The sequence below is a fragment of the Mizuhopecten yessoensis genome, unplaced genomic scaffold (genome assembly GCF_002113885.1).
Source record: "Mizuhopecten yessoensis strain PY_sf001 unplaced genomic scaffold, ASM211388v2 scaffold10275, whole genome shotgun sequence".
NCBI classification, from domain to species: domain Eukaryota; kingdom Metazoa; phylum Mollusca; class Bivalvia; order Pectinida; family Pectinidae; genus Mizuhopecten; species Mizuhopecten yessoensis.
Genome location: NW_018408465.1, coordinates 924,671 through 996,759, shown reverse-complemented (window position 1 = coordinate 996,759; position 72,089 = coordinate 924,671). Strand labels below are relative to the sequence as shown.

Below are 72,089 nucleotides of genomic sequence, written 5' to 3'. Positions count from 1 at the left end.
AATTACGACTTAGTATGTCGAAATTGGCATGTGATGCAATGACCCAAAGGGAAACCCCTGGTTTAAAAGAGATATGGGGATTGCTCTTCATCTGATCCCTTGCCCAAGTCTGGTGTGATTATACCTATACTCTGGCATAGCTATTATTTCTGATGAATTACTGAGGCACTAACCCGTATGAGGTTTTATACACACTCTTGTCGCAAACATATTATACATTAGCCATGTGCCGCCAAGACCCAAAGAAAAAAACCTGGTTTAAAAGGGACGGTTCGATTGCTCTTCACCTGGTTACTTCCCTAAGTCAATCTTGATTGTAGCTAAATGTATAATCAGGCATAACTAATTAGTTTATCGATACGCTAAAGCACATCCCTACCCCCCCCCCCCCCCCCCCCCCCCCACTTCACCCCCTGACAACAACAAAAAGGCAATATACGGGGTGAATGTCGTGATTAATGTGTGATGGTGTAAAACGAAATGTAAATGTCGTACCAGTGAGATATGTTTTCGGTTTGCAAACAAAATTCATTATCTACTCAGAATATAAGAGTACTTTTATGTAAACAAGCACGTTATGAAATGTTCGTGATCTCGAGATTTGAGCTAAATAATTGTCTTGTTGTTTATACATGTACTCGTGATAATTTGCACAATGTATGAAGACAAAACAGAAAACATGACGAAAGTATAGCTGTGGCGGTTGGATTTTGAAACAGTACAAGTCAGCTTCACCACTGTTATCGGAATAACTGATATACGTAGTCGCTTGTGAGGCACCATAATTGCTGATGGAACACTCTTCATTGATGACGGAACAGACGTTATGACTGATGAGGCATATGTTATTGATGATGGAGCACATTTCGTTCATGCTATAATGAACATTATTGTTAATGGAACACTATATATCATAGGAAAAAGAGTGATACTTTAAAAAATCACCAGTCCTATGAGAGTTGGTGTACCATACGGTTCTGCACTCATCCCTTTACTGTTTTCATTAATTTTCATAATGATATTTCAAAAGCATCACTACTTTGATCATCATCGTTATACAGGGGTAACGCTCACTTTCTTCCGCCCCTGGAATATGTCATAGCAAAATTGAAGGCACACGGCTAGCTATTTGATTGGTGTCGGGTAAAAAACCCTGACCAATCACAAGGCTGATATTTGTCCTTTGAAGATTACAGAGGAGCGACGACCGACTTCAAAGCCAGTAAGTTTCACCGTTACGCAACCGCGAGATGCTTTTGATGTACATCAAAAGATCAAACTATTCTTCTCGTGTCGTCCGTAATGTGCTGCACACTGAGCCTTCGATTTTGCTATGACATACTCCAGGGGTGCAGAAAGCGAAAGTGAACGTAATCCCTGGAAATCGAGGATGTACTTTGATATTCGTTACCAAACTATTTAACGATGATACTGTCCTATCCCATTCTTCAAATAAACTTTTGAATGAGACAGACTGTGTGATAAAATGCGACACTTGAACAGCTTAACGTATGGTTAGTCCACAGCGTCATTAATGGATTAAACAAATGCCCATATTTTAACAAAGTACGTTATATCTAGTTTAATGAGGCCGCTCCTTGATTATGCATGTACAGTTTAGGACATCCGTTATTTGCAAAGATCTGGCAATACAGTAAACAATCAATACAAGGTATTGACATATGTAAGTTTTTTCAAAACACGCAGATATCATTCTTAGAAGATTATTTTACTTTGCCTATGACAATTAGTTTTTGTCTGTTTGTTTTCTATGTTTAACTTCCTATTTACAGCTATGTGCTGTTAAGGACGTTCCAGATTTTTGTTGGTGGAGGAAAACCGGAGTTCCCGGGGAAATCAATCGACCTGCGACTAGCACCGGGCTACCGACAATCAGATTTGTTTCATAGGGTGACTCTCAAAACCGTTGTACATATGCACGAAAAACATATATGTATGAGACAGTAACGTCTAGTTAATGCTGATGTCAAAGCTGATCATTTGGCAAGCTGTAAGTCGATGGCTATCTATCTATGATAAAATCTATATTTAGATGGTGAACGTAACAATTAATTAGTAAATTCTGCGGATTAATCTTCAAATGTAGTCGCGGTGTCTTCGATCGCGGTGTGATAAGACAGCAGATGGGGCCTATATAAAATAATAGAACACGTGTTAAGATATCGATAGTTGTTTACACAGTGACAGTCTTCAGTTCACCCTATAAACTTACTCATGTTTATGTTTTTATTCAATACTTGCAATACATGCTGATAGCAATCGCCAATCTTAACAATTAAATTAAGTTTACTTTCATTCATCAGCCAGGCGCAGCGAAAAAACCGAATGCACACTGCTCATGGGACACAGGCCTACTTTAGCTGATGAGCACACTCCTCCCAAAGAGCTTTACATTGTTCAAATTTCTTTAGTTGAAATTATGAATCGTTAAAAATCACAAAACAACATTTAAAAGAAAGTTATGAAGTAATATCATAGATGTCATTTCTTATTTGTGCATGTATTTTCTATACTCAAGGCATAAATACCTTTGGCTGTTCATTTGAGTATTAGTATTCTGACGAGGACGTTATTTAGTTGCGGAAACCTTTGTTGGTTTCACTTGTACTAAGACATGCATTATCATTAATTTAATTTAGTAATAGATGAAAGAATAAATAAATTAACATAATCATGTAAACATTTATGATAATTTATTCATTTTTTTCTCGGCCCCCATGTCTGCCATGTCATATATTTTCCTTTCATATAAGTGTGGAAAAGTATTTCACACAGAAGAAACTTTATGCTCTTGTCACTAAAATGATTGAACAACTAGAAACATTGAGTAATTAAATGAATTAAGCAATCAAGTTGGAAGGAAATAATTTGTTTAAAAACATATCAAATATCAATTATATGAAAAATATTATTAGATTCCAACGTCCGACTATTATTGACCTATGAAACGGGAGCTTTTAACATTAAAAAAAAATCATGATTATAAAATTGATAGTAGCTGTAGGCATTAACAGAAAAATGTAAGGAAGACATGTATTTATTACTATTTATAATAAATCTAAAAAATATCAAAAACAAAACGACACCAGATTTAAAGCTTATACATGTCCTCTTCCTTAGAGGCATGTAGACTTATGGACATAATATACAGTATCTTCAGTATATAAGTAATGAATATATATGAAACTGTCACTGATAAAAGTCATAAAATAGCGATTATATCTAACATGAGAATTCATATTGGGAACTTTGCCTTAAGAGAATATGAGAAAAATTCGTAGACCCTAAGCAACTCTCCGAAACATGAAGTTATATGGTCGAATGGTATAAGGAATATGAAGGTTGCAAAATGTAAAATGATAAAAAGTAAAATAAAAGATAATAACCCGAAACATTACACGGAGACAACATATTAATAAGGTCTGTTTTGAAACCTAATTGTAGACGAAGAAAACCCTGGATTCATATAAGTCCCCTCATACTATGATGTAGTGGTATACAACAGGTCATCTCATACTATAGTGTAGTGGTATACAACAGTTCATCACCTGCTCTTTATTTTTCGGTACTAAGGGCAAAGGAATGAAAACAACCTATGTCTACGGAGTTCCGAATTATCAAGGTAGAAAACAACCTGTCTAACGTGTTCCGAATCATATACGTAGAATACAACCTCTCTTTATTTTTCGGTACTAAGGGCAAAGGAATGAAAACAACCTATGTCCAGGGAGTTCCGAATTATGAATGTAGAAAACAACCTGCCTAACGTGTTCCGAATCATCCACGTAGAATACAACCTATGTACAACAGGTCATCTCATGCTATGATGTAGTGGTATCCAACAGGTCATCTCATACTATGATCTAGTGGTATACAACAGGACATCTCATACTATGATGTAGTGGGATACAACAGGTCATCTCATGCTATGATGTAGTTGTATACAACAGGTCATCTCATACTATGATGTAGTGGTATACAACAGGTCATCACCTGCTCTTTATTTTTCGGTACTAAAGGTCAAAGGAATGAAAACAACCTATGTCTAGGGAGTTCCGAATTATCAATGTAGAAAACAACCTGTCTAACGTGTTCCGAATCATCTACGTAGAATACAACCTATGTCTAATAAGTTCCGAATCATCTTCGTAGAATACAACACATGTCTAGGGAGTTCCGAATTATCAATGTAGAAAACAACCTGTCTAACGTGTTCCGAATCATCTACGTAGAATACAACCTATGTCTAATGGGTTCCGAATCATCTTCGTAGAATACAACACATGTCTAATGTGTTCCGAATGATATACGTAGAATACAACCTATGTCTAATGGGTTCCGAATCATCTACGTAGAATACGACCTATGTCTAATGGGTTCCGAATCATCTACGTATAATACAACCTATGTCTAATGGGTTCCGAATCATCTACATAGAATACAACCTATGTCTAATGGTTTCCAAATCATCTACGTAGAATACAACCTATGTCTAATGGGTTCCGAATCATATACGTAGAATACAACACATGTCTAATGTGTTCCGAATCATCTACGTAAAATATAACACATGTCTAATGGGTTCCGAATCATCTACGTAGAATACAACACATGTCTAACGTGTTCCGAATCATATACGTGGAATACAACCTATGTCTAACGTGTTCCGACTCATATACGTAGAATACAACCTTTGTCTAACGTGTTTCGAATCATCTACGTAGAATACAACCTTTTCTAATGTGTTCCGAGTCATATACGTAGAGTACAACCTATGTCTAACGTGTTCCGAATCATCTACGTAGAATACAACCTATGTCTAATGTGTTCCGAATCATCTACGTAGAATACAACACATGTCTAATGTGTCCCGAATCATCTACATAGAATACAACCTATGTCTAACGTGTTCCGAATCATCTACGTAGAATACAACCTATGTCTAATGTGTTCCGAATCATATACGTAGAATACAACCTATGTCTAATGTGTTCCGAATCATATACGTAGAATACAACCTATGTCTAACGTGTTCCGAATCATCTACGTAGAATACAACCTATGTCTAACGTGTTCCGAATCATCTACGTAGAATACAACCTATGTCTAATGTGTTCCGAATCATATACGTAGAATACAACCTATGTCTAATGTGTTCCGAATCATATACGTAGAATACAACCTATGTCTAACGTGTTCCGAATCATCTACGTAGAAGACAACCTATGTCTAATGTGTTCCGATTCATCTACATAGAATACAACCTATGTATAATGTGTTCCGATTCATCTACATAGAATACAACCTATGTCTAATGGGTTCCGAATCATCTACGTATAATACAACACATGTCTAATGTGTTCCGAATCATATACGTGGAATACAACCTATGTCTAACGTGTTCCGAATCATATACGTAGAATACAACCTATGTCTAACGTGTTCCGAATCATCCACGTAGAATACAACCTATGTCTAACGTGTTCCGAATCATATACGTAGAATACAACCTATGTCTAACGTGATCCGAATCATCTACGTAGAATAAGAATACAACCTATGTCTAATGTGTTCCGAATCATCTACGTAGAATACAACCTATGTCTAACGTGTTCCGAATCATCTACGTAGAATACAACCTATGTCTAATGGTTTCCGAATCATCTACGTAGAATACGATATATGTCTAATGGGTTCCGAATCATCTACGTAGAATACAACACATGTCTAATGGGTTCCGAATCATATACGTAGAAAACAACATATGTCTAATGTGTTCCGAATCATCTACGTAGAATACAACCTATGTCTAATGGTGTCCGAATCATATACGTAAAATACAACCTATGTCTAATGTGTTCCGAATCACATACGTAGAATACAACCTATGTCTTATTGGTTCCGAATCATCTACGTAAAATACAACCTATGTCAATTGTGTTCCGAATCATATACGTAGAATACAGTTAAAAGGGAAGATATATCCGTAACCTCGTTTAAATAAGTACCTATGTACTTGTAGATACAAAATATACTTGTCATACATACCTTTAAGATACAGAAATATTTTTTAAAAATATAAAAAAAACAATCGACAACATGTGTTTAAGCCAACTTCCTGTTTGATTCACAAGTTATGTTCACATGGCCATAACTAAGTACAAAGGAGTAATCTTAAAGCGTTTTTGTTTGTTATCAGCTATCTTTATCGTGCAGTCTCAAGTTAATGCACTCTTTCACACGTCACATGTTGCAAAAGGTTATTAAGATAAGTCTGGTTTACATAATTATATTCTTTATTCGGCAATAGTCAGACATGCCTTTGTGCACACACAAAATTGATCGTAATAATATGTACAAACATGACAAATGAAATTCAGCTTTTTATTAAAGTATCATCAGACTCAAAGATCATGAAAAACGTTATAGAGCAGTTTATCATAAAAAGGTTACTTCAGAACCGAGGCCTATTTACGTTTCTCCAATATACAATTTGTAACCCTTTCAACCCTATGTAACTTTAGTAGGCTCTACCATGCATTGATCTGGGTGAGTCCATTATGGTCTACAGTGGTGAAAGGGTAAAGCTTAGCTGTAAATCTAACCTTTAGTGTTCTTCTCAAACACTGGTTTATGAAATCTTTTAACAGTGGGTTTTGTTTTAGTTCCCCATGTCTCTCTACTATATAGGAAAGCAGATTTGGAATTGAACTTTGTTTTCAAGTGTGGTTAAGGATCCCTGCGCCACTGCACTGAGGTGCTACATATCCGCTTACACTCGGATATGACTGTAGTACAGCCGGGTCATGCCACTTACATTTCGTAGGTAGCTCAGTCGGTTAGCTCGGTAAGAAAACAGCCTGAAATCGTGGTTAGAATCCAGGTCGAGCCCCTCTGAACTCTAACTCTCAGGACACTGTTATTATATTTAGCCTGTCTCATCTGTATCTTTTATACAATCCCGAAGGGTATAATTTTCTTTTATTAATGATTTCAGAAATAGTTTATCAAAGTTTTCGTTATGCAAGGGAAACAAATAAACGCGTTGTTACTGTTTTTTGCAGTGGTTCGAGGGTTCTTAAACGGGAGGCTCATAATTCTTAAGGATGTTGAACACTACTCGTGTCTATTCAACTTCACCTTGATATTCTCATCCTTTCCGATTACGACGAAGACTCCTTCTGTCAAGTAAACAGAGGATATTTGATGGTGTCGTCAGTAATAACAAACATATTTCACGAGTGTGGGCGGGCATCAGGTGCGTAATAGTTAGCGCCATATCCTAATGAAGTCACACTTGACAACAAGGCTGCACGCCATTTTGAATGGGATACTCAAGGCAATTCCGACGTTTTCTGCTGTTTTCTGATATTATTGCTTATGTAAATGTTATCTATTGTATATTTATGTAATTACTTAAGTGTGTGTACCAAACATTTACCATAACAACCACTTATTCTACCGTCACTTCATTTGAATCTGAACAAAACATCGTTGCCTTTGAATGCAGCGAATAGAAGATACCGTTATGATTGGTCAATATCAAAAATACTGTGAAAATATCACTTTTTATATTTGTCACAGTGTAAAAGATATGTTTTATCAAGTTGATAGAATCCGATATTTCACTGGCAAAAATGTAATAAATATGTCTTATTTTATTAGAAATATTGTTATTACATTACCTACATCCTCGATAGTCCAGGGATTACGCCAACTTACGTTCCCCCACCCCTGGTTTCATCCTCGATATCCAGGGGTTACACTCACTTTCGCTCTCTGCACCCCTGGAATATGTCATAGCAAAATCGAAGGCTCAGTGAGCAGAACCTTACGGACGACACGAGAAGACTAATTTGATCTTTTGATGTACATCAAAAGCATCTCGCAGTCGGGTAACGGTAAAAATTGACAGGCTTTGAAGTCAGGTGTCGCTCCTTTGTAATTTTTAAAGGACAAGTATCAGCCTTGTGATTGGTCAGGTATTTTTACCCGACACCAATCAAATAGCTAGCCGTGTGCCTTCAAGTTTGCTATGACATATGCCAGGGGTGTAGAGATCGAAAGTGAGCAAAACCCCTGGATATCGAGTATGCCCTGGATAATGTCATAGCAAAATCGAAGGCACGCGTCTAGCTGCGATACATAAGCTCCTGCTTTATACTGTGAAACCAAGATATATTTGTGGTGCCAACATTGCGTGGTTTCCCCGACAAAACACCATTTCGTGGGTACATGAAATCGTAAATTAGGTGTACCCACTCAAACGAAGATTTGCTTTATGCTAAACTTGTTACTTCTTCTTAGACCTATAATAAATTGGTGAAAATTTGAAGATTACCCACAAAATTAACAAAATTAAAAAAAATAACCCATGAAATTAGTGATTTCACAGTAATTGAGAGATCTTGTATTCTACTTTTCTAAGCAGATAACTATAGCTAGCTGTAGCTAATAATATGTTTCTTTCGGTTTTAACTCTTTGCAAATGGCAAGCGACATCAAGTCAGAAAACTGGCAAACAAATCTAAAATTCGTTTAAGATACAACACACGCCTTATTCGCCCTCTCTAATCATTACAGCGAATATAAGTAAACACTTTGTAATCAATTGTGAAGGGCAAAATTAACACTGGGCGAAAAATTGATTTTATGGGCGAAAGGCAAAAGTTTGACCGGGCGAAAATGTCTCGGTATTGTGACAAACTCTGATTATTCCACCATCGATCCCCTCCCCGGCCGTGTCTAATAATATTACCAATATTATTATATTATGATAACATTACTATTGTAACGTCCGCATATTTCTATATTAAAACTGCTATAATTCGAACTGAACAGAAAAGTCATTATATATTGACTTGAAATAAACTTGTTTAAACCCAGAAAATGAGATGTCATAAGACTCATTTCTTGATTAACTATCATCTTTTTTGTCAGTCAATCATATAAAAAAAAGCCGGCGGGTAAAGCTGTGTAGGTTATAGAAATCATTTCTTTTTGGTTTGGTTTGTTTGTTTGTGTTTTATGTTCAGGACGTGCCAGGTGGTGGTGGTGGAGGAAGGCGGAGTTCCCGGAGAAAAACCACTACCCCCAGTACCTTGCGACTGCCCCACGTAGGCCTCTAACCCTCGACCTTGTGGCGGAGGGCTAGTGGTAGCAGAACGTCAGACGCCTAAACTACTTGGCCATCGCGGCCCCTCAAAATATTTTTTATAAAGGTTATCAAGACCCATAACTTCATAACATCGAATGGGATTTGCTATAAATAGATTTTATTTTTTTTTACCTTTTATCGACCTACTCATACAGGTCATGATTTATGGCATTCAATATTTAAATCTATTGAACGAGCACTTAGTATAAAAGATAAAAAATGTTTATTACCGGAATTTTGAAAGGAAAACCAATTAATATTTGGTGTGTCACTCGAACCAATACAACTTCTAAATCATCTCACAATATACTGACACTTCTATTTTAATTGATATTAAATTTTCATGGTTGATGAAAACACAAACATTGTTTTTTTGTAGGTTATATGATTTTTACCACTTAAAATGAAAAATATTCAAAGGGCCGGTTTCCAAAACGGCCCCTTCTCTGATTCAAATTTCCTGTTGGTGGTGCATTGCCCATGCCGTTGTGGGCACAAATCTATAAAGTATAAAGATTTAGGTCACTTGATTTGTTTTTTATGGCTACTCAAAGTTGTACCTTTCAGAAGCTGTCTAAGTGTTGATAAAATGTGCATGTTATGTAAAATATTAATGAAAATCTAATCAAATGATGGTCACCGTAAAGAATACATTCATGGCATGATTGTGACAAAAAATCATGTTTCCATCGCGCCATTTGGCTGTTTTATGGAAGAAACAATCTCAAAAATGCCATTTTCGATGATAACATTTTAGACACAAAAACTGTGTTTTTTAGAGAATACACCCTTTTATGGGCGTTGGATGCAAACCAATTTTTATCCTATTAAACAGTACGTAATATGCTATTGATGAGAGGAAAAATCATCAAAATGTAAGTGGTGGAACATTTTCAAATGTTGGGTTGAATTAGCCTATGGTTGAATTGCCGATTTTCGACTTTCTTTAGATAATTAACAAAAAAACGAGAGTATTTGCTCGGTATGTTGAGAATATGTACACAGATATGAAAAAAAGTGAGAGAAACACTTTTTCATAAAAAAAATCCAAGATGGCTACTTCACAAGTCCCCGTGGTTGAAGACATTGGCTGACAAATAGACAGAACAACAAACAAAACGTGTTCCTTATGATTTTGGTTGGTTTTCGCATTTACGGGAGTGTTCATAGCTACGGGCGATTGTATAATACCTATATTTATAAGTTTGGTTAGTCACATGGTAACGGGGATCTTTCATATCGAGCCCCAAACATACTTTCGACATATGCACTCCGTTGCCGCATGGAAAACTATTTCAAGTTTTGTCGGAATTTCTTTACCTGTGGTTGTAATGGTCGAGGGTTTTCCAGCGTCCTGTAATACCCAAGGTAGTACAAGATACTGGAGATGTGCGCACACATTCCCATCGTTCTCTCTCCAACTGGGCACTGGCAGTAGTAGTCCTTTATTGGGGCCTCAACATCGGGTGAAACGGTGAACCGTATCCAAACGTTATATTTCGTTTGGCTTTTGTGTCGAGAATGTATTTGACATCGGAGAAGGTCTGGGGAGTGCTGGTAAAGCCACACCTCATAGTCTCCGTCATCACTTAAATGTTCGGCGATGTAACCAGGAGCCAGAGATATCTGATACGTTCCACACGTAATGGTTCTCAAGTAATCAAGATCGAGACGGGGAAACAGTACGGAAGATGCATCCATCTTGACAAACTCGGACCTTGCCCGTCTAGATAGATCCGGATCTGTCTTGACTCTCTGAGCTAAACCATTCGGTGTTGTCAAACGGTCCTTCATACGTTCAGCCATTAGCCTATCTTTGGCATCTCTCTCTGGAGATCTCTGGTAGATCGGTCCTCTAATACCATTCAGACAGGCTGTGACGGTTCGAAGCAAAGCCTCGATGACATTGATAAAGCTGTTAGACACCAATTGCGTTCGGAAGAACGTCCAGTGTTTCAGACGACCATGATAGGATTCCACAATCCACCTCGATTTGGTGATAGTTCTGTCAAGATTTGCTTGGACGTCAGAATGTTGACTTTGACCGGGTTTCAGGTATGACGGCATGCTAGCATTGAGGCCAGAGGCTTCGAGAACTGGTAGGACATCTCTAAAACCTCGGTCAACGACAACGTTGTCGTCTGGTTGTAGCCAAGTAACTAGCTTGTCCATGACTTTTTTTGTAATTGTAGCATCATTTTCGCTGCCAGTGAATGGTCCTACTGTGTCCAGAATGTAGCCATCTGGTAAGGCGATGCTCATGAATTTGAGATAGTTTCTCTTCTTCTGGCCACAGTAGGACATTCTCTGGAGCTTGTGGTCGGAGCTTTTCTGGATATAAATATAGGTGCCATCTAATATGGCAGTGGCTTTATCTCCAAAAAATGCTTCTGAAAAGACAGTATTGTGCCCGAGCAACTGTTCTCTTGTCAAGTGATCCGGACCTAGAAATTGTGGGACTATCGATGTGTCTAATGCCTGTACTATGGAGTGGAAAGTTTTGGACACACTTGACTTGGAAATTCCAAAAAGAGAAGAACACTGACTCCAGGAAATGTCGGTTTTCAGTTTTACCCAGAACAGTAATAGAGCATCGTGTGTAGTCTTGGTATATATACCAGATGAAAGATATGGGGAACAGTGCGAGTGGATTTCGAGGAACTGATCTTTGGACCAACCTGTCCAGGCCATGCATGCCGAGTCATCAAGAGAAGAAAAGCTTATTGTAAACGCAGACTGGTTCTGTGAAAGGACGTGCGACACCTCTAGGAGGTCATTAATGATTTCGGACGATTTTGATGGTAACTGAGATTCCAAGGAACCTCTACCATCAAGGACAACCTCTGTAGACGGATCTAAGTCGTTACCAATAAGGTGAATGGAGCAGACGCGGGATGAGGTGGGACACCACAGTTTGTGTGAATAGATCAGGTGATGTCTTGCACGTTTTGGTAAGACTGATGATTTTGTTCCATTTCTTGCAAAGGTAACAAGACAGAGACAGCATTTTTTGTGTGAAGATGATCCATTCAAAAGATCATGAAGGGTCAGCAACGGCAGGATATGGGACGGGGAGTCGTCTTCTTCCTCTATTTCCTGGTTCTGCTCGGGTTCAGGTTCAGGCTGATTTTTGTTCCGAAGATACTTCATGTAGCACTTCTGGCAAATAAGTGCTTGTTCCTTTGCTGACATCAATCCTTGTTGCACCAGCGTATCTAGGAGCCATTTATATTGTGGACTATTTACATTGCGTGCACTTCTGTTCTTATTGCCACTACGTTTCTTGAAGTATACTTGACACCCTTCTCCAACACATTTACCCTCCATCTTGAAACAATAACGATTGGTTTATGAAGCGTCGATAAAGTAACAAAATAGCAAGCCACCGATGATTGCTGTAAACAGCTAATACTTAGTAGTTTGGTACAATTATGCGAAAATGTGTGATAAATAACGAACAACTAATTACACAAAATAACAAGACAATATAATAAATCACATTCAATACCTCCAAGAAGCGCAGAATTGATTGATTACTTAGAACAAAATAAAGTATTTCATATGGATAATCTATCTATTCGATGTGGCGTGGTCGGCAGGCACAAAGAAAGTGAGACAAGTCAGGGTCCCAACCCTGACAGAGCCACAACGCTTTGGAGATGGGACAATAAAACAAGGAAAGTGAGACAAGAATAGCTAGCGTCGAGTCAATGATTCCGTAAACGTATAGACAAAGACAAGAAGATACGGATAAATGTACAAGGCCACACGATCAGAAAATTCAGAAGAGGACAACTTGAGATAGAACAGTATTCATGTATCAGGGTGTCCTCAGTGTAAATCTTTATATCGATACTGTTTATTTAGTCGTTACACATCATAAAACTGTCATGAAAATATCCGCTCTGATATTCAATATAAAAGTTTGTATATAATAAGCTATATAATAGGGTTTCAGACAAGGTTGTTACTCATTTCCCCTTTTCTTTCAATTTACAACCACATTCAGGCGGCGATATGAGAACGTTCCACCACATGGAATTAGCTGATTTTTGGTACACATATGAAACAAGTAAAGCTCTATCCGATTTTCTGATGGAAATTTGCATCCAAAACTATATAACGGGAGAAAATTGCAATTTTATGGCATTTTTCTTCATAATTGTGTCTCTGCAAGTGCATTTTCATCCGAGAATTTTTTTTTTTATGTTTTATGAATAAACACGATGTTTTGGAAATATTTATCAAAAGAAATTTATACTATGTTGCGAATTACAATTTCGAGATAACCTTCTTTTATTTACGAACTTATGTCTTTGATGCTGAAATTGACAACTTTATAAAAATACATTTTCACTGAAATTATGAAATCTGGGTGTCGGAAAGGTGTAAAATTATTCTTCGGAAAAGAAAAAAAACAGTAGTTGAGCTAGATAAGAAATTATACGGGGCAGGCTCCTATGGAGAATTAACATTACTGGAAACAGGCCCTTTATACGAGTTTAATCCACAATGAACACGTGCATACTTGCCTGCAAATCTTTGACATGCCATATTATTATTGTGTAAATACAACTCCATCAAATATCAAGAAAAAAGTATTGCTGCCATTGAAGAGTGTTATTTTGTGCATATATTATTCAATCGATAGCATCACTACCTGTTCTCAATAAAATTAAGTATAATGTAACTAGGTCAAATCCTTGGTGATTGATCAATAAAGTCCATACTAATATTGATCAGATATTGAAAATGAATACATTGGAAAGATGTTTCTTTTCTATAAAGGATATGATCGAATACATACAATGAAGCTTCTACCTACCTACCTATCTACCTACATACCTACCTATCTATCTATCTATCTATTGTTTATTCGAGTGCATGTGAAAATTCAAATGATTGATTGTTCCTGCTCATAGGTAAACACCTATCTGATACCGAGTACATGTGAAAATTCCAGTGATTGGATTGTCCATGCCTGTTAATAGGTAAACATCTATCTACATAATGTACTACTGCACAACCCTCGTACGGGTACTTGTCATTGAGGGGAGGTGAAAGAATGACAGAAAAAGACGTTTATTTCGAGTGCATGTGAAACCTCTTATGGTTGTTGTATATCCAATCATTGTCCATAGGTAAACACTATGGGACCTATATGATTAGTTGTTACAAGGGAATTAGGGAGAACTATGTATGCACTAAAAGTATGGTTTCATAGGGAAACTGGAGTACCCGGAGGGGAAGAGGTGCTTAGTTGACTTCGGGAGAGAGAGTTCGATTTCTCGATCGATCGTGAAAAAATGTATTTGGTCACCTGCCCAAACTGGAGCGGACCCTGTTTTTTCCAGGTACTCCGGTTTCCCCTCACAGTAAGACCGCCTGTGTCCTTCAATCCGGGTCAACAAATGTGATAAATATTAGTTTGGAAACTTGTTTAATTATTACTTGCCAACAACTTCCCAATCATATATCCCTTATTACATTTAACATGAATTGATATACAGAACAAGAAACCGCCAACGGCGATATAGCCGGATTGCTAGAGTACATTTTCATGTACAGCATCCCATGTGATAAGCATCCTACATGAGCCATGCACGTTTAATTGATGAAGAACAAGTAGTTACCTGGTAAGTGACCTTAACCAATCTTCTTAACCTGGTCACTGAAGTTGGAAATGTATGTCAACCCAGCATACGAAGCATCGCATGTGATCAGCATCCTTAGATACATAAACCATGCATGTTAAGTTGATGAACAACAAGTAGTTACTTGGAAAGTGACCCAAACCAGGCTTCTTAACCATAGTGCAGATGGGACCTGACCTTAACCAATCATCTTAACCTGGTCAATCAAGCGGAACATATAGGTCAGAAGTAGCATTCGAAGCATCGGATGTGATTAGCATCCTTAGATACATAAGCCATGCAAGTTTAGTTGATGTAGGATAATCAATAACTTGGAAACAGAGCTTAACCATTCTTCCTAACCTTTGTGCAGACAGACGAGCGGACGGACAGACGGACGGACGGGGATCGCCAATCTATAAGCCCTGATTGGCGTTGCAATCCTGCTAAAAACGATTTTGTAACCAAAGACTGCAGGGAGATATAAACGATACATTATCAATGAACTCTATCTGCATACACCGCTCCGGTACGGCGACCTCGTCCCATACAGCTGACAAAGACCATTGTGTTGTTTACTCATTGATTTTGTCAGGAATGCTTACTGCATTTCATACATAACGTATGTGTTTTAACCTTCTCTTTGTTCCATGTTTGTTACAAAGAGCCTCTATGTTCATATTGAACGTCGGTATAGGAATTCCAGCAAATAATATGAAGAAAAAGAGAAATAAACAATATTTTCATTAAAAAAGGTAAAAAAAACAGACAGAATAAATGTTTTCAAGTCAACAGGGTAATACCGTACCATGATTATAGATTTCAACTAATAATGTACTTTATTAAAAACTAAGGTAATATGACACTATTAAATAACCAGACAAAATATCTGCTTTCTACCACGCCGCGCCTCATAACGAATGATTTTTATTGGTTAAGAACCATGTCAACAGACACATGTTCCATTTTCCTCAGTACACCATGTATTTGCAACGCTTTTACAAGACCTACCCTATAATACAAATGTTAAGAAGTAAGAAGCGTGTGTCTGGTCTAGATCGAGGTTTGCTTTGTTGAATAATGATACCTTTCAAGCGTTTATAAGCACAACATGTGTTTGGTCTAGAACAAAGTTTGCCTCGTGAATTAGGATACCTTTCAAACGTGTATGTGCACAAGATGTGTCACAACGTGTGTCTGGTTTAGAACAAAGTCTGCTTTGTTGTGAATTAGGTTACCTTACAAGCGTTTATGTGCACTACGTGTCTCTGGTCTAGAACAAAGTTCTGCTCTTTTGAAAGCAAATACATTTTAAGCGTTTATGTGCACAACAAGTGTCTGGTCTAGAACAAAGTTTGCCTTGTTGAATTAGGATACCTTACAAGCGTTTACGTGCACTACGTGTATCTGGTCTAGAACAAAGTTTGCCTCGTTGAATTAGAAATCATTTACAAGCGTTTATGTGCTCAACGTGTGTCTGGTCAAGAACAAATTTCGCTTTGTTGAATGAGAACACCCGAAAAAAGTTCGTATACACATCAAATCGTTCCCACTGGCATCAACGTTGAATTAGCAGAACTAGGCGACTTGGTTTTAGCGTGAAACGTATTATATCAGTTGCATTATATTTTTTAATGATGTGAAAACGAGGCAACTTGTGCAAAACAAAATAATATTGGTTAAGTTGCCTTATAGGCCCTTGGGTAGAAATGAATAACATCATTTTACCTCGGTAAAATAATAGAACAACTTATGTTTGAATATTATATAGTGGTGTCCATAGTCAGGAAAAGTCGGAAAACATTTCCTTTGTCAATTATTTCACCCTCGCAATATGCTTTGTCATAATTCACGCATGTTTTTATCAAATAACAAGGTTCCCAGACAAGCATGCATCATTCGATGTTTAAATTTAACATCACTTGTGTATAATATGGTGTGTCTAACATGATCGGTAAGGCGAACCACCATATTATCTTATCGCTATAAAGACGCTCTTTCAAAAAGTTTTATTTAAACCATTAAATGAAAAAACGGTCGTTGTTAATATACTTGATAGAAAATGTGCATGAAAACATTAGTAACACTCGAATAATTCTTTATCAAAAAACTAGTCATTTAAAATGTTTAAAGGAGGAAAATATTCCACATTGTCCAACTTTAACGGAAATTTATAATTTTTGTTCGAAAACTATCTGTTAAAACCTATTTATTATTACCATTAAAAGACCAGAAAACACTATTTAGATATTTAAATAATTTAGCAAATATTTTAGGAAAAAAAAGGAACAATCATTCAGATTGCTAAAGAGTGTTAAAACATTATTGAAGTTACTATGCTATTGAATTTAAATATCTGCCATAAAACATAACATATAAGCTTTGTCATAGATTGACGATGATAGGCACTGTTTCTTAACTACAAATTCGCAGATTTATTGAAAGTACACGCAGTTTGTGCAGTGTATATCTTATAAACCCAAATATGATCTACGTTATTCCTTATATAAATACGATTTGTCAATCACAAATGTTCAAGTCTGTACCTTTAATGTAATACGATTGAATACCATATTTTGATATTTGAATTATAGATATCATAATGGTTTTATATAAAATGAAATCTCACACAGTAATTTTTTCGTTTTTTTTTAAAAATATTTTTATAGATTTTTTAAACATGCAAAAGTATTTCACAAATACAAATACTTTAGCTTATAAAGACTCCTTTTATCCATCCTATGTTTTATTCTGAATGCACATCGATTGTATATTCTATTAGCGTTTGAAACGTTTTAAATACGGGAGGGGGGGGGGGATTAGGTATCATGATTTCTTCTGAAGAGAGGAAATGTAATAACGTGAGATTCATAGCATTATCGTGTCTCAAAATATGGAAAAGTGGAACTCTTTGACGTCTTCAATCGCGGGTTTTTTTTGTTAATTAAATTAATCATTTAAAAGTGGTTCCAAAATTTGTCTTATTTCAAGATGAAACATTTAAATGTGACATAGTTCTATTGCGTTTTTATTGTAATTTCTTGTCGATAAAGTGAATTAATTATTTAAATGAGGCTTCCGAAATTCTTCTTACTCCAAGACAAAGTGTATTCAAAAGAAGACTCCATAAATTGTTCTTTGTAAGGAAACTTGTGTAATTAAGGAATACAATACAAGGAAAACAAATCTACATCGGAAACCTTATTTAATATTGCAAAAGGCACAAATGTTAAGGACATGTCAGTATATCGTCTCTGGTAAGTGACGATTTGGTGTATGTAACAGTTGTATTCTATTGAGCGGGGTCGGATGTAACCAGACGCTTTAGAACAAATCAAATAATCTCCTCGTTGCTATCTTGTTACGTCATCACATTTGTATAAAAAGTTAGCTTCCATCAGCTTTTCAAACCTTGTTGGAAGTTTAAATCGAGCGACGTAACAATTTATCAAAATGTTCACTACAATGCATAGGAGCTGGAAGGTTTGATTTATGTTTTTATAGATGCATTGACCACGTTTTGTAAAAAATGGTTTGGTTAAAGTGACTACGCTCAAGATAAGCCTTGACAACAAGTAATCCTCGAGTGTCCAGGCACATCAGACCCCGCTCTAAATCTTAAAACAAATCACGGATTGAATATAAGTTCTGAAATTCGTCTTACAAAACGGTTGTCTTCTGCAGCGCTTGCTTCTGACCATAAGTTCCAGGACCGTAGGCCTCGGAATATGAGTATCACAAAACGGTTGTCTTCTGGAATGTGTGCTTCTAACCATATGTTCCGGTCTGTAGACCGTAGAATATTAGTCTCACAAGAAAATAAATATATAACATATGAAAATTGCGAGAGCAAAGAGCTTGTTTAGTCTATTTGTTAAATTGATTCAGGTTATCATTCATTATTCAGGACCGATCTCCTATGGTGCGTAAGAAGGGGTCGACATTTTATTGATTTGTTCATGCTTTCAATGATTCCATTTGCAAATGCGGATCTCATTGCAATATTACACCTAATCGATGAAGTATTACATATTACAGGCTTAACAACAATCGTAATAACACGAAGACAACTGAGCTTGTTAGATTCCAAGCGTCAATTTGTCTGGTAAACACTTAGCTAATCTCTTTACTTTGGTATACAGCAATGAAGCTATTGTGAAGCTGATCCATTCCATTTGAGAGTATCGCTGTCAGGAAACCAATGTCAAGTGAGCCGAAGGCCAAGCTGCCCAGGGCTACCGTAGGCCGAACTGATGAGGTTCGGCAATCTCTGATGTACTTTACGAATTCTACCGAGAGTGACGCAAAGGCGAGCATTTCGAAGAATCCCGTGAGAAACGAGAAGTACTATTTTCGTCTCGGGTAAGAAATTAGGCCATAAATAATTCACGTTGTCTAGCGATACAGCTATCTAAACGGGTATCACACACGTGTGATGTCGGTCGTCTTTCGTTCCGGACTTCTGATATGTTTTATAATGTCCATGAGAACGACGAGACTGAATACTGCTACAATAAATATTCCAGCTCCTATAGCGACGAGATCCCGGGTATCCAAAACGTAAAGATCTGTAAAAAAGAAACAGAAACCATTATAAATGACGTTGTTATATACAACAGTGCAGCATACTACATCGTCAGTTAGCGATTCATTGGTCACCTTAAACAAGTAAAGACGAGTTCGCTCCCTTTAGAAAACATATTCATACATTTGAACACAGTCGCTCGAAATAGCATTAATTCACATTTAGTTTGCATTGCACATTGTAGTTTGGTAAATCTAAGAATCACTGTATGATCATTATTGATAATCGATACACTGTTTTGTTCCTAGTATTAAACTCTCTTTCGGAACACTGAAAATGTATGTCTAACTTGTGTTGATTTATTTTGAATTTATGATGTATTACTTTAATTACATTGTATATATGCAATGTATCATTACAATGTGTTAATGTGCTTTCATTAAACACACTCATGTTATATATTTTGCGTACGAACTATGCTATATGACTTACATATTATTTTTTTAAGTACTGTGACGTCATGAAAATGATTACAAAATATATAGAGACAAGATGGCGGAATTTTAAACTTGAGCAATTTACGACAAAAGCGATTTTTCATATCATTTTCATTTCAAATCGGATATCGTTAAAATTAGTATTTGTATGCAAGTGATTCTATCTGCAGCTAAGGTCATTTAAGGACGTGTCTCCATGTATGCATGTATGTGTGTATGGTGCTGAAGGCAAGGAATCTCTATTTACTATTGCCGACGTTAGAGTGCTTCTTCACTGAAATACATGCTAAAGGATCTAGCACAGCATTCCACGACGTCACATTATGCTGAAAACGTGTGAACCAGTTGTTGACATTTCCGTAATTGCTGAACTTAACGTCGGGACTATCAACTACCACATTTAAGGAATTTTGTTCACCTTATTCACCTGGGCAAACGTTTAACACTAAAGCAAAAAAAAGAGTATTGCCAAGCAAGGCGTTAGGAACAAAGGGTTGATAGAAGTAGAGATTATAAGCAAACGACACAACTTCTGAAAGAAGGAAACAGACAGAAATGCTGACGTACTAAGAAAGACACCCATTCTGAATCGAGTTAAACTAAAACCTCTCTTCTTCTCAAAGTGGGTTGACGCGAAAACGTTGCATTATAACGTATTCTTAAATGATTCAGTTATAAATAGCGTCGCACATCATAAACACATCGGCTTGGTTTCCGATGCTGATTGGTCTACACACATATACTTATACCTTATATTCTGAAAATCCTGAAGTTTTAAATATTTAATTTCAGTTTTAATTAAATTTTACATTTAGTTCAATTTGAAGTATCCAATCTATTAATTAGATTTGAAGTATTCAATATATTTAATTCGATTAGAAATATTTAATACATTTAGTTCGATTTGAAGCATTCAATACATTTAGTTCGATTTGAAGTATTTAATAAATTTAGTGCGATTTTAATTATTTTAAGGAATGTGTAAATCAATCACTGATTAACAGGGATATTAACCAACAACTCAGCCGGGTTTATGCGTTGATAAACGGGGGAAATATTATATAGAAAATGAATATATTTTTATTACCGCTCGTAAAATGATGCGTTTTAAATTGAGACCTCTTTTTCCTTTTCATAGTTCAGAAAAAGGGAGGTAAGTCGTATATCTATCCAGCAAAACATATAAGAAGCTGATAGAGCAAGTTAAAGAAGTTTTAATTGAGATTTGAATAAACAAAACATCCAGAATGGTTTAGAGATATTCCCAGTGAAAGCTATAGGTTAACAATGGAATGCGATGTATATTATCTTATATAATGTACCATGGTAGCAATGAGGGCTGAGGAAGCTATGCCTTTCACCTTGCACTGTCAGATTTAAGAATAACCTAACATTATGTACATTTGACTTTTATTCAATGTCTGCCAATATCTGTGTGATTTGATACCTATATAGCTTATATACATTGTAAAATGTTATAAAAATAAATAATACCTGTGGAATTGTTTTATGTGTGATGTGAAAAGTGTGAATGTATTTGTATTTCAGTTATGTTAATTAAGAAGGAGTTACATCCTTTTAACTTTTTTGTTTATAATTTTCATTTCAAAATTGATGTATTAATTAAATCAAATAAAAATAACAGAATCCGTTAATTTAGCCACCGCTGGAGAGAATTTATATAGGCTTTGCCTGTTATTCTATCCAATTGACTTTTATCAACTTTGTCAATAAAATTTGTTGAAATGAAAACATTTGACACATTTCTATTCAACTGGGTTGTAGGAAATTTAAATTTTCCAATGATATATTGATATCAAAGCTAAGCAAGCTTAGTCTTTTTTTATCAAACTTAGTTCTCAGATCAATATTCTTCAAAATACTCTCGAACTGAAATATGGATGATATTACAGATCAGTTAACAAGCCTTTATTATAACACTGTACTAAGCAGTATATTATATATTACGACATCACAACCTTAATTTTCTTGAGAAAATGCCACAGAAAAAATTATGGATATGTTAGATTGTAATCTAATTTTCTAAATAACGCTTAAAATCTTACCATAATAGAAATCGTTTGTTTTTTTATCTTCATAGTTAAATGTTGACTGCCTTCGGCAAGGTATTTCAGTGAGATATCACTATGAAGTCGGCATTAGCTCCGCGCTATCAAAAGGAGGCAAATACACCAACATACCCTGTCTCCAGCACACTTACACACATTTACGCATACACAACACACATAGAGGCACGTTCTTATATGATAACACCCATTGATATGACGCTTAAACATGTACACTGTACAATCAACCAACATCAAAGTTTAGTTTGGTTTGGTTTGGTTTGGTTTAGTTTAGTATTATTTAACGTCCTATCAACAGCTATGGCCATTTAAGGACATCCTCCCCTGTGTGCAAGATACATGCTTGTAGTGTATGCGTGTGTGTTTTGGGAGGCTGCTATATGTTCGTGTTTGTCTCCTTGTGATAGCGCAGAACTGGTGCCGACTTTATAGTGCTACCTTACTGAAACATACTGCCGAAGACACCCAGGATGACACCCCACCCTGTCACATTATACTGACAACGGGCGAACCAGTCGTCCCACGCCTAAATTGCTGAGCGTTAAGCAGGAGAAGAAACTACCCTTTTTACAGACTCTGGTATGTCTCGACCAGGGGACAGAACCTAAAGCCTTCGTCACGGGGGCGAACGCTCGACTAAATGCCTAAAGTGGGGCATTGTCAAGGGAGACAATAGGAAGAAGAAAGTTCTTTAGAAAGAAGAGAAAAGAAAAGATCCCAAATTTAGTCGCCTCTTACGATCATGCAATGGGGGTAGCAGGTACAATTCTCACGCCCTACCTGTAGGGACAAACCAATATCGTAGGTACACCGTACTCACCTTCTGGAAACAGTTTGTATGTTGAATCGTTCATTATGTATTCACAAAGCACTGCTGTGTCTTCATTACAATTTCTTGTATGTCTTGAAATATTCCATTCTCGTCCCATTTTTATAAATTCGCAACTTTTCGCTTTGTTTGTTGTTCTTTTGCTTACAGTCCTTCCTATGCTACTTTGATGCTTTCTCGTCCAAAATTGAAAAGATGAATTGGTGAAATTTAAATAAAGATATTGAAATGCTGACGTCACATCAACATCGATGTCCATATAAGGAATGTTGCTCCCGTCTTTCTGGCATAATTGTTCGGCGTGTGCGAAGTCATGGAATTCTGGATAAAATTTTAGACATCTCTCGCGTGGAATGTTCATGGACCATTGTGAGGATGGGCAACCATCTGTAACAATAACGAAAGCATGTTAGCCATCTAAAATGGGTATGTGAGCGAGCAATATCGTATACCTTTGTAACGAAACACACTAAGCAAGTTTCATTAAAATTGTTTTAAGGTATAAGTGACAAAAGGTATCACTTAAATGCCTAGATATTTTCTTTTGAACACGATATGCTATCACATGTAGGCATTCAGAATTAAACCAACCGATTTAAAAACACTTAACGTTTCTTTCATCTTTGCACTACTAGAATGTTTTCAATATTTTATTCTTCTTTTATTTAGTAAACAAATGGCTTGTACACATTTTCTCAAGATGTTGCAGGAAAAATGTAAACAATGTTATCTTTGTTTGCTATCAAAACAACATGGAACATTTGTAGTTAAAAACACTTATATAATATCTTTTTTCCTATCTATATTAAATCGATTTACTTATAATATTGACAAGAATGAAATTGAATTTGAAAATAAAACAACAGACTTCTTGTAGAAAGAACTCCGAACAATCAGCAGATTCTAATTTAACTTATATTTAAAAAGTCGTATTTTTCTTCGTAAAGTTTGTATAACAGTTTATCGTAATAATATATAAAATCTGCAAACTCCCCAAGCTAATGGCTATTTGCTATATTTTTCACATATCTATCTCGAAAACGATTCTTGGAGGGATCGAAGATAAAAATCTGGCTACCGTTATAAAGCTATGCCAACGTATAAAGTATGCTTTTCGCTGTATTTTTTTCACCTATACTCCTTTTTAAACATTATCAGTTTGATATGAATATTAATCCGAAAGATATTATCACTTTTTTTTCTGTTCATGTCGAACCTAGCATCCGGATTAATTATTCAAGTCTAAATTGACACACATTTATAAATCCTTTAAAGGTTAACTGTTATGGAACTCTTTGACAAAGAAGATTAAAATATCCTATATCCCTATGTAAGTATACCAAGCTCCGATCCCACACTCTTTTTTAAACATCTATTCACAAAATTGGAAATATCCTAACAAACTGTTGTTTGGTATTTACACATATTGAAGTACATGTCAATAAATAACACGTGAATTGATACGTTTGATTGAGATGTGCCCGATTCATACTGACATATAACATTACGATAGGTATTTTACTCTGTCAATACGGATCAATACATGGCGCAGAGGTTAGCAAACACTGTGTTATAATTAAAGGATTCGTTTTTTTTATTACAACTTTAATTTAAAACATCCATGTTTAGACACGAACATTCAATACTTCTATTTTTTGTCACAATAAAATATATATCGACTGACGAACGATATTGATCTTCTTTCAAATGACATTCTATGAATCTGACAAGATCATCCCTTGTCCTGAAGTGTTTTGTGATATGCCCGTGTACATATGCTGATCGACAGACAGAAATTGATTAGATTCCCGGGTTTGTGTCACTAATGTATCATCATCACCATGGCGACTGATTAATTAGCACGAATCTCAGATTCCTGACTCCAGATTATATAGAAAACTAGTTCAGGTCCTAGTTAGCTTAACAACTCCGTGAAAAATCTCTTCCAAAAATCATAAAATATGTGAACATCTTAAATTATTTATTGAAAGATATTAGGAAACTACAAACAAATATGTTGAATGGTTCCCTGCGAAAAGAATTGAGAAATTTGCTATATGCTTAAATTCAATTAATTACTTTGAATGGATTCATATGTATGTTATAATCTTTGATCAGAATAAAGTCTAATTAACGATATTTACCTAACCATAACCAGCTAATAGTTAAAGCATGGATTCATAATACTCGCCACGTGCGCAGAAAATACAGGTAGTTTAAAATGATATGAAAGACACATACAATGAACGTGATAAATATCAGTAACTGAACGATAAAGCTGACAATGCTTTCTAACCTGACTACATGTTGTGATTACCGTGGTGCGTGTACCTTTACACGTACAATACCTAGAGCAACCATATATCTCTGTTCTGTTGAAATCGTGAATATGGTATCACATAAACGTCACCAGATAACAAATACCTTACATAACCGAGTTTATTATATAACAAACTGTTACAAGTGTCATAACTCATTAAGTAAACTGTGTTGTGTATAGACGTTTGGTAACATCTAGCAGAGCTGTGATTGGCTGACGATTCCCGTCGTTTCAACTGTATTGCATTTCAATTAAAAAAAAAAAGAAGTTTTGGAGTCAAATATCGATATTAAATATTTCTGAGGTCAGTATCGTTTTCAGATTCTTAGACTCGGTTTAGAAAGCCTTTATAAATGGAATCACATGTAAGTTCCTCGATTTAGGACACACGTCAAATGATTACAGATTTATTATAAAACCAAATTTGAAACAAATCATTAGATAGCTGCTATCTTACAAAACCAAATTTGCGACTCATCATCAGGTTGCTTCTGCCTTACACAAATAAATTTTCGACACACCATTAAATTACCACTCCTTTACAAGACCAATTTTACGACACATTAGAAAAAGATGAAAAACAAAAGTTAAAAGAAATTGCAAACAATACCTGTTTACCTTTAAGAATTGAATTTCCTATAAATTGAACATGTTTTAGAAAAAAATAAATCTTAGCTTCATATTAAAATCAATAAGTCACCAACAACAGCATGTCTCCATTGGCCGTTAATGGGGTGCTCTCTGACAAGCCGCGTTTGATTAAAGTGTTGGTGGCATTAAAATGCCAGTTTATTCCACTTAAGAATCCACCCACCATCTTTATATAATGAAATCGTTGAAAATCAATTATGGACTGGCGCTTGGTATCATTGAGAAGTCCTAAGTTACCTATGAACTTTTGTTCTTTTTAGGTGTAAGTACAAAGTTAGTCACGTAGACAGATAGGTGGGCGGGCGTGTAGGTAGGTACTTAGGTAACAGCCATCTGACTAGTATCGTAACCTAATCAACAGTTTTTGGTTGGACATTTTTTATTATTAAGAATATTCTTCAGTCCTCTACTGTTTTAAATATGGACTTGTACTTGCCAATATTTACAGTAAAGGAATATTATGTATTTGTAATCATAATATCCTAGTGTATAGCTATGTTTGTTTACCAGTCTTCCTAAGAGTATTGAAGAACTGAACGAATGGTTTGAACAAACACAGCTGATGAATTACATAATAAGATGCATAAGAACACTCAAGTTAAGATTGAAGACTGTATGTTATCAGTGAAAAAAACCTAAATAAATTGTGTGTGTATACTCCCTAGAGACAAAATGACCTTTAAATGCTATTTTGTTTTGTTCTTTCAGTAAAAAAAATCCCTATATTTTAGAATTTAAGGGTCCAAAACCGGTAATATCCCTCCTAAGTAGTCAGTTATGTTTATAAACATAATATAATTTGTTGCAAAAAAATGTATGGATTGCTCCGAAACAAATAAGAAACCCTTTGTTAATTTCTTAAATTTTGCTCAATACAAGTGTACTGATGCACCTTAATATGAATTAAAACTAGTTATGATTGTAAGGATGTTTTAATTGTAATGTGAATGTATAGTTAACGACTATACGACTATAGAAACAGCAAAAGCGAAGCCTAAGAGTTAAACTAGGGCAAGATATGAACAAACGAAAGAATTACTTTAACTCATTCACCCCTGAAGACACATTTGAACCCTTCCATTATAAATGTTGGAATAGTTCATTATGAAACTTCAGGGGTGAATGAGTTAAGAGATACCCTTAAAAAGACCAGGTGTTTCGTAACGGTAAGCGTTTTATGCTTCATTGACTAATGTCATGTCCTGAAATCGAGAACCGGGTCGGCGACAGAGAAACAACAATGACTACTTATTAAAAAAACAACAACATTTAACTGAACATCAAACAATGAAAGATAATAATGGACACTTTGTATTATTTTATAAAACGATGGAAATGATGAACGTTTTGTTGTGATTCTGTAGCTTGTAACAAAATACTCCCAATGGGTCCCATCAAAGATACACAAGATGCACATACAGTGTATGTTAATACCGCTTATACAAATCCGTGTTTTAATGCATATAACTATCGTGTAATACTTAAATCAGGAAATAAGACACTTTAAATTTGACTATAAACCGGATCAGACTGAGCTGTGGCAATATTAGAACATTATTTATAAGATAAAACGGTACACAACAGCACAGACAACACGGGGTATACCATGATTTAGCAGAGAATTCACGAAATTGGGTTAAACAATAGCAATACCAGAACTTTACATTGTAAGCATGTAAAACGTAGGATGAAACCTGTCTTTGTTTAACACAACTTAGAGATCGAGGTTTTGTTTGTAATAAACGTATAATGGTTTACATATGTTCAATTTGCATTGCAGCTAGATGTAGACCGATTAGTACAGTTTCTATGTGAAACCTAGCTCTTGACATGGTTTACCGGTTTCTATTTGGAACCTAGCTATATCGGTTTCTAGCTAACTGTAGAAAAATGCATGTCAGTTTCTGAATTAGATGGGCGTCCGATGGGTGACACGGTGTCATAAGGAAATAGTTGAATTATATAAACTTAGTGAAACTGTTTGAGTTGACTTATAAAAAGTGATGAACAAAATCACAATATACATGTCATTTCAAATCTGTTCGCAGCGTTAAACAAAACTCTATAATCTTGATAATCTAGATAATGACCCAGCAATAGTATTTTTTTTTATATCTAATCTAATTTTAAAAAACACTCAGAAATAGAAATTAAAGATAACATACCTTGTTTCCGGAAATGTCCAACCGTTATAACACAGAAATGACACAGGTTCAACACGAAGAATACGATGTTCAGTTCCATGTTGTATGTATAACTTCTTCTCTGCTTCAGTGTCCCTGATTCACCAGGCTTCTAATGTTCCGGTTTCATTCTCCGAATGATAAAAACAAACATTTAAACAGCGGAGTTATATACCCACGCGTTTGTTTTATCATACGCTATAGGTCACCCACGCCCACTGATGTTAAACTCCAGTGGAATTTCGCAATCTTAAAACTCTCACTTATTTCTGTTTATGCTGTTTGAAACATTTAAAACTATCGCTCTGTACTGAATAACACACTGCAGTGTGTAACGTGAACATGTGTTGGGGTTGATAATCATATTTATTTCACGAGTCCGAATCACTTCCGTCATTCACACTCCACTCATAACCCCGACCACATCAAGTCTAATTATCGACATTAACACTTCTTGCTGCGTTTTATGTTATATGAATATGGACAGCACACGTCAGCCGCAGCAGCGGTAGTAAATATACCCCCAGTAAAATTAAGGTGTGCGTGAATGACGTATGCACGCCTAATGTAGCTTACATAACAGACATGTTAGTAGAAATGTAACGTTCCCAATGGATTTGCACTCTCACGTTTGAAGCGTTTTTGGTGTAAGCTTCTCCTCCTTTTCATATTCACTATTTAATGATAAAATTGACCTTTGGCATGTTGGGTGGTCGTGAATCATGCTACTTAGGTACAAGCTGGTTATCTTCATCCTTTAAATCAGACATAGACCTTCAGCATCTACAAGCTGCGTCTTACTCTTGAAACTGAGAGTTAGGGGTGATTCACCTTCTAGTGATAAGTTGCCATTTTTGTTGAATTGAAAGTAGGTGGGATTTGGGATTATTTCAATCCCAATGGTAATTTATCCGTGTTTGTTCATTTTGTGAAAATGAATTTATGCAAGGACTATCTAAGAGAGGTACATGGTCTCTTTTGCATTCCACATTCATATAAGTATATATATAGTAAAGGTCGCTTGTCGCAATGTTCTCATTTTCGTGATTTTCATGTCAGATTGTGCAATGACTACTACACTTGAAATCTGTAAAAAAAAAGAAGTCTCTCGAAATTTGCCATTTCAGTAAATCTACGAGAAAAAATTAACGATAGTTATACTATATTCTCGAACACTACGAGAACTACTTTTATTTGCAGGACCCAGTTACCGAAGCTTTATAAGCCAATGGTAATATAAACCTTAAAATTTAATCATTTATAAATTTATAATTTCGATAAGATTTTATTTCAAAGCAAGCATAAGATAGGAGGACTGTCTTAAAACAAGAAACTATCAGTCCTCAGGGAAATTCTTTCTGAACCGTTTACAAAAATTACTAGTTTAATTATAAAGTATCTAATATAATTATAAACTTTATTTATTTTACAACAATTATGAAACAAGTTATTTCAACTTATATAAATCACTCTTGGTGGTCCGGATGTTAGCGCGCGGAGGGTCTAAATGTGAGAGGAAACTGGAGTACCCGGAGAAAACTCACGTGGTCGGGTAACACCATACCTTTTCACGTCCGATCGGGGAATCGAACCCCGGCCGCTTTGGTGAAAGACAAGTGCGCTATCCAATGCACCACCCGAACACCTTATCTGTTGTATCTGTTGTCACATAAAGTTTCACATGGTTAAATAAATGTTATTCATCAATAATCAAACCGTCATATAGCTGTTGTTTTTTTCATTTCCTGTAATTATTTTAAGAAGAATGGTGGCTGACTCTGTTTGTAGACTATTGGTCACCAAGGTTGACTATAACCTGAATCTCGAATTCATGTTTGCACGGTTCACATGACATACCATCCTCGATATACAGGGGTTATGCTCACTTTCGCTCTCTGCACCCACGGGATATGTCATAGCAAAATTGAAGGCTCAGTGTGTACTACACCTTGTTGATGAGACGAGAAGACTAGTTCTATCCTTTGATGTACATGAAAATAATCTCGCGGTCACGCAATGGTAAAAATTGTCAGGCTTTGAAGTCGGGCGTCTCTCCTTTGTAATAATCAAAGGACAGGTATCAATCAGCCTATCGATTGGTCATTTTCTTTTTTACCTGAGACCAATCAAACAGCCTTCAATTTTGTTATGACATATTCCAGGGGTCGATTTCTTTTTTTCAATCGATTTTGTGTTTGGTTTTTGTCTTTGTGTCATAACATTTGTGCAGATCTCTTCTTTCCGCTCTTACAAACATCAGAAAATCAATTGTTCTTTCTACAAAGTAATTAATCCATTAAAACGTACACAAGAAGGATTGCTGAATTGGAACTGTTATCGTTGCCTGCATCAAATGCAGTTCTTATCAAAATATCCGGATTATATCATTAGATCACCAGCTATCTAAGACACTGTGAAATGAGGGTAAAACATTTAGGAAACACTAATACCTCATAGATGAATGAATACATCTCTTCTTCAAACTCACGTTAGATATATTATGTAAGATATGCACTTAAAACCAGTGTCACTTGTAATACGTACAACTGGTTGTAATGTGTTTCTCCATGGAAATAAATAAAGTTTCAAAAACTGTAAAAATAAATAAAATAAAAAAATAAAAAAAATACTCACTTAAAATACTTTCTAAAAATTCTATATATAAGACGTCTTCGCCTAAGATGTATGCTAACGTTCCTCGCTGGTCCTAGTAAACACTTTCTTGACTTTCAATCTAGTTAAGTAGAATGCTTAATATAATTAAAAGGGCGTTGAACACACCATATATCAGGAAGTATTCCTGTATGTGTACATATATATATATATATATATATATATACATATTGTGGACTTGGTACATGTGACTGGTAACATGAGGAAGTCATGACATATAGATTGGACGATATATCTAACACATTATGATTTGTTGAGTTTTGTATTCATACAGATGATTTGATGCCGAAGAAAACCCGTGAGTCGGGATATAAATTATAATCAATCAAAATGAGCCGGATATATTGTACCTCGTACAGATGAAAATATATTTAACAATAATTGTATACATTAGTTCAATAAAGCAACAATCTAGGTCAATATTGAATTATAATGATCATGTGAATATACAATAGCACAACATAAAATACATGAACAAAAAACAGTTAACACTTATGAAATATGCTGACATGCTGTCAAGTTAATTAATAGAAAAAATTCTAGATAATGTAGTAAGAGCTTTATGATTTGTTTGCTTGCAAAGCTGTGTCATTCAAATAGATCATAAATACCATACAAAAACAGTTCAATACTTATATTTACGTTTTCTCTGTCTCTTATGTTCTTTTTTAACTTACAATTTAAATTTAAAATTTAAAATGCCCGCCTTATCGACAGTCCACACAAATTCGTTCAATACTTGGAACAGCGTATTGTCGCGTGCTGATTGGCAAACAAAGTAGTACTTTGAAGTTTTAACAAACACTTCAATTTTATTCCACAATACAGTATCAATACAATTGCGTATAATATATCTATATGGGTGATTTAAGTTTATCAATAGAACACTGAGCTAAAAGTTAGATTTGAAATAGTTTCGATTTTTCCCCGAAACAAATTTCGCGCATGGATAAACACCCTTAATCCGACCTTGCCCTCCACGAGGGAGTTATTTTTGAAAGTTCAATGAGCAAAGAGAAAAGTTCGAATTTGCGAAGAATCCAGTCGTGAATTTATTTATTGATTGTTTGTGAATCTGACTACAGTCGGTAGATTCTATAACAGCCTCGTTATTTGACATGTCGTCAGAAACTGAGGAAACCGTGGCTGAGAGACACGTGAAACTGATAGCGTTTGAAGTGAGAGATCTTGCGACGGAGCAGAGGGGTTCGTTACAAATGTCTGAAATGTTTATGTGTTCTGTGACTCATATCAGTAGGTCTGTGACATGTGTCAGTAGGTCTATAGAATATGTGTATTTCAGACATTTGTAACGATCCCCTGTTGATCAGTGCAGTGTAACAGACGATATTTCTGATAAATTACATGAGTGTTAAAATTGTTTCAATTGCCGGCATTGGTTATTTCAACCGATGTGCATTTTGTACGATGTTGCAGACCTTGGTCTTGTTTTTGTTGTAATAAAACTATTTTCTTTATATTTTCTTTTTTCTTTTGCACATAAATTTACAATTACATTGTCAAGTCTCACAATACCCAGCGATATTTCAGCAGCCGTCATGTTTATTTACATTGGATATTGTAGTTCCGGTCAGTGTTGTATTAATACGCTAATAATTGTGTCTCGTGCTGCATGGTAATTAAAGTCCCATCAACGACACAGCTTTCAAAGAGGCTATATGATGACAATACCATGCAAATGTAAATATAACTGTATGTGTATTCGTGTAAAGCTATAATAAACAACATACACGTGTAACATATTGACATCAGGATCATTTTATCGCACTTTCCACAGAAATCATGCAAATAATATATGTTGTTTTCTGCTTTCATAAAAAACACTCTATCATGAGTTTTTAGAAAACAAATGACATGTGGTTTAGACAGAAGAACTTTATATCATAATAGGAACTACACTATTAAAATAACGACGCTTATTTTCACTTTTATTTCTACAGGGGGAGACACCAGGGGCACATATCTCCCGAAAAGACCCTCTGCATCGTCTGTTTTTGATACCTCAGCCATTAAGGAAGGGGCTGTGCTTATGAAAAGTTTGCTTACCCGATGTTAAGTTGTAGACAATTCTATTTTTGTGACGCTGACCTTTTACGAACTCCCATTTCAAGGGTCTTCCGGTTTTAATGTCATATTACTGTTCATAAAATAGCAATATATGGAAGAGGCACATTTGTCCTGTATGTATGAGATTTTGAAAAGGTCATTCAGGCCAGGTGATAAATATCAAACATGATACTTAAGGCTCGCAAAGGTCACCTGCATAATATCTCATTCCGAGGGTTTGAATGACCTTTTCCATATCTCATATCAGTGATGGACTCTATACACACCAAATGTACCCCATTCATAAATGGTTTTACATTAAAAGTACCAAGACAATATAGCCTGAGGTTCCTGGACAGGTGATATCCTATGCTTTGCTCATCTGAAAACTTACTGAAATCAGTTCAGCTGTAGTCGATGTGTAAAGTATAAAGCGTATGGATTTGAGTGAAATCTTGATAAAGTTAAGCTAAGCACTTTGTAGAAGAAGAAACAAACGAAATGCAAATGGTAAAGCAAAGAAAATATAAACTTTAATATTTTATATATTCTGATAACGCCACGAGGGATGTTTTATGTAATAACGCTAAGTAAACTGCTATGGTTTTTACGAAATGTTCTCCTTCCCTAATGATAGCACACACTTACAACCACACAATATATGAATGAGTATGATAACTATAAGTTCTTCGGGCTCTCATGTTCCCGCCGTGCATGTCATTATGATTTCTTCTGCTTACCTCCATGTAGACAATGTGTTAGATATTTGTCATTTAGGATGCATTTTTATTAACACTTTTTTAAATAGGTTGCCTAAACTGTGAAGACCGCCCACAAAGTTCGAAAATTCTTTGTATGCAGTGTTATTCATTTGTTTTGGCATACTGTATTCATTGCCAAATTTTATAAGTGCGATCACATGTGTGTATCTTACGTGTAACTTTGGAGATTAAACGTGATAGACTAGTGGATTTCCTAGTCCAAAGGTTTACCACAACTTTGATAAACACTGTTATATCTCTTTTAATTAATGGCACGATTCAAAATATACACACTTTATTCATTATTAGTATTGAAACTAATCAGTACTCTCTATTTTGTTAAAATCCATATAGTTAAAGGGTTTATTCACCTCTCTTCTGATTCAAAAGTAGTTTAACCGTTTGCGTGCCGCATGCATTTTACGCCCTGTCCCTTCGTCGCCCCATCCTCGATATCCGGGGGTTACACTCACTTTCGCTATCTATACTCCTGGAATATGTCATCGCAAAATTGAAGGCACGAACATAGCTGTTTGATTGGTCTCAGGTAAATAAAAAAGTGACCAATCGCTAGGCTGATACCTGTCCTTTGAAGATTACAAAGGAGAGATGCCCGACTTTAAAGCATGTCATTTTTTACCGTTACGTGACCGCGAGATTCGTTTTCTGTACATCAAATGATCGAACTAGTCTTCTTGTCTCATCAACAAGGTGGCGCACACTGGGCCTTCGATTTTGCTATGACATATTCCAGGGGTGCAGTGAGCGAAAGTGAGCGTAACCCCTAGATATCGAGGATGTCGTCGCCCAAGAACAAAAAATATGATAAGGCGGGAAAGTATTGGTAGTAAGCATGATTTTCACTCCTAGTCTGCAGTCGAGGGATAAAAAATGGAGACGTGACAACACAGGTATACAAACAAACATGTACACATTACCTTGAAAGAGCAGAACGTACCAGGGACGAAGCGGGAAAGTGTTGTATGAACTTATATTTGATAAGTGTGATGCGGTGCTTTGTGACATACTCAATTTGTCAATAGTTATTCAGTGGTACACGTAACGGACACGGCCCTTACGATTGACAAAGTGAAAGTACAAATCACGTGACAACACGAAAGTACGAATCACACATGACGACACGAATGACGCGGCTAAATTAATTCTAACTTCGGTAGGCCCTTAATATGTACACGAAGACGCAACATTATAATCACAACGAACTATAAAATATAACAGGGTGCCACATGAATGACGTTGGTCCTGCGTAAGAATCCCAAGTCTTGCCGTGCATTATTCTTCTGTTATACAACATGCAAATGGCAAGACTAAAGGACACAAGGGCCATAAAGTAGTGAGGCCTCTTCATCGCATTTTGATCTCTCCTGCAATTTACATCAAGCAGAAAATATCTCTGATATTTGTACGCAAGGACAGGAAAACAACACAACCTGGAAACAAAGACAATTTACTTCCCCTTAACCGTTACCAAGGATGACCACTTTGCTGTGTTCGGGGGGACGCATGAACGTTTCAATGAACCTGAGAGCTATGCTGGATAGGTACACCGTTCCGAGAATGGCCGAGGGGAGGGACCCGACGAAGAACGATCCATCCATCCGTTTTATACATGTACCAGGGATTTCGCTACGGTTATTACCGCATATTAAAGTGTATAACAGTATATTGGCGACAATAATGTGTATTACGCACCCCATTGTGACAGTTGTATTCTGATCTTTTCCTATCCTATGCTTATTTATGTTTTCTTGTTTATCTATATACTTCGTAACCCATCCCATGGCACCACATCAAGTTTGGCTTTGTTGCAGAATGTTTGCCAATGTGATGAAAGTAATAGATTCTATCACCAGGCCGGGACATACCAAAATCCTGAAAAATGGAATAAGTTTTTCCCTGCTAAACGTATTTAAGGTAAGCGCAGTGATTGGTTTCTTCGTTATCAGTGTATAATTATACCTCATATATCTTATATAACAGTGTGTCTGATTAAATTATATTGATTGCACGAGGGAGAAATAAAATAGCATGTACCCACGCACTCGAGTTTCCCCCTTGTCATATTTCCTATATTCGGAGCTTCTCTAGATAAACTAGCAAGAGGCACCACACCGAGTTCCGAGTGTCAGAATCAGATGACAACTATAGCTCAATAGCCTGATAGTCCTCACTATTGTGTTATTTTGAGTTTAAAAAACCATTGTATTTGCGGAAGGGAAACAAGATTCTGTGTTTTTCTTCGTGTTCTTCAAAAATAAACTTTAGAGTTGAACAATTAAACGGCGAGTTTGAAAAATAAACGATGCACTGAACTTGAAAAGAAACACTTAACTGCTAGAACTACACTCTTACTCCATAAAATAAACGGTGATTTATAAATTAAACGATGTAATGTGACATATGTACCGTGTAATATAAACGGTGTTCCATGAAATATAAATGATGCACTGTGAAATATAAACAATGAACCCTGAAATATAAACGATGTACTGTACCGTGAAATTTAAACGATGTATCGTGAATTATAAACGATGTATCGTGAAATATTAACGGTGTACCGTGAAATGGAAATGATGTTCCGTGAAATATAAACGATGTATCGTGAAATATAAACGATGTATCGTGAAATGTAAACGATGTTCCCTGAAATATAAACGATGTATCGTGAAATTTAAACGGTTCCCTGAAATATAAACGATGTATCGTGAAATATAAACGATGTATCGTGAAATATAAACGGTGTTCCCTGAAATATAAACGATGCATCGCGAAATATAAACGATGTATCGTGAAATATAAATGATGTATCGTGAAATATAAATGATGTATCGTGAAATATAAACGATGTATCGTGAAATATAAACGATGTTCCCTGAAATATAAACGATGCATCGCGAAATATAAACGATGTATCGTGAAATATAAATGATGTATCGTGAAATATAAATGATGTATCGTGAAATATAAACGATGTATCGTGAAATATAAACGATGTATCGTGAAATATAAACGATGTTCCCTGAAATATAAACGATGTATCGTGAAATTTAAACGGTTCCCTGAAATATAAACGATGTATCGTGAAATATAAACGATGTATCGTGAAATATAAACGATGTTTCGTGAAATATAAACGGTGTAACGTGTAATGTAAATGATGTATCGTGAAATATAAACAATGTTCCCTGAAATATATACGATATATCGTGAAATATAAACGATGTATCGAGAAATATAAACGGTGTTCCATGAAATATAAAGGATGCACCGTGAAATATAAACGATTTATCGTGAAATGTAAACGGGAATCCAAAAAACTGCTGTCTAACTTGTAGGAGCTGGCACAAACGTTGACCTTATTCGCCGGTTTACCGGCTCAATGCAAAGACGCTGCAACGCAAGTTTCGATGGAAGCGTTGGTTAGGAAACGACTTACCTGAGCCCATTCTCTCGTCAGACCTTTACCCCCTAATTCGACCAGTTTTTTCGTCTCCTGTTAATAAAACATCGCGAGCGATCCCTTGGACGTTGTTTGTGTTGATGTCACAAGCATCGTTTATATCTTTCATCTTTTCGGCAATCACATTCTCTATATCATCCGTTCCATTCACTTTACGTTGGAGCAAATATGATTTTAAAACAGTTGTCTTACCTTTTTTTCGTTCACACTGTGCCCAAGTATCTTCATAACATGCCTTCCATACGTTACATGTCCATTGAAAGTATCATATTTTCATATTTTCGATAAGAATCTTAAACAGCTTTGCTTTCCTTGTGTTGACACTCCTTGTGGATATGGTAACCTCACTTGCCTTGTCGGTAGTTTTCGTTAGATACATATTTACGGTATTTCATCTGTGCTCATGTCACTGAAGAATATATCAAGAGAGGCGGAAGTTGTTTGGATACCGAGTATAACAAATCCTGAGAGTGAAACAGTTTGTTGAAATATTGTTCATTTTGTTAAAAAAAAGTGACGTTTGAGCAGAATTTCTGTCTGTGCACACGCAGAGCTTTGAGTATTACAAATAATTAACACACCTTTACACGTTCTCCTGAGGTATCCATACAGTGAAAAGTCTTGAGAAACTGTTAAGAAATGCTTCAAATGTCCAGAATGGTGTTATTTATGTCCATTATATAGGATCACAACAAAACACGAAGCCAACTAGGCTGACTGTAGGTGGAAAAAAGCGTGCAAAGCATGCATGATTTTACCTTTACACTGTTCAAAACAGGTTCTCGCTCAGGTGACCTGTGCTCAGCATTGTTAGCTTCAAAATACATCGGATTATTATAGAAATTGAAAGTATTTTCTTACAGTTTTCTTGATAATACCACAGACTCAGATCTAATTCCGTGATAATACTGACTACATACATGTAGAAAAAATTCAGGAATACATTTATACGGTTATTACTTTGAGTAAGAGTGGACAGTCGATACAAAAGTGTATACACTACCAACGAACCCTGGTAGCCCGAGTTTCTAGATGTTTGGTGTGGGTGGTGTCAGAGCCAGAGGAAATTCGGGCTAGACCCCTTGACAAAATAGCTAAGATTGATATCGTTCTAAGATTAAAAAAATAATACGTCTGGGTTTTTTTGTACACACATACCCATGAATACTGTTAACATTTATTTTTGACTTTATTTTTTTACTTGTCAGATGTCATGATATTGTTTCTCTGCTGTGTGACAAGGGGGATAACTCCGCAAAGTAAATGTCGGGCTACCGTGACCGCGTTAATCACCCCCAGCTCTCATACATACAGCTTCATAAACCTCGTTTACTGTAGTGCTTCTTCCTTTTTTAAGTGGATATATATTGTTCAGAGAGTCTGAGGGATTTTGTCTAATAAAGAATAGAATAATATAAAACATAAGCATTAACTACTATCCCAGTAATTCAATATAAACACAAGTATATAGGTGCAGTCCAGTATGCATCATATATATAAAGATGAAGACGAGAAACAAGTATAACGAGAGAAAATTACCTGTATAATTACACAATTTGTTAAATATTTAATCAAAACCAGCTATTAAATATAAGATAGATTCGCCAACAAAACCACTATATATCTAAGCCTAATGGCTTTTGGCTAATAAAGAATAGAATAAGCATTTACTACTATCACAGTAATTCCATATGAACACAATTGTACGGGGGCATTCATGTCTATTAGATATTTGCTAGTTTCTGAATTATTTCGTCCAAAAGTGCTATCATCAACTAAGCTAAACTAACATCCAAGGGAAGTTCATATTTTGTTTAAAGGGATACGTTTGCACTCAAATTATTTTTAAGCTTTTCCTTTGCGTTCTAAATTCTCGGTTATCAACTTATTTCGTGAATGTAGTAAAGTATGCAAAATCAATTTATTATTCGGATATGTTTTATTCAGGATTGGTTCATTTAGTCAAACATTAATTTTTCATTAAAGTAGGTGCCGTTAAAATCACTTAAAAGTTTAACTCAAAATCAGTGAAAAGTGGAGCTGTTATTGTATGAAAATGAGATGAAAATAATGTCAGTTCATGGGTATATTCAGAGACGTATAATACAGTCTCTGGTATATTGACCCATTTTATCAATGTTTCCGAAAGAATCACTTCGTGGGTCATCTCGCGACTGGTCCGTTAACTGTCAGTGTATTACGCCATGTTATTCTGCAAGAAAGGAAGAATCGAAATAGGTTAACAATTAGAACGTTCTTTAACAATCGTCAATAGCTCACTGTACAGTAGTAAGTTCTCCTTAGAAGGTCACTTAGTTCCCCAAAACACTCAACAATTTACTGTTAAGCTTCTTTCATCGGTTCATACTCCAATTAACATAAGAATTCCCGTTCCTTCACGATTCTCCTCAATATGAACAGTCATTATGATCTGATAGTCAAGTAAATAGGGCTCGATATTTCGAAAAGTTTTTTTAAAAGTTTAAAACATAACTCTATCACAGGTTTCCCATTTTCTTTGACAGCAAAGTGGAACCAATGAGGATTACTCCCGGAGTATATGTATTCGTTAAGTAAAACAGAAAAAGTGACACATCGTCAACAATAACGGATAAAACTAAAAATGACTTTGAATCCTCAGTCGAGTTATACAAAGGCAACTTAAGTTTTAAACATAAAGTCTTTTATAATAAGCTTTTACTATGAATACCTAGATATTCTTTAAATATAAATCTTTTTACAACAATACACGGTTTTCAAATACAATGTAGCAGTACTGTAAACAAAGAAACACATGGCGTAAAGTGGCGGAATACACATGATAAAAAGCAGGCAATGTAGGTTTTCATCAGCAATTACGTACAAAGAAGCACCATATCTTTGCAAAGCCTAATTAACGGTAGCTATATTTCTTTTCAATAAAACTACCGCTCTGCTAGGTGTTATAAAGACCAAAATCCACATTGCTAAAGAGTTGTCAGCTTCATCAGTCATAACAACTTAAGCCTATAATGGTCCCAGACCACTTTCAAGACTGCAACACCTAGCTTGTTACTGTAAGAGGCGACCAACGGGGTCCCTCTGCAGAATCAGGAGTTTCTCCAGTCTTCTGCTAATCAAGAGGACATTGAAAAACCCAAATTTGATCTGCTGCCCCTATTGCAGCACTTGCGATCTAAATCATGTCTTCCCTTCTCTTTCGTTTCGGCGGAGTCTCCTCGGTGTGAAGCCTTATGGTCAAAGCTCTGTCAACTCCACCATATATAACACTTAGGCCATAATGGTCCAAAAGACTTCAAAGCAGAGTGTGTCAAAGAATTGTACTCTTCATTCACCATAAATACGAATAAAAAACATATTCCACTGTCATTTTACAGTGTTATACAACTTTATGGTAAAACGTTCTTGTCAGTGGAGTTTGCAGCCAGGAGAACAAACAAAATCTCTGAGATACCCCATATGTGTTACAACATTGGACAAATCGCGTTAACGTAATGCTTTATGGAACAACCGTGGCTAAGAACGTTATAAATAACCATTTCAAGAAATCTATACAAATTTGTTGAAACTCATAATTCCGTTCAAAATTCAACAAGTACATACATTATGGTAAATCATGCATTTTTATTAGAAGTATATTCATTTACAATTAACAAAAACGCTACATGCTTTCAACAGTCATACATAAAATATCATTCTTTCCATATATCATAATCTATAGCTATTCATATTTATAAAAGTTTGCAAATATTGATACCTTAAAAATATTGTGTTTCTTTAATATTTTGGTGATCGCTATTTATATCGCTGTGCATTTATATTTGATAATATTATTTGATAATATAAAATCAAATATTGACTAAACAAGCTGCATATTTATACGTACATAAATGAAATGGTTTTCACATTTAAACCTCTTTATCAAAAAATAAGCACATAACAAGCTGATCATGAATTATATATATATAAAAAAAAACTTATTGTAGGCCTAACGGTGTAAAAAATAACCTTACAGACGTAAAGTATCTTAATATAGGGAACTGTTTGGATTTTTACAACATAAAAAGGCCACCATATCATTTCATCTGATGGATTCGTTTTTTGAATAACAAGTTTGTTTGGCGTTTTTTTTTTTAAACAGAATGGCACATTTTTCAATTCTGTAACCTGACTATCGGCAATCCTGATTGATTATACATCAATCACTGCCTAATATAAAGAGGCTGCTGCTGATATTTGAATTCAAATCAATACCAGTTTATATAATGATGATGATATACTAAAATAAGGTTAATTATATGTGTTTAGCTTCAGTCACCAATTTCATGCGGTCATAGAACCTGTTTTAAATAATATATATCACACACCATTGCTAAATTCTTTAAAAATCAACTCTTTAAATACACAGTAGGGGAATTCTATTTAAAAAAAAATTGATGTGGAATACCATACAAAGTAAATATTTTACTGTACCATATGGTTATTACGACCATTTAGGAATCAACAGTGGAACAAACACTCACAGCTGATTCAAATGTCCAGCAACATAGTCCAGAAAATGTGTATAGTTTAGGCCACAATTTAACGAACATTTGTTAAATTAAAGAAATTATATTCCCAATTGGAATTCATTGCTTAAGTTAAGAATAAGTCCTTATTAATATTTAAAATTCAGTTATACTTTCCAGAGGAAAATTTAAGGACTTTCCTTAAGTAAAAAAAAAATACCGTTTTGATCCTGTTCACATAAAGTCTTCTTGCATCTAACTAGGGCTGCGCGGGATAAATGATACTATTAATTGGGAGACATATATTCTCTTCACATAAATAAGCAGTGCACTTTCAAAAAGCTTAATATTACAAGAACATTCACACTGTGCTTTAAACAAGAGGCCCAGAGGGCCTGTATGGCACACCTGGATATTTGAGCAATCATGGGAAAATATTCTCAAAAAAAATACTTTTGCAAATATTTCCATATATTGAGTCTCCTAGATAGGCTGAAGAATGTTCCAGACTAAATCAAACTTTATGCTTCTCTATCCCAGCATGCTACTGGTCAAATAGCATCAACCAGGGCTTCCTGGTATTGCAGGAGTTGTTTAAAGATATTTATATATTTGACCCCTGTGACCATGAAAGTAGGTCAATTATCATTTATTTGAGGAAAGTTTATAGCACTTCATGTCAGATACCTATTGGCCAAGTATCATTACTCTGGGCCTCTTTGTAAATCAAGAAGTTGTTTATAAAGATTTTTTTACATATTAGACCCCCATGACCTACTGGCCAAATATCATTGCTCTAGGCCTCTTGGTTATTCAAAAGAATATGTTTAAAGGGTTTTAACACATTTTACCCTTGTGACCTCGAAAGTAGGTCAAGGTAATTTATTTTTGAAAACTTTATAGTACTCTGTCTCAGGTAACTACTAGCCGAGTATCAGTACTCTGGGTCTGCTGGTTATTCAGAGGATGATGTTTAAAAGTGTTGAACACATTTGACTCTTGTGGTCTTTAACTCATTTACCCCTGAAATTTCATAATGAACTATTCCAACTATTGAAATGGGAGAGTTCAAATGAGTCTTCAGGGGTGAATGAGTTAAGTAGGTCAAGGTAATTTATTTGAGGAAACGTTATAGCACTTCATGCCATGTGTCTACTGGCCATGTATGATTACTCTGGGCCTCCTGATTATTCAGAAGAAAATGTTAAAAGTTTTTAACATATTTAACATGTGACCTTGAAAGTAGGACAAGGTCATTTATTTGAGGAAACTTAATAGAACTCTGTCCTAGGGACCTACTGGCCAAATGTTATCACCCTAGGTCCTTCAGAAGTCTTTCATTGAAAAAGTTGCAGGACGACGGACAATACACCATACCATAAGCTCAACTGGGACTTCGTGCCAGGTGAGCTAAAAACGCACAATAATATTGCGTATTTCTAAATATTTTCTTCAGGTTGTTAAGTATGGATTATGAGAAGTTCTTTTTGCACAACTAATAAAATTGTAATTGTATTGGTTGTGTAAAAAGAACTTCTCATAATAATATTGCATACTTCGAAGACGACGTATGAAACCAAATTGAGACCCCAGTGGGATCTTGGCACCAACCATAGTAAAACCTTCACTAGTTTGATTTAAGTTTGATCTGTTCTGACCTGATCATCATGTCAACAGTAAATGCACTATGTGCTCACTTTTGATCAAACTCTCATTCTGTTGTGTTTTACCTTGTCATTTCAATTCTTTGAGCCTTTTGACCAAAATACGATTTTCTAATTTCTGGCAGTAACTTTTTCTATTTGTGCAATCTCTAGATGAAATATTCCAAACTGCAAGAACTAAAGTTTGAGAGATATTTGTGTTATACGATAAAAAATTGTATGGGAAATTTCAGGATGTCTACCTGGTGACAATGTTTTTCTTGATCAAGCTGACAATGAAACATGCACAACTAAAAACTAAGAGGTACTTTGATCCCTGGTAAAAAAAAAATCCAAGAGATTTCTTAGAAATAGCAATAACAAATGTCCAATTCCAAGACATCCCCCAAGCAACCATATTGTTCTTGCGATTAGTTTTAAAATTGGACAATTAAAATTACTCTTTCCACAGAAAGTTCTAAAGGGAACTTTCTTGAAATTCACAAGCATTAGTTTTTTTGAGGGTTTAACGTCTTTGCAACATTTAAGAGATCAGGTAAAGGGAGACATCACAGGAAAGAAGGTGTAAATAGCAAGCAGGTCTATTCTTTCCCCTAACCCCATGCAAGGCACAGCTTCCCCGGTTGTCCTTAGGCATGTAAATTTAGTTAATGGACCGATAACAAGAACAAGACCACTGAAAATTTGTCATTTTGAATTTCGACAAATGAAATATTTTTCATATGTAGCTTTAATTAGGAAATTGGAAGTGAAGTAACATAAACTAAAAATAGTGGAAATTCGTGTTGGGTATTTTGTATACAATCTCAGTAACAATACACCACATCAATTGTAAAACACTGCATATGCGTAAAGCTGGTCAACAGTAGAGTTACGAGGAAACTCATAGCGTTACAATTGTATATGTAGTAATAACAGAATTAATGACTTATATCTACATTTATTTTAAAGCACTATCCAAAATATAAAACACAAAGTTTGTACATTTTTGTCCGATAAGTTCGGTTTGGCACCATATTGCACTCGTTTTCTTCTGCCATCTTCCTCTGTGCAGATGGTGCTAAAACCCTAATACACATATGGAAACAATTATTACAGTAGTAAAAGTTTAAACTCTGTAATAACTCTGACCTCAACACTTAAGAGTTCCAAGTAATAACATCACCATCCATACTCACATTGTGAGTTAAAATATCGTTTGTTATGACTTCATTCTCAGAGTTACATAATTAAGTTTCATTATTTCATTCTCCATAGCTTCAATGTGTCTAATACATTCACACAAGCATTACTCTCATAAATTATGGGTACCATTCAAAGCAGCACACTCTCCAACAATTAAACCATACAATCATATACTCAAGTTTTCATCAAGGAACAAGGATTTCAAACTGCTCATTTCATTTGAAAAGTGTGTAGAACCATCATATACTGCAAATCAAATCATTAACATTTTCCATGTACAAACTGCTTTAACCCTTTCACCCCTAGGTAACTTGAGTAGACTCTACCATGTATTCATCTGGATGAGTCAATGATGATCTACAGTGGTGAAAGGGTTAACACATGCCACTGAATAACATTTCTGGTATCTTTGCAACGTAAACACAACTGGTATGCGGAATTCAGCTGATCCGTTGATCAATCAGAAAGTAAAACCATCAGACAGTTACAAAATTGTGTATATTATAATACTGTATTGACATTGTCAGGTATCAAATTAAAGAAGTTGTTCCGGATTTGGTCAATATCTTATGCTTTATTCACAGAAAGTTTAGCGTGTCTAAGTTTATCGTGTCTAAATTAAAGTCTCTTTACCACAAAAATAATTTCTGTAATATTTCTGTAATTTTGTTTTTTGTGCAACCTTTAAGATTGTTAGAAGATGAATCATGAACCAATCCATACCACTAAGTGTTTTATTTAAATTTTTTACATAGAGAGTTAGAGACTTTTAAGTTTTGAAAAGCAGCAAGTCATTTATAATTAATTAATAAGTAAATTTAATTTTAGACAATTGAATGAATAAACTTTAAAAAAAAAAAAGGGAATGACTCATGACTAAATGACCACCCCTTTGAAATGTTATCATGAACACACGATTCATTATCGAGTTGTTCTGGCTAGATCCAGGTGCCAAGGGAGGCAATAAGGAATAGAAGTGAGAAAAAAAATGGAGATTTTGTTTAAATGAAAATAAATAAATCAAGTGATGTGTTTAATATATAAATCTCATAATATGGCAATAAAAGATTGTAAATTATAGACAGGAAGTAATGAAATTACACATTATGATATTCACCCTGGATACAGACAGTTCAACGCATCATTAATTGAAACATATGTTAGTCAGTTTAACTTTGATGAATAAACCCAACTGTTTGTGGACACTTGAGCTGACACAAAGAAATTGAAGGAGCATTCCCAACTACAGAAAGTTGGAAAAAATCCCCAGTATAGAAAACTGAGAGAAAAAAACACAGAGAAAAATTGCCAAATCATAGTCGGTCATAGCTTGAGAGGCAAAATGTACATTAAGGCATTTTTTTTTCATCACATGGCATTTCGTAATCTCAAACGACGTGAACATGACCTTCAAGCACTCAAAACAAGTCCCTATTTACAGCATGCATCCCAACACTGACCATGACACAAATGAGATTTAAAGTCACAAAAAGCTGTTATACCATCGAGTTGGATTCCCCTAGTTTGTCCGCAATCTGAAAAAGAAAGCCAAAGAAAATTGTTTGGTGTTGTTTTCACTTTAATAATTATGATATACAATAACGTATTAGTGTGTCGTGATTCTTGTATCTTAAAAATGTCTGAAATCCTGGTTAATGTAAATTCATCTGAATAGAAATCCAATAGAGTACATACTGGAGCGATACCAGATATTATATTCATATTTGAACATTGGTTATAGAATATATAAAAACATGTTTTGAATATCTGTCAATAACAAACAGGCATTACAGTAAAATGAACGAGAACTTGAATGTCACATGATAACTGCTGCATGACATCACCTGGGCTCATAATCATTAAACCATTCCCAAGCATGGATTCTATGCTCAACTCAACTTTCTTGTGACTCACTTATAAATCGTGTGACACAATAAAAATGGTATGTGTTATCATTTAAAACGGTTTCCCCCAAATTCTTCTAAATCATAGAGCAAATGTAAAGTTTGATTTAACTTATAAATTGGAACAAGAAATTTGTCTTGATCACAGAATTGAGCGCTTGAACATGAGAATGGTTTCATGCAATCATATTTATAGAGAGAGTCAAAGGCTAAGACAAACAGATTTCCCTCCCTTTGTACACAAGGACTCCAAACATTTGTGAACTTACCGACCGTATCCCAGGCAAGCTGAGTAAACTTCCCAAAACTGGAACTCGTCGTAAAAAATTAATAACAACCGGGAAAAACCCACTGCAAGAATAAAAGGCAAAATATATTCAAAATGATAACAGATGGGATAAAAATGTGGCAAAATGCGTTTCATAAAACAAGAGGCCCAATGGGCCTGAATCGCTCACCTGGTATTAATCTCACACTTGTAATCTTAAAAGTGGACTAATATACAGCTACAGGCGAAATATCTGTGTTCGATCAATTTGAATCTATTAAACGATTTAAACATATGATGCCTGCGACCTTGAAAGTTTATAGCCTTCCGTTCCGGCATATTTCTGGCTAAATGTCATTACCCTGGACCTTTTTAATATTCAGAACAAGTCATTTAAAGATTTAAACATATTTGATCCCTGTGACCTTGAATATAGCAAAAGTCATTCATTTGAACAAACTTGGTAGTCCTTCATCCCAGCTTGTTAATGGCCAAATATCATTATCCAAGGCCTTTTGGTTATTGAGAAGTTGTTTAAAGTTTTTAAACATATTTGACTCCTATGACCTTGAAAATAGATGAAGGTAATTCATTTGAATAAACTTGGTAGCCCTTTATCTAGCATGTTACTGGCCAAATGTCAGTAGCATATGCGTCTTGGATATTCAGGAGAAGGTATTTAAAGGTTTTAAACATATTTGACCCATGTGGCCTTGAAAATGGGTGAAGGTCATTTATTTGAACAAACTTGGTAGCCCTTCATCCCAGCATGTTACTGGCCAAATATCATTATCCAAGGTTTCATGGTTATTCAGAAGAAGTTGTTTAAAGGTTTCAAACATATTTGACCCCTGTGACCTTGAATATATGTAAAGGTCATTCATTTTAACAAAATTTAGTAGCCATTTATCCTAGCATGTTACTGCCTAAATAGCATTATCCTAGCCCTCTAAGTTATTCAGAAGAAGTTGTTTAAAGATTTTTTGAGACAATTGACCCCTGTGACCTTGAAAATGGGTGAAGGTCATTTATTTGAACAAACTTGGTAGCCCTTCATCCCAGTTTGCTTCTGGCCAAATATCATCACTCTAGGCCTTTCGGTTATTAAGAAGAAGTCGTTTAAAGTAAAATATTGACGCTGGCCGGATGCCGGACGCCGCAACACGGCATAAGCTCACTTGGCACTTTGTGCCAGATGAGCTAATAATTAATTTCCACATGTATTTGACGTGGACGAAAAATAATCATTAACCAGTATAGGAGTAGGACTAATAGAACCTCTCACCCTGTTGAGGTGAAATAGGAGAATCTCAACCTGAGGGGGAAGATTCTAAATAATGTTGCCAAACACCAGGCTTTGCCATGTGTTTGGCAACTTAAGAATCTTTCCTAGGAGGTTGAGATTACCAATCTCACCTCAAGAGGGTGAATGATTCTTTTTCTCTTAACCTGTTCACTAACTGTGTATCATAAACATAATGTAATGTTAATGTATCAGGCTTATGGCTTATTGCGGGGGTTAATGTCAGGCTTATTGCGGGATTGACGTGACGTTGATGCTTTGTTGACGTGATGTCATACCATTGTTACCATTAACCAAAGGCTAATATATATGTCCTGTGCATACTGAAATTTGGTAGAAATTTAGTTATTGTTTTTTTAATGAGTTATTGAAAGAATATATAGATGGCAAGATAAACACATATTAAATTGCTGAAATTCTAGGAATCAAAATATTAACTGCAGGTGAATAACTTCAGTGTGTCAATATATTACATCAGCGAAGTGTCATGAAATTCAGCTGAAAATGTTGGAGGAGTTGATCAGAAAACAACGTTATTTCAACAGCCCAACTCTGTTGTGTGGGGTATATAACCAGCAACATAGAAGGACTTTGCAAAACAATTAAAATATAAATATTCTTTTCAAAGTTAATGTAATTACAAAATCTTACCTGAATAAAAGAAAAAATCCATACATTTCAACACACATTCCTATTACTGGCCAGCCAATCAGAACTATAGTTATACCGCCAATGAAAAATCCTGTTGCTTTCAATTTATGTTTTTGAAAGAAAAATTTCACAGTTCTTTCCAAACCAATAACAAAAGCTAGTCCACATATGAAAAGTATCTGAAAAAAAGTAGAAATTATGAATTAGCCTAAGAAATTTAACTCAAGCAAGTAAAAGCAAGTGTCATTTCCATGTACTTTTCATATATCATGATAACAATTTGAATAGAACAGCAATCTTCCAGTGAGGGTCAGTGGTATTCAACATTATATTTGATAACGTCATAATAATAATGACGTCATCAAAAGGGTCATATGACATTCAGGGCTTAATTTGAAACTGAAAGGGTTATATAGTGACGATTCAAACTTGTATGTAACTTCATTATAATACAGTGGATACTTCATACACTTACATTTCCAATTGCCAGCAAACCTTTATCAAAGAAAAACAAGACACCAAGGAAAAGGAAGGCTACTCCAAATCCAGCGAGGCCAACACCAATTTCTGTGTTAACAATGAATAAAATGGATTTATTAATTAAAAGTACAAACCATTTATAGCAGAAACCAACAAACATAATAAAAATATTATACTTTATAATGAAAATGTTTTAATATCTATTTTTTTTTACCTTTTTATGTTCAATACTAAAATGTCTTTATTTATTTAGTTTAACTGTTTTATTTTCTAATAACTTAGAATTGCCGTGCCGTGAATTGCGTTATTTTGAAAAATTAATTTAAAATGGATGTAAACAAAATAAACGCCCAATCTTCTACATATGACTCCAGTTGGTGATGAAGAATGTATATTAGGGTCCATTCTCTTGAAATAATGCCATTTTAAAGTCCATTTCCCTCAGGTTTGGTCAGAGTACGGTAGAAATCAAATACTTCTTAATTAATTATCCAAGTCGTTCACCGACTCGTATCCAATTTCGTGTCAACCCTTAACCAGAAACATATGGATGTATCTGGTCGTACTCTGACCACACCTACTTCATCAAGTTCAACAACATGCCAGAGCCAAAGCTTAAAGCTAACAACAATGGAAATACAACGTAGCTCTAACCAGCGATGGTGTCATTATTAGCTCTGTTTATCAACATGTCATGTTACAGTCACAATATTTACGTGACCGGTCTGGCAAATACTTAGCAGAGACACTGAAAAACTACTCTTTCTACAATGTTCAAACAACAGAAGAGAGTTACGTGTATTTCAATAGTAGACAGGGTCTAAGACTGTTTTCCTTACTCTGAAAATCTGTTATTTGCATCATTTTGACAGTCGTGTAGGCCAACTTCCCTTCGCCACGATGTCGCTTGAGTGGACTAAATCTGCTCTTACTCAACAGAAGAACTACAGTGAAAAGGGCGGTAACCGATGTCATTGTTTTCTGTACGTTGGCACCATCACACTGACAAAATCTGACTTATGTCAACGCTACGCAACGAACATGATCTTTCATTCCTGATATGTTTTTTTTTTTTATTTCAAAAGTATTTTATTGACAATACATATATAATACAAACATATAAGTCAAAATTAAAGAAGATGTTAGCACAGTATTAACAAAAGAACCAGACAACAGGCTATGCTTGTTTAAGCATAGCTACAGGGAAAGACCGGATTGTAAGGATAGAAAACCACATAAAACAACAAAGAAAGTGTCCGACTTTATACCGTGTCCGACTCACTGTCACTTTACCCTATCAGTCTTCTTCTATTTCCGGTAGCTATGTACAATGATTGAACATATAGAATGTTGTAATTCGCTTTCCTCTCACACACATGTACACCTACACCCAAACCAGCTTATGTGTAATACTCATTGTTTAAGGGACAAAACTTGCGTGAATAATAATAATAATAATACATGAATATTAATTTGGAATTTATCAAGCATGTATAAGTAACGAAACGTTTTGATGATTTAATATAAAAATTAACATCTATAAGAATAGTATTATTTAATTGGTCAGATGCATTACTAATACCATATAATAAACAGTGCAGAATTAAATATCCTAATAGATTATAAATAGTGGTAATATGATGCCTAATATTTGAATACAGAGGACAATGGAAGAAAAAATGTATTAAATCTTCCGTGTGTGCACCACATACACAGGAAGCATCATCAAGCAGATGCATGGTCTTGTTACTTATCAAAGTTAAGATAACTTTTAAAATTTCTTAGCTGATATAAAATAATGTTAATTTTCCTCGGAACTCAGTTGATAAAAGTTTCTGAGACAGATGTATTAAAAGTTTTTTTAAGTTTCTTTTTAAAAGATGAAATTGAGATAGAAATTGGTTAAGATCCCTCCAATGGTACAGAAGCAGAAGGTTTTTAAAGATTTAAACCTCAAATTCCCTTATTGGCTCCCGCTCCTCTGCACTCAGAGGGGTAACACCCTCCGTTTAAACATAATTGAATCCTCTTTGCCCAATAATGCTCCAGGCAAAATTTGGATAAAAGAGGTATGGCGGGTTGTTATGCCTATTTCCCCAAAGTTATGTTATGCTAGTGCGCGCATCCAACCGTGCACTGCTATGACGCGTCCTCAGGTATTTTTATACTGGTATACGTAGCTATATCGGAATCCTGTGTCTAAGAATAGATTATTGTAAACAGACGAATTTAAGGCCATGGCTATTAATACATGCGTTTAACGTTAAAGGCTCAACACAATGCTTATTTCACGTTATTTATATTGATTTATAACAAAGTATACGCTTATATGTAATACAAGATCGTGCAATCTATACGAAACAGTTTTGAACGGATTTAATTTTCATCGCTACTACCTGCGTTCGGTAAATCGGTGGCATTCAGAATGAGTTCTGAGAAAGTAAAGTATCCGGTCTCGCGGATCGGGCGATAATCCGCATGTCGCACTAAATAGTAACGAAATTATTACTAACAAAACTGATAAATCAATAGGTATGTTTTTAAAATGTAAACAAAATTTTCCATCGATTTGAAAAACAAAATATTGCTTTATTAAGGAAAATGATCACATGCCAAAAAAAAAAAAAAAAAAAAAAAAAAACTGAGGCAGGATTCGAACCTTCACCATTTTTTTTTTAGTCACAAGTAAACTGCGTTACACATTCGGCTAGATAGAACATATAGATATTGGCAATTACAAACTGATTTACCCCGAGAAACACCTGTCGCAGTTTAGAGAAACTTGATCAACCCTGTTTTTCATTATTTGAGCACTTTCCCAAAGGAGGACCACTTTTCCGTAATACGATTTGTTTTTGCATATTACATCACGATCACAAACAGTTTATTCAAAGGTTGGTCCTCAGATGGGAAAGTGTTGAAAGTATTTTTTTAAGTCCGGGAAATCCAATCGCTTTCATAGATATAGTGTATATGGCTATATCTGCAGTATCATATTAGCAATACCTAATTTCTCAGCAGTTTAAAAATTCATATTCAATTGGTTCTATATCTTTTGTATGCATTTTTGATACACGAAATATTTTGTTCCTTAATTTGTTTTCCCGTTTTCATAAATGCCGACTTAGGGAAATACGGGCAGTTTTCGCCATACCTCTTTCTCAAATGGTACAGAAGAAGAAGGATTTTAAAGATTTAAACCTCAAATTCCACTATTGGGCCCCCCCTTTTTACCAAAAGGGGCAATACCCTAAATTTATACAAAATTGAATCCCCTTTGCCCAAGGATGCTCCAAGCCTAATTTAGTCAAAATCCATAAAGCTGTTCAGGACTTGTTGCGTTTTAAAGGAAAAGTTAACGGACCGACGACGGACGCCACGGTACGGCATTAGCTCACCGTGGTCTTCGGACCAGATGAACTTAATATGATACTTGCCTGGTACATCTGTAGTTACACAGCTACTCCCCGGTTGGCGTTTAGCTTTGAATTGGTGACGGTGAGGACTGGTTCACTTTTTGTCACCATGTGTTCGGGTGGAGCGTCATGCTAACGTTAGCGTGTTTAGATTTGTTTTTGATTTTGAAGGTTTTACGTCCGCTATTACGGCCTTGCGGCCTTTCAGCAGATGAGTTACTGGTGTTAAGGCTACGGCATTTCTGTGATATAACATTTTAAAGTAGTTCTTAAAATGGACCCTTCAGCCTTGGACACCGTCTTCTTCTGTCTGTATTCTTCGCGAGGACGCAACCCCCTCCCCCCTAAAAACACATTTAAAGTTAAACGGTACTTCTAATTGTTTTAAATAAAATTGGGCTGGGCTGTCTCACTAGTGTGAAACTAATTTTGTGCAGTGTGCCCATAAAGATCAAAAGAAGGAAACATACAATACCAAACACTATATATAATAGGTACACCGTACAAGTGTGCAACAATCGATAACTAATCCAGTCAATCCACAGTTTAACGTCAAACTTATATTTATTTGACAAAATCTACTAATCTTTGGGAGCTTGAATGCCTTTACCAATCTCTTAACAGGAAAATGTAGACTAACATGTTTAATTTGAGTTTACATTTTCTTCAATTCTCTAACCAAAAGCACAAACAAGCTTTCGGAAGAACTAACTTGGCAAAATAGGTATAGAAGTCTTTGATTGTATACAGTCTGTATACTAGTGTACCTTGAATTGATCACCACGTCTACCTTATACGAAAACAGACTACAGAGATTTAAGTGTGTTGGAATTTGGTCCAAAACAAAATCTATCAGCGATATTCTATGTCGGGAAAGGCCAAATATCTAATCAGTGAACGGCAGAAATATCTGTATACCATCTTATTGCTCAGTATCGCCACAACAATATTAATACGGATCATATATCGTGCATGTTTTCCGCAGTATCCCATATCTAGTTAAATATCGTTGAAGCCTGATTGGTTTTTATGCCACTTTTTTTTGTGTTTCAGAGAAATTGCTTGGGGCGACGTTTAAGGATAAGTCTGAAGGGGAACACACAACAGAGGATAAGCTTTGGCTGTGTTCATTGTGGATACAATAGATTTGAATGTTTAAACGTTAAACATGGACCCAGGGTCATTTGCAAAATGAACATGGAAAGATGTTGTAATGTTCCTGGGTATGGACCCGGAGTCATCTCTGGAAAACACATGAATACGGAAAAGGGCCGTTATTTTCAAGTGTCAATTTTTGATGTTGAATATATAAAACATAGGTTCATTTTGAAAGTTTATTTGTAAATAAATGTGAGGCCCATTTTCAACGTTGAATGTGGAACAGGCCATTACATGAAGAGAGATCTCAGAGGGGTCTTGGCGTCCTCCATCAGATGTATAGGACAGGGGGGAAGCACTAGAGATTGCTTTTTTTTATATTGCTGCTATGCTGTTGTTTAATTAGTGAGTCTGCGTCATTTAATAAGTAGGTCATATTGTTCACTTTTCAACGGTGTCAAATTTCAACTGGTATCATAAAAAATGATTTGGGTACCATTTTCCACGGGGTCCCGGTACCATTTTCAACGTTGAAAACTGTCATAAATTCCATTTTCCGCAAAGGGGTACGTCGGACATACAAGGGGGATTACTCTAATTAAAGAATACTAGGTTATTAAAATAAATTACATAATCTGTTTTAAGGTAATATGATTGTGTCGCCATTTCTCATTAGAATTTCTTCAAATTTTGTAGTTATATTGCTTTGAAGTAAAGAAAATTTTCTGCCACAAAAAAAAAATAGGTTGTCAGAATTTTAAGGATTTTAAATGGAAATTTATGTAAAAAGGAGTGAATTTTGAAAATAAAATGAAACACACAATGTTTTGCAAACAATGTCAATAAAAATCATATTGATGAAAATGCAGACAGGCAAAACATATTTACGTCTTGCTAAAAATTAAGGAATGAATATTTAATTCTCTTTTACATAGCAATACTAATTTTCAATAAAAGCTGCCTGTGCGTGTAAAGTCGCTGGACAATTCAACCTATTATATTGGATAATAAATAAAAAAAAATCAAGCACATGCAATCCAACGATCGAGGGGTCCAAATTAGGAAAATCTTATACAAAATTGTATTTATAAAACGTACGTTGGTTATTACAATATATATCTAATACTTTGTTTTAACGATACCCTTTCGATGGCCTCTTAGCAAATTTAGCTCTGCATTGCAATTGTGTTGGCGTGCCTAACACCTAGCGAGCCTATTTTGCTGGTCAATACGACATCCTATACCGGCTAGATTCCATTATGTGACCAAGAAGATTAACTTTCCGTCTAATAATATATAATTTCATTGCAGCCTAATGCTAGTTTCAGGTTCGCAGAATTAAAGTGATAGATAAAGGTGTTTTTTCAAATAATCAAAAATAGCTCGAATTAATCAGGATTTCCGAGGAACCGTAAAGCCGTATAATTTGTGGTGGTTGTGGTTCTAGGCTTTTATTCTATATCGGTTAAACATGTAGCTACATAAAGAATTAAAAAATGTTGTCTAAGCAAACAAACAAAAAGCAAACAAAAAAAGCCATTCAGATTAATATGTTTCGCCTGTAACCCCGCCCCCTCCCCTTTAACCATCAATGCACATGTCAAGTTTGGTTGATCTTGCACTTATAGTGTCAGAGAAGTTGATGGAGATGCTGACAAAGTCAATGGACCATGAAAAGTAGGCCGCATCCCGCATTTGATGCATGGGTTGAGATGTACTATCAAAGATGCATGTAGGGTCCCAAGATCGGTTGGTCTAGCATTTATACTTTCAGTGAAACTAACTTAAACCCAAAACCCTAATGTTGACACCGTCGCTGGAATAGCACCATCATAGTCTCGCTTACGCTACTTCGTGGGGGCGAGACAAAAACAAAAAACAAGTTCAATCTGTCACTCGATAAATAACTGATTTTTACAACAGTATCTTATATAGGTTTCAAAAAGTAATTTTCAAAATCCACCATGCGGAAAACAGAAATTGATAGCTAATTGAAAAGTTGAACTATTGATTACACGTTTTGTAATGCCACGTGGTTATTATAAGGTTCAAGAGTGCATGCATGTGTGGCAGGTTTTAATTGTACATAGGATTAAAGTCGCCTTCTAGCTTCGAGCTAGATGGAATTTCACTTTAGCTCAGTGGTAGAGCGTCAACTAAGAACCTGAAGATCGAGGGTTCGATCCCCGGTGGAAGCACACTATTCTCTTTCCTGTTACAAATGGTGCCCGTGGCCCTCCCTTTGGTGACAGGGAGTTAGAACCTGGGTTGTGGTGTTCGAGGGCGAACACATTTAAAAAGTGGGGGAGTAGTGTGGCACGTTATAATTGTACATAGGAATAAGGTCGCAATGCGTAAAAACGCTTGCCAACTTTTTGAAATTTTCATTTGGGGGGGGGGGTATCACACTGTGTATGACTGACACCGGATATAGCAGGTACCGAAGCGGCCATTAACGCTGGGCGCAGTCAAGTCACGGTAAGTTTTCCGATATTTCAGGCATTTTCTGGTAGTGTAGAGACAAATAAAGGAGCACAACAGTTAAACAATGATTTATGTCAGTAATAATAACAACACAGCGTTTGAGTTCTAGATTGTATTAAGGAGCTACTAAAGGAACATGTTATTGATATGTTGGATATTGATATAGTTATACATGTTATTACTTATACACACATTTATACATACTACACATAATATGCATACAATAAAAATCTTGGCTTGAAGACCGGCTCAGATGTTCTGACTTGGATGTGATTTTTTAGATTTAAATTACCACATTTAAAAGATGTTACAGATTTACGTCTCTCAAATTTGGGACCTCTACCCTGAGGTAAATAATCCACCAGTACCCGTAAGTGTACCGCTACAACGATGGTTGAAGAAATCTTCAAGACTACTGTGTTTGAATCATCCCACAGATTTGGAACATCTACGCAGGGGTAAAAGTTCGCTAGTATACCAAGGATGTATATATACCGTACAACGATTGTTGCAGAAATCTGTGTGATCAGGGTTCGAAACTCTTGACCTTTAATGACTTACTTGGGGAATAATGATGTTTATAGCATCATAAATCCAAAAACTCAGATTTGAAAACCCTGTGTAAACAGCTCGGGGACACTCAGCTGTTCACACAGGGTTTTTACATCTGAGTTCTATGCGGAACGAGTGACCCGAGTATAGGTCTTGGGGAAGCCTGCACGCTTTCAGTGTTTGTCGTAATAGACTGATGAACCCTCTTCGCGTCAATGGGTTCCCGTTGTCGAAGGCAAAAAGAGGGTGTGTTGGGCTTACAACTCGTAGGTCGGCGGAATAGGTCCGTTTCAGGGTGATCTAGGGATAAATTACTATGTTATCAAACTCTTCTGATTTCAACTCATCAATGTTTCTAGTATGATAGGAAAAAAGTCCTGAAAGATTTCCTTTGGGGAAAAAAAATTGAGGCCATTTTTAAATTTGGCCTATTTTTCACCGAAAATGAAGAACGAGAATATATCGGTTAGATGAAAGAAAATTCAGATTTTTGATATTTTCTTTGATATTAGAGTGCTGCAAATATGTTAATTTATTACACATAACTCTATATCCTACTTTGACAAAATTAATTGGCTCTGGTATTGGCATCATATTTCAAAATCCAAGATGGCTGACAATATCCGGATAAAAAACAACAAAAAACATGGTACAAGCCCACTTCGGCCTGGTACAGGTATATTATGATAATATAATATATTGTTACACCTCAAGTGAATTTCTAGCTATTTGATTGGTTGGAAGAAAATTAAACAAAAATCTCTGTCACCCTCCGAAAATACATTGGTTTTAAGGGGCGCGGGTGATATTGCCATGAGACAGTGAAAAATATCACATGCGCAAAAAATGTGCGTGCACCGCTTCGTTTCCCCACCGTGATGGTCACAAGAACGTTTGACGGCAACAGCCAATTTCATCAAGCGCCGGTGCGATAGCGATTGTAAACAGCAGACTATCAACAAACAAGATGTCATTATCGAGGTTTGCTGCCGTTTCTGAGCTACATTGACTTTTGGTGTAACAAAATAGATATGACATTCATTTATATCAAGCTAATAAATGTAACTTGCTGTTACAGTTATTAGCAGCAAGCACGCAATCCCCATGAACAGGATGGTTCAATAATATTGCATACTATCTGAAATTTATGTCACATACTAATTACAACAGGTTTATATGTGCTTTTAATACACAATATACATCTGCAGTTAAATTAAATGATGTATTGCCATGCGTATTGAAAAGTGCATACAGGGCTTAGGAGCTACTCTGGAGAAAATATTATTTAACCATCCTGTTCATGGGGAGGGCTTGCATGCTTGCTGCTAATAACTGTATCCTCTGTATGTACCCAACTATTTTTTTCACATAATCAGATAACACGTTATATATGCAATACTAGTGTTAGTTTATTATTATAATATATCATATCATTACAATATATCATATTCTTACAATATATTATATTATCATGCATTGTAATATACCTGTACCAGGCCGAAGTGGGCTTGTACCATGTTTTTTTTTTTTTTTTGTTTTTTTATCCGGATATTGTCAGCCATCTTGGAAATTAACATATGATGCCAACACCACAGCCAATTAATTTTGTCAAAGTTGAATATAGAGTTATGTGTAATAAATTAACATATTTGCAGCATTCTAATATCAAAGAAAATATCAAAAATCTGAATTTTCTTTCATCTAACCAATACATTCTCGTTCTTCATTTTTGGCGAAAAAAGGTGAAAAATAGGCCAAATTTAAAAATGGCCTCAATTTTTTTCCCCAAAGGAAATCTTTCAGGATTTTTTTCCTATCATACTAGAGACATTGATGAGATGAAATCAGAAGAGTTTGATAACATAGTAATTTTTCCCCCAGGTTCGACCTATTCCACCAACCTATCGTGATCGAGTGTTGACATGACGATCCAACTCACACTTTGGGCGGACTGTAGACTTGTTACAGAATAGTTTGATGCTGACCCCGTGACGGAACGGGTCCGTCTTAGATCTCTTTAGGGTTAGCACTGTGTATTGTTCATAAATTGACACATCACCTACTGTTAGATGTACTTCCGGATTGAATGTTGTTTTACAAGTGAATTCCCCGCATCGGAGGAATCCAAAGAAGGCAGTGGTACATGCCGCTTTCATCATTCAATCCACACTGTTACCAAATAACCCCTGCTGTAACCGCTCGTACATGAGTGAAAGCACATGAAAAAAGTCACTTGATACCTAGGTTTTCTTGCTTTGCCCGCGTCCATTCTAACATATGACAGGAAGCATTCTACTTTGTCAATTGAGTCGTTGATGCTACTATGGGTCGCGTCGTTGTGCGGAGCTGATAAGTCCACGATGAGTCTTTGTTGGTCAGAGTATTTCGCTTTTGTGACACCAATGGGAGACACATGATAGGCCGGAAACGGGGGAGCAACGAACGGTCCGGAAATAAAACCTTACTGGAGTTCTGTATCTAAATGTTTTGTAACCACCTCTGGTTGTTTAATGGCGGATTGCAGATTTTTGCATTCTTTTGTCGGCAAGTCTTATTGTCGGACTTTCGTATGAAAACCTTTGGTAAAGCCTTGTACGATATTGTGCCCAAAAACCCTATTCGGATGACGGGCCAATTCCATTTCGAGTTGCTGAATGTTGACCGGCGTATTTATATTTTCTTCAGTTAATTTATCGCCCGATAATATCGCCTGTGTGTCCCGGTTTTGGCTATCCACTGATAATAGTCATTCTTTCTTAGAACGAGACCGTAGTGGGTATTGTTCCCCTTTAGTGTTGCAGTCAGCCGCACCGTGTGTGTTTTGTTTACACTGAGAGCAGACATGGATGTACGGGCATGACGACTCGCGATTACAGCCCCTTTTAGTGTTGTAGTTGTTACATAATTCCACCCCGTTGTGGAATACACGTTGTTTAAGAAACATTGTCCACATGTGCATGTCCTCCCCGTTTGCATCGTAGGTCGAGTATACAGTTGGTCCAGCGTCATAGTCGGGTTTTTCTCCTTGCTTCTGGCTGCTACCATGTTTGCCATCATGGTTTGCATGCCCGACATCGTGTCCATTAGGGCTTGAAACATTGGTGACATGGCTGCAGCCATGTTTGCGCCGGAACTACCTCCCTCTGTATCCTTGCGCGTATTATTGTTGTAGGACGCCGTCTCACACACGTCTGATGAAGCACTGCAGTCGACTGTGGCTGAAGGTGCGCGATTAACCCTCCGCGGTGAAAAATATTCACCGCTTACTTTCCTGTCTTCCGGGCTGTACGAACGGGTTTCGTCATTCCGAGAGGAAGGTCCCGCCATTAGTTGCATCTCGATCTCGTTTGAAGAACGAGTGGTGGCGAACTGCGGTATAGGGCGAGGAATCCTCGATGGCGGGACACGCGCACTACCCTGTGAACGCTCGTTTGCGTGTCGGATTAGGAGATTGTCAACATACAATTTACGTAGCGTAGAGATTGGAAACGATGTGGAAGTAACTAATCCGATCGCGGAAAGTTCATGCCGTAATCTGGTGACACCCCAGTTCAGATAATTGTTCATATCCAGCACACTTCAAGACGTTTTCTGTTTCTTTGATTTTGGCGCCATGATGAAGGAAGGGGTTAAACACTCCCCTGACTAATACTTCAAAAGTTCATCGTATGTACATACGGGAGACTCCCTCGTTACACACACCATACATGATACATCCCAGACAATAAGTAATGTTCGTGTAGGTAGAATGTTGAGAGAATCACTGGATAAAATGCTTGGATTGATACAGATTGGTAGAATTAAAAAAAATGGCTGCTGGAGCTGACTGATCTCCCTCAAAGTTGCACACGTCCCCCACTCTGATCACGTGATCTGGATAGTCCCTTACTAGGGAATGACTGGCATAGACTGTACACGACCTTTGACCTATTCACAACATAGCCAGCCCAAAGTCCACGACCCCCAATGACTGCCTATATTACTAGATATAGAAAACTTATCACTGCCATAAAATATGCTTAAATAGTTAAGCTTCAAACAATGATGTGTGTGATGCAGATACTTTGTAAACTATTGCATGCGATCTTAAGATATTGGTAACCAATGACAACAAAGTACCGGTACAAAATCATTTACAAGGGAAACAATAACAGACAACTATTAAAGTACGACATGTACGATAACAAGGGACGTAAATGGCATACGTTTTTGTATGTAGATGAGGCCGGGATAAACATATAATGGTCATATGTCTAAATGAAGTAATTACGACGTATTTGACTGAAATGTGTTTTCGTCTGTGTACGGCGAATAGATGTTGATACATTGTCAAGTGTACGGCGACTAGCATGTTTACAGTACGGCGAATAGCTATACTAAGATGTTGCTTTGTAACAACACTTTTGAACGATATCGTAAGGGAATGCTATTTTGTTTCTTAACATTTTGTTAAGAAACATATCCTTCTTGACTTTCATTTGCCTCAAATCCTTCAGTCTTTCACTGAGTATCTGTATTGTTTCCTACTTCCATCAAGGAGAAAGACCCTTTCAGATTCAGTACAAGTTTCAACAGCAGAATGGCCAAACGAAACAATTTTGAAAACTCGTTCCTTTAAACCATACAAACTTTCCTTTTCTTCAGCAAAGCGAGTCTGCTTGTCTTCGAAAGTGGGTGGGTCCTCATATCCCCACAGGAGAATATCTCCTTTAGAACTAGGGATTATCCTTTTACCGTCGACACATAATTTATAAGTTTGTGATCGGTTTTGGTCATTTTGAGCGATGGTATGTAGCATATCATGCAGTATTCCTGGACTCTTTTCTTCAACATATTTCGTTTTGTCCTGTAGTCCTTTTCGGTCTGGAACGACGAAATTTACACTAGAGGTTTTGGAATAGCAAAGACCAGGTGACGCCTCATTCCTAACTATTTGACCACATGATTTCGGACCACTCGTGAACTTTAAAAATCGACCATGAAACAACCTCAATCCAGTCTTGCAGAAAAAAATGACTTCTGGTGAATATCTCATTGTTGATGTAGCCATTTCAAGGGAAAACCACTTCACGACGTCCATTAAAAGCCAAAACGCTATGTTGTCTAGAGACGTGGCATTAAATGTACTCCTCCTTTTTACCTTTACGTTCAAGTTCCTCTAAAACTGATGGTACCCTGTTCCCTACACACTTCTGGGATAATGTTGAAGTTGCAAATTTTTGATGTATTTTCTTCTTGGCGTGTAAATTTTACATGGTCAGATCTATGACATTCAACAAGGTGGTGGATTATATCTACAAACGTAGAAAACTGATCCGGGCAATACCAGCATGTATACCGTGCCATTCCTGTAAGAAAAACAAAATATGTTACATTAAGGTAAAGTATTCACTTGAATACCGTATAGCATAGGAACTATCTGCCGTACAGCAGGTTTTTTGAAAATTCCTATTCGCCGTACAATGGTTTTTCTATTCGCCGTACACTTACCCAAAATTAGTTATGCCAATATCTAAAGAACAAAGCATAATATATAGTGATTCCATGAATTATCATGAATATATAACTATAATTAATCGTCGCAGCATATAAATGTATTTAATTTACTGGCAAATGCCAAGTAAAGACAATATTCGCTGTTGCGGTTTTAGCGGTACTAGGCAGACTGTTTTTGTAAATAATTTGCAACAACATCAAATATTGTACATGCCTCCTGTTTCAAATATTAATTATGTGTATGCTTGTCATTCATGCTTCTTTATATGTATCTTCACTACCAGAAAATGCCTGAAATATCGGAAAACTTACCGTGACTTGACTGCGCCCAGCTTTAATGCCCGCTTCGGTACCTGCTATATCCGGTGTCAGTCGTACACAGTTTATGTAGCATAAATAAAAAATGTGTGTATATACACCATTAGAGCTGTTTGTTAAGATGACATCTTCAGATCTTAGAAAATAGCAATAGTTTAGCAAATTCATTGGTTGAAAATGCTAAATATTAGGGTCCGAAATCGTGAGTCTCCCTCAAAAAAAAGGGGGAGGGTTGGCAAGTATGCGAGCAAGATGTCATATCATAGAAATTGATTAAGATACAAAATTAAAATAGACGGTAGAAGATTTTTACTTGCAGACAGAAACCAGACAAATTACATCAAACGACAGACAGAAAAGATTTGATTCGTCTATGAATACAAATCAGCGTAAACCAACTATGCCATTGTTTATGTTGACTCACAACGCAGTGGTTTGGAAGATGTAGGTTTGTGAAGATCACAATAGAGTTTAATGGTAGCCATCGTGTTGAAAAACGTCGATGGTTTTGATTATGCTGTATTTTTCGTTACCACTTCTCTGGTTCTTGTTTTGAGTACAAGCCAAAAGACGCATTTCATTCAGGAACACCTGGTCTTATTTTCGTTGTACTTTTTCAATGGTCATTATCGAAATATTTCCTTTGATCCTTCGGTATTCTCTTGTATTTTGGTATGTGTCGTCTCTTATAAGTCCATTAATAAAATGATGCCAGGCTTCCTAATTAATTCGTAGTATTTTACATTATCACACTTTAGGAGGCTGATTTTTGCCCCCCTTCATAGTATTTACGAGATTCACATTCACGTTTCCATGTCTTTCAAAACAGTTGAGTTTAAGTACAGATACATTACATTTTTTATGGAAAAGTTAAAGTGAAGGTTTCTCTCAAACACGCTAGAACACAAACATCAGGAATCATAGCAATGCTGATAATTGCACCAGAAATTACGAGATTTTGTCGCAAACATTGAACACAGAAACTAACTGTATTTCAAGTTTTATTCGAACTTAAAGCCATAAGCCCATCACTATACAATACACATTATACACAAATCATGGACAATGTACAGAGAATGAAGACAATCATATTCCATTATAATATCCTTAATTTGTTTGCCTCATAGATGAATGTTCCTAGTATACACAATTCTTTAATATTATGGACACTCAATAACTGAACGACTTTAAACACAGATGGATTTTTCCGATAATAGTTTTTGATAAAAGGTAATCTGAGATTACATGTTTTCTCTACAATAGAGCGCAGCTGTTCATTTAGACATTAATCATCACACAATCCTACTGACCGACACCGACAGTCACGTTTTCTAGAATTAATTAACGCAAGATGTAATCAAGCTGATTCTATATATACTTGAAGGAACATAATCAACGTCCTGTTCATGTTAAGTTCTTAATGAAAAGGTTCATCTTGTAAGGTTTACGATGTGGTTTACCTTTTGATTAATATGAAAACGAAGAAGATTTATCTTCTTATTTATCTTCCAACTTTGATTATTAATCTGGAGATTTATATTTTAACATTGAAGATTTATTTTGTGATTTATCTGACTATGTTGAAGATTTCTCTTGTAATTCATATTTTAACGTTGACGTTTATCTGTTAATGTTGAGGATTTATCTTGTGATATATATTTTAACGTTGAAGATTTAATTGTGATTTATCTGTTTACGTTGAATATTTATCTTGTGATTTATATTTCAACGTTGTAAAAATCGTAAACATTAACAGATAACGTTAAAATATAAATCACAAGATAAATATATTCAACTTAAACAGATAAATCACAAAAAGAATCTTCAACGTTAAAATATAAATCACAAGATAAATCATCAACATTAACAGATAAACTTCAACGTTAAAATATAAAACAAAAGATAAATCCTCAACATTAACAGATAAACTCCAACGTTAAAATATAAAACAAAAGATAAATCCTCAACATTAACAGATAAACTTCAACTTTAAAATATAAAACAGAAGATAAATCCTCAACATTAACAGATAAACTTCAACGTTCAAAATATAAAACAAAAGATAAATCCTCAACATTAACAGATAAACTTGTTATCGTTAAAATATGAATCACAAGTTAAATATTGAACTTAAAAAGATAAATCACAAAATGAATCTTCAACTTTAGAATATAAATCACAAGATAAATCCTTGACATTAACAGATAAACTCCAACGTTAAAATATAAATCACAAGATAAATATTCAACGTAAATAGATAAATCACAAATAAATATTCAACGTTAAAATATAAATTCGAATTCGAACCTTGACATTTTAGATTGTTATACTATTGCTCTAACCAACTAAGATACTTGGTCAACGGAAAGAAGGTGCCTTGGCCAAATTGTGCTACAGTTATATCCAAAACAATATAAATGGAAGGTTACCGTATCTACGAAAAAAAACAGTATAGTGGGACAAGGATCCTAAACAAAATTAATATTACTAACTCACTACTAACTTTCTATAAATGTGTAATTTAAACCAATGAATTACCAGTCTTTAAAACTGCTTGAATTCGAAAACTGATATCGCCTAATGGATAAAGGATGAGTTCAACCATATAACAGAGGTCATTGTTTTTTCAATGCCTCCGCTTGGAGTCGAATCCGAGACCTCTGGCTGCTTACTAGTCTTACGCTCTACAATGAGACGGCAGTAATAAGCGGCTAGTATTTTACAAGGGTGACATACTGCCCCTCCAGGAAGGAACTCGGCCCCAGCTTGTTCCAGGGGTCATAGCGGTTCTTGTGAAAGTACTTTGCTCCATGTTTACATTCAGAATATTGTAGTTAATTTTATTTGTTTATTTCGTCTTTATTATTATTTTTCATAAAAGTTTTGCAAGGTGTAGTTTTATTTTCGAAAGCTAAAGTCATGCCGGAAAAAAATATCTAATCCACGGTTGTGGATTTTGGTACGAGGATCCTTAATTAAAGTTCTTATGAAAAGACTCCCCGAGGCAACGTCTAAATATTTTTGTCAAATTTTTATGCAAATTTATATTTCTTTATTCTTACTAAATCGTTTAACCTTATCGCAAACTCTATTCCATATAAAGTTGACTATTTTACAGAATTCCTGTAAGTTTTTACCTGGTTTCAGAAGGGTAAAGTTTATGCTTAAAGCAGAATCAGAACTGCTTTGTAAAAGAGTAAATTTAGAAGCACTCATATTTAAATGAATAAATAAACAAAATATTTGAACGACGCTAATACGAATGACAGCTAATTATATCGCTCTAACTTCTGTAGAATATTAATAATAAATAATGATAAGCAAACACAAGGTCAGATTAATTGTTTCTGCTGATATATTTCACAGTAATCGATCCACAGACTGCTACTATATAAATCGCGTCAGGTATTAAGGCGGCCAGTAACCAGGTGATGGTTCACAGGTGGATAACTCAACTGAAATAGGTAAGTGTACCTGTGGTTATACTCATGCATATTTTCATTCTGTATGTTTGGACCCCATTGACCAGATTGATATTTTGATTTGCATTTAGCTTCATCAAATCGCATAATAAGGAAATGATGAAATGTCGGACCGCATAACGTAATACAGGCGTAGTTTGACGTATTGTTATATTGCTAATTGAAATCAACATTGAATATATTTGCGTTTTTGTTTCAGATAAAACATGTTGTTTAAACTAAGTGAAAATAACATATTACGAGTAATATTCTACGAATTGAACTAGTGGAAGTAAATTACGTTTTTATAGTGCTGCTAGGATACGGCGACGGACGAAATGCAATTTGCTAATCTTATTAAGGGTACTTTGCGCAAACCTGAGAATAGGACCTTCAACGACAAATTCGCGTTTTCCCGCGAAACCACTTTGTTGTATTAATTGAAAGACCTTTGTTTATTTTTCAAAGTAAACTCAGTAAATTTATCCGTCTATATTATTATCAAAATTTGCTTATTTTAATAGGAATTAATACGTTCTAATTTATTTACTTATACAATAGCACGTACATTTAAAACACATAATATACATATGCACCTATATAACATATATTTGAAAGCGAAGAGCCAATTGAATGTTTCGACGAAAGGGAAATTACTTACCATTACGTAAGTACAAATAACTGAATATTAACTAATTTTCTTTAAAAAAACCGTTTACGAGCAATTCAACAAAACAGCCCTGCCTCTGTTGCAGTTATCAGTTTTGTTCTACGCACTCCTCTCTAAAAAAAAAATGGATCTTTTCTAAATGGTTTGATTTTTTTTCACTTTCTTTCTTCATTTTTATCCTAATAATACCTCCTCTAATCAAACCGTACCAGACGTTCTGCTTTTTTATAAATCCAAAGTTTTTCATCAATGTTACAACGATGTAATCACTGCTTATTGTTCTATTTAAAGTTGCATGTATCGGAAATGTAACATCAATCGTTGTCATGTTATTTATAAACCAAAGTTTTGCACAAGCTATTTTGTTATAACTGTTACCGAACTCTATCAGTGTTTGAGTATTGATTAGTTTTAAAAGGTGGAGACTTAATTTACATATTCATGAGCATGGGCATGGCCAAATTAAGATAGACATTGCCGGTGTGCCGCGGAAAAAGTGACCCGCGTAGAAAACCTACCCTATGATCCAACTCTACGTGGGAATCCTATTACAGGATCACTTGTTTATGTTACACCTAAGTGATAATCCCTTCTAAGTTACGATAAATATATCGGCCTGGCTTAACTAAAGCATTATACCAATGAGGCAATGCTGTATGACAATAAGGATATGTTGGTTAAGGTTGTTTACTGGGCTCATGCTATCGTAGAGAAAAAAATGACTCATTGTATTTTAATGAAAATAAAGAAGAATTGAAGCCTTTTAGTTATCGAGTATAAAGAACAACGTAAATGATAATAAGTGAAACTGTTAAATATATCGCTTTTTTGTCTTAAAAATGACATTAGAACACGGGCTCTTGTGCACACTCCAGACCTTGGATATGACTTTGTAAGAGGCAGGCTTTGCCGGTACAGTATTACAAATATGTATGTAACACCGATATTTTGTCACAGAACACTTCGTGGTGTATTTGTTTCGTGGAAGTGGTCATACAATGTCTGTCATTGACAACCTGTTTTAGGTAAAGCCAATTAATTGATTCGTTAGTATTTTATTAAGTACATTCTTTTGGTCTGACATTATTTTTCGGGTAGTAAATGTGTATTTCGAGATGTTCGTTCTGTTTTGCTTCCTGTCGACAGCTAATTAAACATATCCACGTGGGTCCCAATTTGTAGTGTCTATTGTTAGGATATACTAGAAGGTTTCGAATGACTGAATTGATAGTTAGCTTACACTACCGGTACATCCTACCTTTTACCGTAAGAAATATAATAACAAAATCAATAATGTAGACCATTAAAATAACCGACGAGGAAAATTATCATAATAAACGTAAAGAGATTGTATATGGCAAATGGATACTTTTGCAGTTTAGAAACTAGGAATAACAAAAAAAAGGAAAATTGAAAATGAAAACTAAACGCTTATCACAGAGCAAAAAATAAAATCCTTAGGAAAGTGGAACATTTTTCTTTTTAAAACAGTATTCAGATAATTTAATTAAGATATAAACCTAGATGACTACTATACAGATGAAACTTCAACTGAAATAAAAGAAGGAGAAATACAATCTATTGAAAATGAATTTGATGCCATAGAAATACTGTTTACGGTTACACCATGGCAAACGATATCACATCTGGATTAGATGAAATATGATCATCATCATTTCAATCTTTTTGAGATAATTATTTTCATTTTCTTTTACGAAAACCACACATTTGAACGATGGTTTAGATGAAATATGATCATCATCATTTTAATCTTTTTAGATAATTATTTTCATTTTTCTTTTACGAAAACAACACATTTGAACGATGGTTTTAATACACGTTTTTTCTAAATAAATTATTGAAAATTATTGTATTAACATTGTTACATGTTTTTTTTCATAGTTACTAAACAAATGTTGATATAAATGTAGACAGACCTTTAAATCGTAGTTGTTATTTCCTTGCTAAACGTTCAGCATTTCGGGTAATGGTAATTGCTTCACCCGTTGTCAGTATAATGTGATCGGATGGAATACTATGCTGAGTACCTTCGACATGGCATTTCAGTGACATACAAATGTAGCACTATAAAGTCGGCATCTGTTATGTACTTTTGCAATGAGGCAACTACACCAAAATACCATGCCTCCAACACGTACATGCACACATACATTATACACACGAAGGCACGTTCTAAAACAAATTCCTTAGCGTTTCAAAGAACATTAAACCCTTAAAAACTAAACCAACTATTACAGATATACCAGTTTCAAAAGAGTACGTATTACATATATACCATGTTATACAGTTATAGTATCAATGTCCACGCAAGCTAGACTTGAAACCTGTGCAGGTGCGAGGAAGAATATACCTGCTGCATACTACTGGGGCGACTTATGTTGGAATAAGGAGTTTTCGTCTGTGAACCAAAACATGTACTGCTGCCTCTATTGCAGCGCAAGGGATTGATACCTCTTCTTTTAGCACTTTCGTGCTCGTTCTATTCAGTGGTGTATAACGTCACGCTACCACAATTGGTACAGTTTTGACAGTTTTTTCATTATCTTTAAAAATTCAGATCTTGTCTCTGGAATGTTTCTTGATTATTGACAAAGACTATCTATGGTGGTTCATTTTCAGGAAAAGTTTTGTATCTAAGTAATTTGTTTTTGAAAATAGAACGCTAAACTCGGAGTGAGATTTCGTGCGTTTTTCGGCCGTAAATAGTACCCAAATTGGTACACCATATCACAGGCTATGGAATTTGTTTTTATTTCTACAAGTTGATGTGCCGATTACAACAAAATATATTGCTATTATAGATATCATACTGAACTATAATTGTATATATTCACCTTTATATTATCCTAATAAAAGGACCAGAAATCAACATTTAAACATGCTTATATTTAACCCCTTGAAAATCCTCCAAAATTCCGTCGACCGACGTCGTTTTTACTGGTTTTCTGATATGTTTACTTTGAAGTCATCGTGTACTCTTAAAATGTTCCTGAAAACATAACTATTCGGCAGAAATGCCGATAAATATCTCTTTTGTTATACTGTCAAAGAAAAATGCTCAAATTTAATTTTAAAGTAATATTCGAACAATTTTCTGACCGTGTACCAATTTGGGTAGTGTACCAATTGTGGTAGCGTGACGTTACCTTAGCAACCGTCAGCATATCATTTTGGCTGTTGCGAAGACGTTAACCCGTACAAAGGAGTGCAACAGTCAAGAAAAGACCAATACATACTGTTTCTGGCACGTTTAAAGTAGTCTTGAACGTAAGGCACTCCCTGTTCAAACGGGGTGGACAACTCGAAATGAACAAGACGGCAACCTGTAGTGTAGAGACAACTTAAAGGGGGAGGGGGGTTCCAAAATTGCCCCTCGTTTGATTTCAATTTTCTTTTGGTGAGATGAAGACCTAAACCTTATCATAACAAAAACACCCATTAAAATTAAAATGAGCACTTGGTTCGTTTTTTGTAGAAGCATAAAACTGAAATTCTCAAAAACTAACAATGCAGCGAAGGATCATTTATGATGCAACCGAAACTACGGATCATATACTACATATACAAATCCATTGCTTTGGTTAGTTATCAGATGTGTACAGACAAATCGACAGCCAGAAGCTATCTCAAGCAATGATATTTTCCAGACAAAAAATGTGTTCATATTAGTATAAAAGTATCTTATTACTTTTGTATACGAAAAATATTTTGATTATAAATGGACTAGGTCCTGATCTTCTAGTGACAAAAATATAGTAGAATCATTATGATTGAAAACTGACAGAAAAAAAGAAAACAATTGTTCCAGTTTGGATGGAATGAGTACTTAATCAACAGAGAAGACGTTTGGAAAAGATTCGATGTTTGATTTCGTTTCAAGATGGCCACCAAAACATCCATTTTACTGCTCAATCAGTTGTCAGATTCATAGACAACTATCAATGGAATTCAGAGATTGTGTGTTTGTTTGCTTCTTTGCTTTTATATATATATTAAAGTAAGACGCCGTATTAACAGCAGATGACATTTACAGATAATGTTTTGCAAGATGCAAGAGTATGAAATGTGTTCGAATGGCAGACTTGGAAAAAAGGTTTTCAGCTAGTTTTCAAACTGGTGATTCTAGATTCACAAAAAAAAAGTTATTTCAAGCTTTGTCGGAACTTATTAGCCCTTGGGTGCAACTGTTTTGGATTTTGAAGGTTGCTATGATAGCCAAGATAATAAAGTATACATGATGTAGGAGCACATATTCCCATAGTTCTTTGACCAACTTGGCATTGGCAGTAGTATTCTTTTATTAGATTATTATCATTTGGGGTCGTCTTCTGAATCCAAACATATTTAATCTGGCTTTTGTGTCAGGAACAAATCTGACAACGGATGAGGTATTGAGAGTGATGATTCACCCATACTATGATCAGCATCTTTTTTTTAATATAAATATATGTTCCATCTATTAGGGCAGTCACTTTGTCTCCAAAGAGTGTTTCTGAGAATAAATATTTGTGAAAGTATATGTCCCCTACCCAAATGGTAAGGACCAAGGAACACTGGAACTATAGATTTATTCAACGCTCGTACTACAGAATGAAAGTTTTTGAAATACCAGGCAGGGAAATGACAAAAAGAGCGGAAAACTTTATTAAAAGAGATATCAATTTTCATCGAAACCCAAAACAGTAAAAGAGCATTTTATGTAGTTTTGGTATATACTGAAAAAGAAAAGGAAAGTGACAAAGTATGAATGGATTTTGAGAAACGGTTCTTTGATCAACCTATTCTAGCTTTGCAGTCAGGGTCATCCAAGAGACAAAACTTGAGAGTGAAGGCTAATTGATTCTTTGATAAGATGGACGACACTTCTAAAAGATCATCAATTATTTCAGGTAACCTAAACCATAATCGAGAATTCAAATACTCTCTTTCTTATAGTATAACCTGTGTACAAGGGTTCAGGTCATTGCCAATAAGAAAAAATGATAATACATGTGATGACGCAGAACATCACAATTTGTGTGTGAAAACTAACTGATTCCTGGCACGTTTTTGCAGAATTGTGGATTTGCTTCCCGTCGAGTTAAAATTGTTAAAACAAAGACAACATTTTTTGTATGTGAACAGGACCCGTAAAACGGACAAATACTTATTTCTTCATTTGAGCAATATATGTCACTTTTAGTCAGTATAACCAAAAGCGATTTATATTATGGATTTTATTTACATTTTTACATTTATGAGATTTTGCAAAGATACGATGGCGACAATCACCAATACATTTACTCTTCATTATGAGTTTCTTGCAACGAATTTCATTACCAATTAACTTTAATCATGTACAATGCTTTTTGGTGAACGCCAGAGAGTTGTCTTATGCCCTCACCTTTTGGGTACATAGGGTACTTTGTTGTGCGAAATTAGTACTTTCCACCACTTTTTTGGACTGAATTGCATACATATTTGAAATAACACCACTTCTTTATACTATGAAAATTTGTGTTATACACGAATAATAAGAATGAAAAATCCTATATCTTACGTTAAAATTTTCACAAAATGTTTGATTAAACTCACATTCAGGATGATAAATATATCATTAAAGCACTACAAGAAAGAAAAAGTTCTTTCCTAAGTATGACGATGCAAAAAATACTTTCAGGCTGAAATTCTATTTTTCGACCCCAATGCTGTAATTAGGTTAATTAATCATCTAAAAAATAGAGTG

At 35.4% G+C, this 72,089-nt stretch overlaps 2 protein-coding genes across 2 annotated transcripts; both read right to left on the bottom strand.

Moving 5' to 3' along the window:
• Positions 1-17,524: 17,524 nt before the first annotated feature.
• LOC110459896 lies at positions 17,525-28,535 on the bottom strand. Its single transcript, XM_021512376.1, has 3 exons — positions 27,886-28,535; positions 22,741-23,136; positions 17,525-19,379 (listed from the first exon to the last, which is right to left on the bottom strand). The coding sequence occupies exons 1-3, from the start codon at positions 27,962-27,964 to the stop codon at positions 19,234-19,236; spliced, it is 621 nt and encodes a 206-aa protein (XP_021368051.1). The 5' UTR covers positions 27,965-28,535; the 3' UTR covers positions 17,525-19,233.
• A 10,282-nt stretch (positions 28,536-38,817) lies between these two features.
• On the bottom strand, positions 38,818-49,767 carry LOC110459940 (vesicle transport protein GOT1B-like). The gene is made up of 6 exons (XM_021512468.1): positions 49,688-49,767; positions 48,844-48,935; positions 48,369-48,547; positions 46,416-46,497; positions 45,745-45,777; positions 38,818-39,097 (listed from the first exon to the last, which is right to left on the bottom strand). Exons 1-6 carry the CDS (start codon positions 49,710-49,712, stop codon positions 39,083-39,085), a joined length of 426 nt encoding a protein of 141 aa, XP_021368143.1. The 5' UTR covers positions 49,713-49,767; the 3' UTR covers positions 38,818-39,082.
• Between the last annotated feature and the right edge of the window lie 22,322 nt (positions 49,768-72,089).

Coding starts and splice junctions, on each gene's coding strand:
- LOC110459896 (XM_021512376.1), bottom strand. CDS start 27,964: ATGGAACTGAACATCGTATTCTTCGTGTTGAACCTGTGTCATTTCTGT. Junction 23,137..27,885: donor TGGACATTTCCGGAAACAAG/GTATGTTATCTT, acceptor TTATTGTTACAG/ATGGTTGCCCATCCTCACAA. Junction 19,380..22,740: donor ATACAAACTGTTTCCAGAAG/GTGAGTACGGTG, acceptor TCTTTTTTACAG/ATCTTTACGTTTTGGATACC.
- LOC110459940 (XM_021512468.1), bottom strand. CDS start 49,712: ATGATGCAAATAACAGATTTTCAGA. Junction 48,936..49,687: donor GCAAATAACAGATTTTCAGA/GTAAGGAAAACA, acceptor TTGTTAACACAG/AAATTGGTGTTGGCCTCGCT. Junction 45,778..46,415: donor GCTTGCCTGGGATACGGTCG/GTAAGTTCACAA, acceptor TTTCTTTTTCAG/ATTGCGGACAAACTAGGGGA.